Source organism: Lathyrus oleraceus, chromosome 3 (assembly GCF_024323335.1).
Source record: "Lathyrus oleraceus cultivar Zhongwan6 chromosome 3, CAAS_Psat_ZW6_1.0, whole genome shotgun sequence".
In the NCBI taxonomy this organism is placed as follows: domain Eukaryota; kingdom Viridiplantae; phylum Streptophyta; class Magnoliopsida; order Fabales; family Fabaceae; genus Lathyrus; species Lathyrus oleraceus.
The window spans coordinates 377933286-378005374 of NC_066581.1; the positions used below are offsets into that span (position 1 = coordinate 377933286).

Here is a 72089-nt window from a genome sequence, read left to right on the forward strand (position 1 = left end):
CGCCTTTTAGGTTTTCCTCAGATGTTTTGGATGATTGATATCTCTCGCCCTTATACCGGTCTTAGATATTCTTTCTCCCTTAGCGTGTTGTTCTCTCACCCTTATACCGGTGTTTTGACCACATGTCTCTTTGAGTTTATTACCCAGTAACCGGTAATACCTCATTGTTTCTTCCTCGGTTGAATCCCTTAGTGGATTTTCCCCACCCGAGTCTGGATTTTTATCCGAAGCATCCTTTGTGGATGGTTTTGCTGTGTTGGCATATTCCCCAATACATGCATCTTTGCGTCAGCTCGAGTCTTTCCATTGATTTATTTTCATGGAATCCCCTCGTGTCTCCCAACAAGTATTCAAGTTGTGACCTGCTCACGCATTTTACATCATTTCTCCCCAGAGTCTCTATCTCCCTAGTGAGTGTATTACTCCTATGGATTTTCAGTTTCTCCTGAATTCTTTTTCATTTGTGGCCATATATTCCCCATAGATTATTAACTTGTGCATGCATACATTTGCATCATGAGGTCTCTTAGGGACCCAAATCCGTCTCTTTGTTATTATTTAAGCCCATTTTACCTCGTCGAGATGAAGATTTTAACCTTCATATCTCCGGCTAGAATGACCTTAAATAGGGGCATCTGTAAGACCCTAATTTTGACCCTAAGATCCCTCATGGCATCATATCATTTGCTCATTGCATTGCCTCAAGGATCATAGCATGCGTAGCTCCTTAACCCTTGGGTTGGGACTTGTGTGAGTGGTTTGAGACCACCAAGCATTCTTGAATTGTATATTATTCCTTTTCTTATTTTGATTACTAACCAAAAGCACAAAAATATGTCTCTAACTTGTTTTGTTTTGAAGCTTAAGCAGTCATGTGATCCAAGGCTCCTAGGAGGCTCCTATGCTCAATGAAGTGGCTAGATGAAGATGAGAACAATCATGACAATGGTCCACAAAGTTCTCAATCATCATATATGTCTCCCAAGCATCTCAATTTTCCAATTTGATCAAGATAAACCAAAGGGCTTGAGGCTTGTTTCCCAAGGAAACCCTAATTCATCTGTGCATTGATTGTGCCTTGCTCATGAAGCAACCTCAATCTATGATCAAATTCAATCAAAGGAAGTTCTTTCATTCATTATTTTATACATATATGAGCCTACATGAAGGGGAACATTTATGCCCAATTATGGAATTCATGACGAAACTTCATGCACAAGTAAATACCATTCAAAATGCACGTCCAAACTTGCTTCAAGTGAGCTCAGCATTCATTTCCAATTGCTTTTGGGCCTCACATGCGCCTGTACAGGCCCATGCATGGAGGACCCAAAGCTTCATGCACACGAGTTTCTCCTCATTTGGAAACAGCTCCAGCTATAAATACATGCCATGCTTCATTCATTTCTCATCCTTGAATCAATCTGAAGCTCTGCAGAATTGGAAACCTAACCACACTAAAGGAGTTCTCATTTTTTATTTCTCTTTTCAAGTTTGAATTTCAACAAAATCAGTTGATATTCAATACTAATTCCTTAGCCTTGCACTCACACCATACTTCAAGATCAAGCTGCAAGCAAGAATTGGAGTGGATCGTGCTCATCAAAGTTGCACTTCAAAGGTTTACATCTCAACTATTTTGATCCATATCTCATTGTACAATGTGATTTGCTCATGTTTGTTTGGTTCTCTGAAGTCCTCGTGTGAGAGGCAAGCCAATGGTGGCTTTGATTTTGTGAATTGATGCATTTCATATTAAACACCTGGATTTTCCATCTCAGATTTCTCCTTCCATAGAGATCTTGAGAGAAATCCAAGGTTACAGGGGTGATGTACATCACCCCAGCTTTAATTTGGTATAAGGCACGTGTGATTTAGTTGAGGTTGCAAAACCTACAACTGGTGGCCAATTTCTGTTGGCTCACCGGAGAAGATGGTGGTTTCCACCACCGTCCCCACGTGGATGAGCTTTGGCCCTTGGATCTCACCTCTCCGTTCTAATCATGGCCATGCAATGTGTTTACTATTTTTAATCCAGCGTGTGATGCGTTTGACTAATGATCACCATGCGCGCGCGCCTTAGAGCACTTGATTGTCCACATCAATTAATGAAAGTGGATCCAAGCACTGTGGATTTTCCAGATTTCTTTGATTTCTGTTTTATATTCTTTAATTCCTTTTATTTTCAAAAATTCATAACTCTTTTATTTGGGATCACAAAAATATGGGACCAATTGCAAAAAATTTCTTTAAAAATCTAGTTTCATAATCTGATTTTTAATTATTTTTGTGATTCCATTTAATATTTTTTGTGAATTATTTTGTTTTTAATAGTTTTTAATTCATTTTAAATACTTTTTAATATTCAAAAATTCCAAAAATATTTTCTTAACACATTTGGATCATGATAAGTCTATGAAAATATTCTCATCAATTTCTTAATTGATTTGAGATTTATTTGAGATTTTAGTTCATTTGTGTTATATTTTAATGTTTTTAATTGATTTGAAAATAGTTTCTGTTTTCAAAAAATGTCGAGAAAATTTGTCAAACCTTGTTTGACCATATTAGACTTATGATGATTCAATTGAACTTATCCAAGTTGATTTGAATTGAATTTGAAGTTTAACCTTATTTTGTTCATTTCATTTTTATGTATTATTTTAATTCCAAAAAATACCAAAAATATGTTTTGACTTTGTTGACTTCTAATCTTTATTTCTCTTCTGTTTTACATTGGTTGATGATGATTTAATTCATATTTGACCATTGTATTTTGATTATGTCATTTGAATTCTCATTTTGTCCATTTCCATTTCATCTTCATCTTCTTCTTTTTATTTTGGCCAATGAGTTAATGATTTGTGGTTAGCCTTGACATATGAGAGGCTTAACCTTCTTTGATCCAAATCAAATTCAACTTGATCAAAGATCAAGTGAATTGCTTTGTGTCCAAGATAGGTTGCTTCTTGGTCAAGCAAAGAACTTGAAATCCATACAAGGCCTTTCCATCTTTTCTTTTGGCATGGCAAGTTGTAGGAGCTTGGCTTACTAGTCATGATCTCTAACTTGTGTTTATTTGTCTATAGTTTTATTGATCGGACTCAGATAGGTGTGACTACTACATTAGTCCACTTACGATTGCTTAACATAGCGCTAAATTGTCTTATGACACACTAACACTAACTACTAATTACTAACTTTTAATTCAAGCATTTAATTCTTGCAATTTACTTTAATGAAATTTAATTTCTTGCTCATTTATTCATATTTTCTTTTCCCTTTGCTCATTTGAGATCATGTTTATGTTTATGCCATTTGACCTTTGCTCACTTGAGCTTATTATTGTATATAAATATATGGTGCTTTGTGCTTGTTTTGTCTTTGTTTGTGTGAACCCAATGCAAAAAGGAGAAAGGACTTAGAATTAGGACCTTACCTATGCTTAAGGGAGTTCAATAGAAACTGGGCCTCATGCCTTTAGAATACTAAATTTGTTGAAGAGCAACTAGGCCTCATGCCTTTAGAATGCTTAATCTTGAAAGTTGACTTGAAAGGACCTCTAATCTAAACTCTTTCTTTGTCCATTCCTCTTATTGCATTGTGAACTTTTTGATTGTTTGTTCTTGTGTGATAGGGATCCCAAACTTGAGATAGTAAGAAGGACCACTGTCATGATTAGCCAAGTTAAGAGAAAGACAAGCCAATGGAAATCCTAGGAGCTTGAATGTTTAAATGTTTTGATTGCTTGTTTGCTTGCTAAGTCCAAAGGAAAGGAGAATCTTGAATCATCTTTATGATCTCAAGAAAGGAACTCCAAGGGTTTTATCTCTTCTCTCATCTTTGCATGTTTAGGATTAGCCCTTCTCTTCTTCTCTCAACTTTAACCCAAGCCAAACTCATTTTGTGCAAACATTGACATTGTTTTCAAAACTAGAAACCTAGGCCATATGCCTTTGATTTTTCAAACCCTTTTCATTAATACTTATTTTGAATTGAATCTTAAGTCAACTTTGACTTTATTTTGAGAATGCTTCTAATTTGTAAATACAACTCACTTAAGTTGTTTTGTGGTTCCAATGGCCACCTTTGTTAAAACCTTTTTCATAAACAATAGTCATTAGGTTTGAGTTATCATAGTGGTTGATGTAAACCTCACCTTATCCTTAGTGATTGGACTATAAGTCTTCCATACTTATTATAGGGTGGATCCCTCACTAGTATGTTGAAGCTCTCCTCACATGGTGGATTGTTGGTTTAGGTTGAGTTTTCTCCCTTTGATAACAAAAGACCTTAAGGCTTTTGTCCAAATCAATTCACCAATCTTTTTAAGACTTTTACCCCAAACTACGAGGTTTTGATCCTACCTTTGTGATGGTACGTAGGCAATGGGTTGATCCATTCAAACAACAAAATTGTAAATAATGTATATTCTTTTCTCATCTCCCCAATCATGTTTGCACAAATATTTTCACAAATACCAACCTACAATACAACTTTGCAAAAAGGGCTCCCTTGGAGTACTAAGGATGTTTTGGGTGCTTAAAACCTTCCCATTGCATAACCAACCCCCTTACCCAGATCTCTGACATTTTTATTAGTTTTTGATTTGATAAAACTTCTTGGTTTTTGTTCGCTTTCTAACCTTTCCTTTGGATAAATAGAAGTGCGGTGGCGACTCGAATTGTATGAATTACTTTTGATTTAGTTAATAAATCTAAAGGTAACGAATACCCCGCTACAGTAATGTCATATCCATTCATATTTGTTTGTTGTTGTTGCAAGGCACTTATGCTCCATCGCATTAAGCTCAATCTTGAAGGTTCTATTCTGAGACATTGGAGCCTTCAAGATCAACCTTCCATTTGAGTCGAGAACTCTCATCATCTTGTCTTTGATCGACACCTTGTAGTTCTTTTCGACCAACTGCCCTATGCTGAGCAAATTACTCTTCATGTCTGGTATGTACAACACATTTGAAATTACTAAACTCTTGCTATCTTTCCTCATAATAAGAACATCACCAACATCTTCAGCTGCTAGAATGTTGTCATTTGCAAATTTCACCATGTTCTTCATTGAGGGATTTATGTTGATAAACCAATCTTTTCTTCCAGACATGTGTGATGAGCATCCTGAGTCCAAGTACGACTGGTCCTTGCATCTCTCGTCTTCTCTTATTGTAACCATTAATAACGTCTCTTCTTCTTCGTGTTTCGCCAGCTTTGCATAAGTTTCTTGATTCTTCTACTTTTCTGGACAATCACTAGAATAGTGACCATACCTTTGACAATTGTAACACTAAATGTGACTCTTGTCTGACTTTTGACCACCACCTCTTCCTCTACCTCCAACACCACCTCTTTGGTTGCCTTGATTCCAAGGTTTTCTCTTATTTGACCAGTTTCCTTATTGCTGATTTCGACCAGTCGAATTGTTGTAACCTCCTCTGCCTTTGTTTCCATTCCAGCTTCCTTTGCCTTTTCTTTCTTTTGCTGATTGAGCCTACAAAGTCATATCACTCTTCGACTTTCCTGCAGCTCTTTTAGCCATTCTTTATTCATGAGATTCAAGTGTTCCTTGAAGCTCTTCCTTTGTCAGTTTTGACGAATCTTTCGACTCTTCTGTGGCTACTACCACGTGGTCGAACTTTGGAGCCAACGACCTCAAGATCTTTCCAACAACAGATCTTGATGTTAACACTTCTCCACATACCTTGATTTGATTCACTAGTTTCGTAACCTTGGTGAAGAAATCAGTTATGCTTTCATTGTCTTCCATCTGAAGCAATTCATGCATCCTTTGGTGAGTTTGTAACCTCACCTCTTTCACCTTCCCCGCGCCTCCAAATGATTTCTCCAGAATTTTCCATGCTTCTTTCGCTGACTCTGCATCACTAACCTTTTCAAAGTTATCTATATCAACATATTAATGGATTATAAAGAGAGCTTTATAATCTTTCTTCTTCTATTCTTTATGTGCAGCCTTTTCTTGATCCATCACGGCTTCTGCAAGCGTTGCTACTCCTTCCTTCACAAGATCCCAAAGATCTTGATAACAGAATACAACCTTTATCTGTTTGCACTAATTCTCATAATTGTTGTTCTTGAGAATCGGAAGATTTGCTGGAAAATGCTTGTTTGGATGATTCGTTGCCATGGTGATTTTCTTCCCACAAATCAATTAAATCGGAGCTCTTGATACCAGATGTTGGAAATCCCCCAAAACCTATAGAGAATTTCAATCAATCTTGATTAACAAGATTGTTATTACCCACACAATAGCAATGAAAAGAGAAGAACAATGGAGAACGAAAGAGTGTAAAGAACGATGAAGGAGAAGAAGAATTAAAGTTCTACAGAGTTTCTCTCTGTCCACAAATTGTGGAAAACTTCTTATTCACTTTGCAACTGCAAAATACTGTGAATACAATGTTATGAATGCTTTATTCACTTTATTACAAAAATAAGGGTTACTCCCTCTATTTATATATTTAAGTTAACTTGGACCTCAATGCAAAACCCAAAACTATAAAAGTCCAAAACATACTCAACACACTAGGTGGTTTGACACTTCCTTATTCCGTCGAGCAACCTGCTTCGACACAAGAAATTACAATTCAATAAGATGGTCATAAAATATAACTCATGTAAATTGAAAGATATTTTAGGAATAATAAACAATATTAAATAAAATGAAATTGATTTAGATTTTATTATATTTGTTGAAATAAGTTAAGATAGTCATGTAATAGTTACATTTTTTTATACATGTCATGTAATTCTTAATTACAAGATAGTTAGTACATGCACTTACCAATACATTATTATAGTAATTGCATGAGGGTGATTTCCTACTTATATTTCATGAATCATTCTTTAGGATGTCGGAAGATTTGTGAGCTTAGCTTATAAATATGGAATTTCAAAATTGAAAATAAATTGAGTTTTTGATGAAATATAATTTTTTTAATATTAATTGTTTTAAGTTCTTGATTATATTTTCTTTTAAACATAATAACTTGCTTAACTTTTATCAATGTTTATGTATCATTTTGATTGTTGTGCTTTTATTATATCACATTTTTCACTCTACTAAACATTTTGTAATTTCATGAGGATTAAGTGTCTAGCTAATAAGTTTATGCATTATTTTTTTTATAAATGTTAAATTTTTAGATAATTATTAGAGAAATTACATTAAAAAATTAAAAATATCGACATCTAATTTTTGGTTGTTGATTGTAGTTTTGTAAATATTTAGATATCTTGATATTTTATGTGAGTTATTTTAAAATATATTCAATACAAACATATCCACGTAGTTCTATCACGATCACGATGCATGTAAAAGAATTCACATAAAATTGTTTCCATAGATAAAATGAATGGTAAATTTGTTTTATTATATTGAGTGCCACAAAACATATTAAAAATATTTTATTTATTGCTTAATAATGAAATTTTATTTTTACAGTAAGGTATATAATTTTCAAAAATAGAATAAATATTAAAAATATATAAAAATAACAAAGAAAAAATATTTTAAATACGATTATTCAAATATGAACACACACAAAATATGAAGAAAAAAAATACTCCATAAAATTGTCATGAAAAACACTTTTATTCATCTAGTTTCAATATGAACATTGATACAACAAACCAAAGAACAAGAGTTAATTATTTTTATATAGGATTGATTTTTTTAATCTAACTAATTTATCTTTTTCTTAATTTTTCTGAGTTATCCATCACAAAATAAGATTTTATGAAATTAATATTAAAATTAATTTTCTATTTTAAATCAATTGATAATAATTTATTATATAAAATAAGATCTTTGAAGTTTCTATATAATTTGAGAGTATCTTGCTATAATCATTTTATGTATTAGATTTAGTATAATCAACATAGTCTCCCTCCTAAAAAAAAGAAGTTAAAAAGACTTATTTTGTCAAACAAATACATAGTCACCCTCTTAAAAAAAAAGTTTTTTAAACTTTTTTTAGTATAATCATTTTATGTATTGGTTTAGTATAATCAACGTAGCCACCCTCCTAAAAAAAAGTTAAAAAGATTTAGGCCTGTTTGGATCCCTTTCTAAAAACAGTTTTTTTGTTTTTAAAAATTAAAAAATTAAAAATATATTTGGCAAACTATTTTTAAATTATAATTTTCAAAAACTGTTTTGTGTTTTTAACTTTTAAAAACTAAAAAAGTAAAAGAGTTTAAACATGTTTTTAATTTTTTAATTTTGGTTTTTTAAATTATAATTCAAATATTAAAACACAAATGGAATTGAAAACAATTTATTTTATCCTATTCTTCACTCTCTTAGACAAAACCCACACAATCTTCTCTCACACACACCAAAGAAAATGCAACAACGAAAAAGTGGATCTTCGATTTTTCACTCAGCACTGATTCATAGTTTATGATCTTCAATTTCTTCTCTACAATTTGTGATTCGGATTTTTTAGGTTGGTATTTTCACTTTTCCTTTGGTATTTTCTTCATCTTGAACTATTGTCAATAGATTTCACAGTATGTAAGATTCAAGTTTAGATCTAGTAGAAATTATATGAATATTTTTGTTTAAAGTTTTGTTGGATTAACCCAATTTGATATGAATTAGTTCTGCATAATCTATCCATTTGTGGAACTGAATTTAGAATTTTAGATCTAGTAAAGTTTACATGCTAAAATGATAATAAAATCATTTTTGTTTTGATTAGTTGTAAGGAAATTATATTTTAGGATGTTGTTTTACAGTAGAATAAAACAATTATGTTCAATGCTACTATCATTCTACTATCATAGCAATTCTTGGTTGTAAGGAAATTTTTGTATTAATTAGTTCTAAACAGGTTTGAGATTTTGAAAAAGCATGAAGAATAATAGCTATCGTTCATATTTTGCTGCGCCAGACTCCTCCTCGACCAGACCTGTCTCTTCCTCGATTGCACCTACTTCTATTGGGGCACCTGCCATTGTTGCACAGGTAACAAACTCTCTGTTTCTATGCCATGATAATCTTGTATGTTCTTCAAATTTTTGAATAATTCATTTGTTGAGAAATAGTTTTCATTGGACTTGAGGCAATAAAATATGTTTATGTTTTTTATTCTTGTGAATGACTATGTGTGATTTTATTTTAGATTTCCTAAGTTGCTTATTTTTATGATAGATGGCAACTAATGTTGACATTAGTGACTCAAAGCTTTGGCCTGATTTTGTAACTAAAGCTTTCATTGACATTATGGTTGATGAAGTTACAAAAGGAAATATGCCAAATGGTGTGTTTCATAATAGAACATGGACCTCAATGACTACTAAGTTGAGTTCCATAACTAATCGATCATTTAAAGCCGGACAACTAAAGGCAAAAATGCATAGGTTGCGGGTCATGTATCGTGAGTTCTATTCACTCTTGCAAAATACCGGATTTGGGTGGAACGCAGAAACAAACACAGTTACTGCAAGTGAAGAGGTCTGGAGAAATTATCTTAAGGTATGTTGCTTATAATTTTACTCTAGTGATTTTCATAATATACATATCTTACATACGGCATGATGCATTATATTACTCTTTCTCTTTTGTCTGTATGTTTGTGTGAGCAAATTCTTTACTTTGAATAAATTTTGAATGATAGCAAATTGTGTGATCATCATCCAAGTGTTGGTTGTGCATTATTTTACATGACTCGTTTGTGTTTTATCCCATAATATTGTTTCATGATTGTACATAAAGATCCACATTGATACATCTCTTAAAAAGAACTCATAAAAACTATTTTGTATCAGTATGTATCAATACATACTCCTATGCATCGATCCATAACATATGTTGAAAACCACAAAACACTTTTGTTCAGTATGTATCGATCCATACGACTCATGTATCAATACATGGACAGGCAAAATGCTTTATGGATCGATCCATACAAGCCTTGCATCGATCCATGTTAGTTGAAATGATCCATGTATCAATACATACGCATTTTGTATCGATTCATGCTTACATAAACTCTCCACAAATTCATCAAACTTACAGTATGTATCGATACATAACTTCATGTATCAATACATAAGTCTGTTTTATCTACTAACAGCTTATGTTTTTCATATATAAGTAGTATTTGTGACAGCAGTGACAGGTACGAATTCTGAGAGGGAAAAACAGTTGAGACACCAATCAAAGGAGTGTGTAGCAGCAATTGTTTGAGCAATTAGAAACCTGAAAGAGACTTCATCTTCTCCATCTTCTCAATCTCTTTTCTTCAAGAACATCAACACATAATCATTCTTGTTCTTCGGATTAAAGGATCAAAGAGATAACGTTCAGTGGTAACGATCAAGGATCTAGCTGAGTTGAAGATTGAAGGGGGTTTCGAGGAAAAACCAATTGGTTTGTCCTTCAAGAACTGGAGTGTTCTTTCGGGTTTGTCAGTCACGTTTGCAGAACAGATTCAGCCGCAGCGTTGCGTTTGGAGATCGGAGGATTTCGCAAACAGGTCGTGGAACCGGTGAATTGTTTGCAATTTCGTGCAGGAAATTCTTGATCGTGCTCAGATCAAGTGGAGGTTTCATACAAGAAGAAGTTCTTGGGATTTAGAATTCTGTCTTTGTATCGTAACCTTGTATCAACGAATTCGGCATTATTGATAATCAAAGTTCTCAATTTCATTTGAAATTGAGAGGGAGACGTACCCACACGCGAGGACGACGTGGGGAACTTCCTTACCAAATCTCTGCGTATCGTATTCTTTCCTTACTTCTCTTTACGATTCCAACAGTTTCGCAATCTCAGTTAGTGTGTTGTGGCTGTACTTTTTGCGATACGGTAGTGGCAAGAAAACTTCTTTAACTAAACTCCACTGTTGTTCATCATTGATCACATACACACCAACTGTTTGACAGAACTGTTAGCTTAGTTTTATTCATTGGAATTAGGATTTAGTGATAAGTGCATTCAATTTGATAAGATTCTAGTGTTAATTTTTTCTGTCATTCTAATTCAAAATCCAGCAATAAATTCGCGTGTCCGGTTTTCTAGTAGCGGTTCAGAATAGACGGAAGTCGATTCGGGACTGAAATTTTCCGCTAAGTATCAATAGCTCTGATAAAATTTTAAATCCGTTTATTTACAAAGAGGTGATCTATTCAACCCCCTCTCTCGATCACTAGCCACACCGTCTAACAAGTGGTATCAGAGCGCCGGTTCGCTCGTGCTCTGTGGCTGCCTGTAATAGTATGGATTCTGAACCAAAGGGGGCGTATAATAGAGCGCCTATTTTCAACGGTGAAAATTACGGCTACTGGAAAGACTGCATGCGAGTTCATATAAATTCTATGGATAGGCTAGTATGGGCTGCCATTGAAAATGGTCCTTTTCAAATTACTATGACAAATGCGGCTGGCGCCATAGTTCCTAAACCAGAAGCTGATTGGAATGAGAAAGATGAGAAAAAGTGGTCGTGTGATTGGAAAGCTCGAAATATGCTAATTTCAGCACTTGGTGTTGATGAGTATTATCGAGTATCTCATTGCACGACAGCTAAAGAAATGTGGGATGCTTTAGAAGTTGCCCATGAGGGTACTATTGAAGTAAAACAGTCCCGCATTAACACTCTAAATCAAGAGTTTGAGCTCTTTCGCATGAAACAAGGAGAATCTATCTCCGACATGCAAAAGAGATTCACTCATCTCACTAATAGGTTGAATGCACTTGGAAAACCTGTTTCCAATGAAATTGCTACTAATAAAATTCTCAGATGTCTTAGCAGGGAATGGCAACCTAAAGTAACAGCAATTAAGGAAGCCAACGATCTAACGAGACTTACGATTACAACTCTGTTTGGAAAGCTGGAAGAACATCAGCAAGCATTGGAAAGTCTTGAAAAATATGAGAACAAAAGTAAGAAGGAAAAGGAGAAGAAAAGAGACAAAGAGGGAGAGAAAAAGCCAATAGCTCTTGTGGCCTCTAGCTCTAAGTCCTCACGAAAAGAGCAAAGTGACAATGATTCTAGTAGTGACAAAGATTCGGATGATGAGGAAATGGGACTGTTTGTAAGGAGATATAATAGATTCATTCGAAAGAATGGAGTCAAGCATTCCGATAAAAACCTCATGAAGTTTCGAAGATAATCTACAGATGCGAAACAGGAAGAGAATAAGAAGAGTAGAGGAAGAGGATCTTGTTTTAATTGTGGTAAATCTGGACATTATAAAACAGACTGTCCTATGAAATATAAGGATCAAAGAAAAGCTTCACCAAAAGGGTACAACAAACAAAGAAGAGCTTACATTGCATGGGAAAGTGATAGTGATTCATCAAGCACACAAAGCTCAAGTGATAGTGATGAAACCGCAAATTTGTGCCTTATGGATCACACCAAAAATCAGTCCTACCACAAGAAGAAAATCAATGACAAAAAGGTAAAACAAGCCTATTATAATAATTTCTCTTCTATGTCTTTTTCTGAACTGAAAATAGCTTTTGAAAAACTGCATAACGAAGCTGTAGATGCTTTTAAAAGACTATCTTCCGATAAACAAATTTTTTCATTTCTGGAAGGTAAAGTATACAAAGCTGAAAATGATTTAGAATCGTTAAAAGCTAATATTGCAGAAAATTCAAAAGATATTGACATTGATGGATGTAGTAAAGTTAGGTATTGTGACGCTTGTCATATTTGGCAAAAAGAGGTAAACACTCTCAAGGTCAAATTAGAAAAAGCGTTACAACCTAAGATTACTTATGTCGTTGACTCTAGGTTGTTTAAGAAGTCATTAAATCCACCATATGTAAAATACTCTTTCATTCCAAAGGATTTAATGAACAAGAATAAACAACCACATCATCATGGTTTATGTCATTATTGTTGTCGTGCTGGCCATACCATTGAGAAATGCAAGTTTAGGAGATTTCTTGTTCCTAAAGGTATTTATCAATGGAAGCCAAAAGGCAACCATGTTAGCACTTACCCACTTGGACCCAATGAAAATTGGGTACCAACTTCTCTCTTTTGATATTGTAGGATGAGTGCCTTGCTTCCGTAGATAGAAGGTGGTTTCTTGACAGCGGTTGCTCAAGGCACATGACCGGTGACATATCGCTTTTTATAGATTTCAAGGCAAAGAAGAAGGGATATGTTACTTATGGAGACAATAACAAAGGAGCCATACTCGGCAAAGGTAGTGTAGGTAATCCCTCTACCACTACTATTTCTAATGTCCATCTAGTAGAGGGACTTAAACACAATTTGTTAAGCATAAGTCAATTGTGTGACAAGGGCTATAAAGTATCTTTCACAAAAACTTGCTGCATAATTGAACATGCTGAACAGAACGTTGTGTTTAAGGGTGTAAGAGTAAACAATATCTATATGCTTGACCTTTTTGATGTATCTTTAACAAGTACTAAATGTCTAGTTACCTTGAATGATGATTCTTGGCTTTGGCATAGACGTTTAGCGCATGTTAATTTCGATTTGCTTAATAAGGTTGTATCTAAGGATCTAGTAGTTGGTCTTCCAAAAATAAAATTTTCAAAAGATCACCTATGTGACGCGTGCCAAATGGGAAAACAAACAAGGGTCTCTTTCAAATCTAAAAATGTAATTTCAACTTCACGACCCCTTGAGCTTCTCCATATGGATCTCTTTGGACCTTCTAGGACAAAGAGCTTAGGTGGAAATTATTATGGTTTTGTAATTGTTGACGACTATTCTAGATTCACTTGGACTATATTCCTTCATAGCAAAGATGAAACTTTTTCTGCTTTTAAGAATTTTGCAAATCTGTCCCAAAACAAAATGAATTCCAAAATAGTTATAATCCGTAGCGATCATGGTGGTGAATTTCAAAACTATCACTTTGATAAGTACTGTGACAAGTATGGTATTGAGCATAACTTTTCAGCCCCTCGAACTCCACAACAAAATGGCGTTGTGGAGCGTAAAAATCGTGTTTTAGAGGAGCTGGCAAGAACAATGCTAAATGAGGGTGGATTACCAAAATACTTTTGGGCTGATGCAGTTAGCACAGCTTGTTATGTTTTAAACAGGATTTTAATCCGTCCCATTTTAAACAAAACCCCTTATGAGCTTTTAAAAGGAAGAAAGCCAAACTTGTCACATCTTCATGTGTTCGGTTGTAAATGTTTTGTTTTGAATACTGGTAAAGAAAATATTGGGAAGTTTGATTCAAAAGCGGATGAAGGTATATTTCTTGGATACTCACTATCAAGTAAAGCATATAGAGTGTATAATAAGCGTTTACTTACTGTAGAAGAATCTGTCCATGTTTCTTTTGATGAGTCTTATCCGAAAAGTGTCGGAAAAGGTATTGCTTTTGATGACGCAGGTGTATCTACAGAAGACATACTCAAGGAAGCTGTTGCGGAAACTGATCAGTCCAGAACAGCTGCCCATGAGAAGGAGGAAGATACTAGTCATGAAGAAGATGAGGAAGAAAGGACAGCTGAAGTGAATGACCTTCCACCAGCTTGGAAATCTTCAAAAGACCATCCTATCGACAACATCTTGGGAGATATTTCCAAGGGAGTAATGACTCGTTCTAAGATAAGTAATTTTTGTTCTCACTTCGCTTTTGTTTCCCAAGTAGAACCTAAAAATGCCAAAGAGGCCTTGATTTATGAATTTTGGCTAATGGCCATGCAAGAAAAGCTTAATCAATTTAAAAGAAATGACGTTTGGGAATTTGTCCCTCGTCCGCGAGATCATCATATCATAGGTACTAAATGGGTTTTTAGAAATAAGCTTGATGAAAACGGAGTGATAACTAGGAACAAGGCACGGTTAGTAGCACAAGGATATAATCAAGAGGAGGGCATAGACTATGAGGAAACTTATGCTCCTGTTGCTCGCCTTGAAGCTATACGTCTTTTGCTTGCCTATGCTTGTTCTAACAATTTTAAGCTTTACCAAATGGACGTAAAGAGTGCTTTCCTAAATGGTGTCATAAATGAAGAGGTATATGTCTCACAACCTCCTGGTTTTGAGAATGCTGAAAATCCAGATTATGTTTACAAATTAAAACGAGCTCTGTATGGTCTCAAACAAGCCCCTCGGGTTTGGTATGAAAGGCTTAGCAAATTTCTAATTGATCATGGATATTCAAGAGGTAAAGTGGATAATACCCTCTTTATTAAACATAAGGGAAAGCACATCCTTTTAGTTCAAGTTTATGTAGACGATATAATTTTTGGTTCAACTAACATACACTTGGTCGAAGAATTTTCTAAGGTTATGCAGGGTGAATTTGAGATGAGTCTCATGGGGGAGCTGAACTACTTCCTAGGACTGCAGATAAAGCAACTTGATGAGGGTACAGCAGTATGTCAAACAAAATACTGCAGAGAACTACTCAAGCGCTTTGGAATGAATGACTCAAAATCAATTGACACCCCTATGCCTACCAACGGAAATTTGGATAAGGATGAGCATGGTAAGTGCGTAGATGTCAAAAAGTTCAGAGGTATGATTGGATCTCTTCTGTATCTTTCTGCTTCTAGACCTAACATCATGTTTAGTGTTTGTATGTGTGCACGATATCAATCAAATTCTAAGGAATCACACCTAAAAGTTGTTAAGCGCATATTTAGATATCTTCATGGAACACCTAAATATGGGTTGTGGTATTCCAAAGGAAGTGATTGTAGTTTAGTAGGTTACTCCGATTCTGATTTTGCTGGCTGCAAATCAGATAGGAAAAGCACGAGTGGTACATGTCACCTGTTTTCTAACTCCTTGGTAAGTTGGCATAGCAAAAAGCAGGTATCTGTGGCTTTGTCAACTGCAGAGGCTGAATACGTTGCAGCCGGTAGTTGTTGCGCTCAGATTTTGTGGCTAAAGCAACAACTACAAGACTTTAACATTCAACTCAAACGTATTCCAATAAAATGTGACAACACGAGTGCCATAAACCTTACTAAAAACCCTGTTTTACACTCACGCACTAAACACATAGAGATTAGACATCACTTTCTTCGCGACCATGTTGAAAAAGAAGACGTTGTATTTGAGCATGTTGACTCCAAAAATCAACTTGCTGATATATTCACTAAACCTTTGGGAACGGAACCTTTCTTCAACATTCGTCGTGAATTAGGGATCTTAGATCTTTCTCAATTTATGTCTTAAGCATGCTGGTTCTTATTTATATTATGCCTCACCTTGGTTGATGAGATTTGTTTTAGATGTCATTTATCCATCACAAGATTACGTCAGTAGAGGTAATATGACTCCTTTCTATAACTCTTTTACAACTAAGTGATTGTGTATGTTAGAATAAAAGTTCTTACTCTCGTTGATGTAAATTTGTTTGCATATATTGTTTGCACATTAAAAATCTGATTTGTGAATCATACTTGGGCATAATTATCATGACATACTTCATAATACATATACATACTGCATAAAAATTCATTACAATCTGGTTTGGCATCAGCATGTATCGATCCAAACATGTATGCATCGATTCATATCTTCTGCATTTCAAATTTGTCAAAACTGGTTCAGGATGTATCGATCCATCCGTCGTATGTATCGATACATAGACCTTTTAAAAACAAAAATGCATGATATGGATCGATCCATGGCCATATGTATCGACACATACTGACTGCTACTTGGATTTAATGCATTTTTTTCTCTCTCATGGATCGACACATCAGCCACTCTTATCATATCCTATCTCAAGACTTCATATCAGCAGTCCCCATACCTCCCAAAACCAGCGGCTAACCCTAATTTCCCTCATCATCACTCTCTCCAAAACCCTAAATCCATCTCACTTTCCCTCAACCACTCATCGCCATGCCTCCACGAACCATTCCAGCTAGAGCAAAGGGTAAAGGAAAAGGAAAGGAACCGGTTGGTACTTCTCAGCAGCTACCAGACATTCCTCCAAATGCCTTAGACTTGCTTCATCCTGCAATTACTACTGAGTTTGAGGATTCCTTCAAAACAAGGTTAGTTATGAAACCCCATATCTTTGATAAACATGATGATATTCATCTGCATCTCAATGATGTGGTTGAACTTCTACATGCACAAAGACTTGGGTCATTTTTGTCTACAAAGGATGATTATCATGAGGATTTTATCCGAGCATTTTATGCTGGCCTACAACCTGGTAGAGGATATTTGTTTAACTGCTCTATCGGTGTCAGAACATATACTTTTGAAGCTGCTGATTGGGAAACAGTGTTTCAAATCCCGTCCCCGTCGCTTCAATTCAAGTCCTGGCATGACCTGCATTTTGATACTGAATTCAACATGAAGGAGTTTACTCCATCTATATTGAAATTAGACAGACCGCTGAGTGAAGATGAACACGTCACGTCTGGCATGATTAAGAAAACTCCGCGCATTCTTCACTGGATTATTTCGCACATTCTGCGTCCAGCAAACAGTGGACATTCTCGGCTAGACAGGGCAAGCATACATCTCCTGTATATTCTGCAAAATAAGGTTCCCTTGAATTGGGCTAATTACTTTGTGAAGCGTCTATTTTTCGTGCGCAACAGCTCCAAGAATGTCGCTCTTGGTTATGCTTCTCAAATAATGAGAATTCTAAAGTTTTGGAAAGTTGAAATCCCTCTAGTTCCTCTTATATCTCCATCTGCTGCACAAGAGTTTGACTCTTCCATTTTATCTCATATGGGATATCGGTGGGACAAGGACCGTAAATGTTTCTATTTCTTTGAAAGAAAATCCAAAACAAGGATTTACAATTTTGATGTGTCGTCTGAATGAATCCATTTTGTTGAAGACCAACCTGATGAAGAAATGCATGATGCGCAAGAAGCACATGTGCCTCCAGCTGAGGACAATGCTGGTTGGGGTGATTGGGTGCCACAAAGGTGGTCTCCAACCAACTATGTACCTGAACCTACGGTTCCTCCATTCTCCAGCGGTGCTTCATCTTCAACACCTACTGCGCACCTCACTCAAATGCTTCAACAAATGGAGCTTGCCAACAAGGAACGTCACGACGAGGCACGATCCTGGCATGTACAACAAAATGAGTGGCATAAGGAGCACCGTGAGTGGCATGATGAGCATACACGGATGTACCATAACCAACACTCTTGGCACCAAGACTTGGTTAAGTGGCACCAAGTCTTCTACAATGAAATGTCTGGCTTTATGGACGACTGTCATGCCAACCCTGGTATTATGGACAGATTTAGAAGTGTTGAAGTTCAGAACCGGTTTCGGAACTACTCCTTCATGGGCCAAAATCCAGACACAACGCCTCCTCCTCCGCCTCTGTCAAGCTTCAGAGATCCTGATAGAGATGATGAGGAGTTCTGTGGTGGCTACAATCCACACTAAACCATCATCATTTCATGTCACTGCATTTCATTTCATGTTGCTTAAGTCTTTTTTAATTGTTGCACAATATATGGTTCCGCTTATGTAATTCTTAAACACGTTCTACTACTTAAATGCTTATCACTTTCTGTTTACTTCTGATGTTATTGCCCTTATTGTCATTCTTTGTGAGTGATTCTTTACTTTTAAGCTTCCTTCTTTATGATTGTTAGCTTCTATATCATTTGCTGCCATGTCCTGCTACACCATGTTGCCTTGATAAACCTGCTTCTTTTTCTTCTTTTTGATGTTGACAAAGGGGGAGAAATGCAGATATGTTGACAAATATGCACAAACTCAGGGGGAGTATCACACATCTTGCCAAAAATTTGCCATCATCAAAAAGGGGGAGTTTGTGAGCAAATTCTTTACTTTGAATAAATTTTAAATGATAGCAAATTGTGTGATCATCATCCAAGTGTTGGCTGTGCATTATTTTACATGACTCGTTTGTGTTTTATCCCATAATATTATTTCATGACTGTACATAAAGATCCACATTGATACATCTCTTAAAAAGAACTCATAAAAACTATTTTGTATCAGTATGTATCAATACATACTCCTATGCATCGATCCATAACATATGTTGAAAACCACAAAACACTTTTGTTCAGTATGTATCGATCCATACGACTCATGTATCGATACATGGACAGGCAAAATGCTCTATGGATCGATCCATATGAGCCTTGCATCGATCCATGTTAGTTGAAATGATCCATGTATCAATACATACGCATTTTGTATCGATTCATGCTTACATAAACTCTCCACAAATTCATCAAACTTACAGTATGTATCGATACATAACTTCATGTATCAATACATAAGTCTGTTTTATCTACTAACAGCTTATGTTTTTCATATATAAGTAGTATTTGTGACAGTAGTGACAGATACGAATTCTGAGAGGGAAAAACAGTTGAGACACAAATCAAAGGAGTGTGTAGCAGTAATTGTTTGAGCAATTAGAAACCTGAAAGAGACTTCATCTTCTCCATCTTCTCAATCTCTTTTCTTCAAGAACATCAACACATAATCATTCTTGTTCTTCGGATTAAAGGATCAAAGAGATAACGTTCAGTGGTAACAATCAAGGATCTAGCTGAGTTGAAGATTGAAGGGGGTTTCAAGGAAAAACCAATTGGTTTGTCCTTCAAGAACTGGAGTGTTCTTGCGGGTTTGTCAGTCACGTTTCCAGAACAGATTCAGCCGCAGCGTTGCGTTTGGAGATCGGGGGATTTCGCAAACAGGTCGTGGAACCGGTGAATTGTTTGCAATTTCGTGCAGGAAATTCTTGATCGTGCTCAGATCAAGTGGAGGTTTCATACAAGAAGAAGTTCTTGGGATTTAGAATTCTGTCTTTGTATCGTAACCTTGTATCAACGAATTCGGCATTATTGATAATCAAAGTTCTCAATTTCATTTGAAATTGAGAGGGAGACGTACCCACACGCGAGGACGACGTGGGGAACTTCCTTACCAAATCTCTGCATATCGTATTATTTCCTTACTTCTCTTTACGATTCCAACAGTTTCGCAATCTCAGTTAGTGTGTTGTGGCTGTACTTTTTGCGATACAGCAGTGGCAAGAAAACTTCTTTAACTAAACTCCACTGTTGTTCATCATTGATCACATACACACCAACTGTTTGACAAAACTGTTAACTGAGTTTTATTCATTGGAATTAGGATTTAGTGATAAGTGCATTCAATTTGATAAGATTCTAGTGTTAATTTTTTCTGTCATTCTAATTCAAAATCCAACAATAAATTCGCGTGTCCGGTTTTCTAGTAGCGGTTCAGAATAGACGGAAGTCGATTCGGGACTGAAATTTTCCGCTAAGTATCAATAGCTCTGATAAAATTTTAAATCCGTTTATTTACAAAGAGGTGATCTATTCACCCCCCCTCTCGATCACTAGCCACACCGTCTAACAGTTTGCACTTTCTGTATTATTTTATTGTTTGATTTTAAAGCCTTTACTTATACTTAACCCTCATAAGGAGGCAAGGCATGAATTTGCGGCAAGGGACAAAAAACATGAGATACGGTTAGAATTAATACAAACGGATGCAGGGGAGTGGGCAGATTAGAAATTGAAAGTTATTCTTAGGAGATTCTAGGCTTCTCATACTTCCTAGCCTATCATTTATTATGTCATAGAACATTTGATATATCCATTTGCAATCAACTATGGATAGATTACTGCACCACTATATCATATTCTAACCTTACCAAGACATGCTCTGATCGTTTCCCAATAATGATTGACTTCAAGTGTTAGGAGGTTACTTTCAAGTCTAGCTTCAGATTCATGCAAATATGGATGCAACACCCTGACTGTGAGAACATTATTAAATCCATATGGGAGACCATTATTATTCGCTGTCCAATTTTAATAATTTGTGGAAAGTTACAACTACTGAAAAATAAGCTTAAAGATTTTTTAATTGGTTCACAGACTGTGGCAATTCTTGAACAGGTTCAGGAATTGATGTACTTTGTATTGTTCCATGACCAAGTTGTCCATTATCACCATGACCAAATGTCCAACACACACTTTCTAATTCTAATGTGTCATTAGGCCCTTTTTTGTATGAGTTAACAAGGCAGTGTGAAAAGCACCACATGCTATTTCATAAATTGACCAATGAGAATTTTGATCAAATGTTTTTACAATTTCTGGATTTGGTCTATTCTCTTCATCACCCAAACCTAATTGACCATGATTGTTGTTCCCCCAAGAGTAACAAATGAGATCATCTTGTTCACCATTGTATGATTCTCCAACACTAACTAGTGCTATAATGTGTTCATTCCCACAAGCAACTTTTACTACAAAGTGACCATGAAAATCCCAAACCGGCGTTGGAGTGAAATTGCTTACTATTGAGAATATATCGTCTTTGCTTTGATTAGGACAGTTTCCCCACATCCATAGGGCTCCAAGATTGTCAATAGAAAGTGACATCATTCCTCCTGCTTTGACAAAAATTATCTGTAGCCCGGATAGGAGTGAAAAGATGTGAACACATTAGTCACATACAATTGAACAAAGTACACAAACAATTGAAAATAGAGGAAATTTTTTGGAAGGAGAAAGCCAATGTCAAATGGCATTTGAAGGGAGATAGAAATATAAAAAAATTCCACCAGATAGTCAAGCAAAGAAATTGAGTATGTTGCTGCACAACCTCACTATCTAATCTTGGCCCACTTATTTACTTAGAGAAATTGAGAGATGGTGCAAAAAAATTATTTGGTCGGGAGATACTTCTATAAGGAAAATGGTGAAGATTTCTTGGAAGGCTTGTTTTTAAAGCCTTGATAGTGGATGCCTATGCCTGAGGGCCTTCACTCACCTTAATGAAGCAACTAACCTGATCAACTGTTGGGATCTCAATAATTCTCACGATAATTGGGCTTTGACGCTTCAAGCTAGAGTTGACATATTAAGCACCATGTTTCCTCATCTATTTTCAAAGACAACACTACCTAGCTTGCAGGTACAGGGGACAAAATCAACCCGTGGTTAGATAATTGGTGTGGTAAAAGCTTAGCTGATATTCTCAATATCCATGAGTCCTCCTACTGCAATCTAAAGTCCATGTTAAATTGCATTATCAGTAACAATAAGATTGTCTTGCCTCCTTCCATTCTAAATTTAGTTCCAGACCTCAACAACACAAATTAAGGTTTAAAAGTGGCTAAGGAGAGAAATTATTCTATAGTTTGGTGCCTTGAAACAGATGGAAACTTTAGCTTGAAAAGGGCTTTCATTCACGTGTCAGGAGTTACCCAGAAAGATCATTGGGGTAATAGCTGTTGAACAATCAGCAACAGAAGCAGCTGACATTTCTTACCTACGGCATGATGCATTATATTACTCTTTCTCTTTTGTCTGTACGGTTGCAGGGTGCTTGTTGACTTACATTTAGGCATTGCAACAAACTTTGACTTGGTTTCATGTTGGCTGCAAGATGTGGATGCTTTGAGCATGTGTGTACCTGGACTGGTGTTGGATATCGCATGTAATAATTGTGAACTGAACTGCAGGGATAACTTTAGGTTTTGGTATGAACAAGATATAGGGTTCCAGGCCATGGTGTGGTGTGCTGCAGACCACATGTTGTAGGTGTTTGATGCAGAATTTACAGCAGATGTAGTTCTGCTTGGACTGATGGTCTCTTAATGTGTGCTGCTGAAACTAAAGGGAACTGCAGGATGCATGTTTGGTGCTGCCTATTATTAGCTTGCTGCCTACTACAGATGTGTTGTTCTTGTGCATAATTGTTATTCTTAGGAGATTCTAGGCTTCTCAAACTTCCTAGCCTATCATTTATTATGTCATTTTTATCACTTTTTTATACACTATAATCCACGTCAGAGCCACTTTGATTCTGTTTGTTATACCAAAATCAATATAATTGTGTTGATTCCTCTCTTTTATGTCAATTTACCATTAAATTCCTCTGTGATAAAACATTTTATTGTTTGTTTAACAATTTGATCACAATGCATTTACTGTTTGTTAAATATAGTTATAATGTTTTGAAAGTTTTTAATCTATTTGCAATTGATTTTAGGTACATGATAAAGCTTCTCAATTTCAAAAGAAAGGGTGTGATCATTATAAGTTGTTGGAAATCATATTCAACAAAAATAATGCAACTGGAGTACTTCATCATTCATCTACTCAAGACCCTCCAAATACAGATGAAGAAAATGAGCTTGACAATCAATACCTTAACAATGGGAGTGCGAGTCATGTACGTGTTAATGGTGATAGTTCAGACGATGATCTACATGAAGTTGAGCACATCACACGTAGTGGAAAGAGACAAGTTCAAGTACGATCCAAGAAAGAGTCTACATCACATATGATGGGAGAGGCACTTTCGGCATGGGCTAAAGCATCTTTGGCAAAAGATGAGAGGTATAGGGATAGGAGTGTGGAGGCTACTTCACGTGTAACATCAGACTGCTCTCTTACTAAGTGTATGACTGTTCTGGATGAGATGGAAGACATTCCACATGATGCATATGGAAAAGCTTTGGAAAAGTTTATGAATCCTGATTGGAGAGAAGTGTTCATCACCATGTCTGTTGAGAGGAAACGTGGATGGGTACTTAGACTTTAAGGATAAAGTCTTACTTAAACTTATGGTGATAGTAATGAGACATACTTCTCTTAGTACTTTGTTTATTATTTTTATGATTGTGTACTTTGTTCTGTTTGCTGACAATTGTTTGTGTTTTTATGCATTATTTTGAATTTTATAGTTATGTTATAAAACCTTTTTATTGAATGTACCATTCTTAAAGTTTTGTTATTAAATTGTATGACAGGTTCTAACCAGAATTGATATTGATGAAAGTGATGATTCTACTTCTGATGCAAGTGATGATGAATTTGCAGAATTTCTCTTTAATAGTATGATTTATAATTATCATCAGAAATACTTTAACAAAGCAAAGGTGTTGACATCTTCGTTGACTGGTCGTGAGTTTGTTGCTGAAGTATTAAATGGATCTGGAACAAGTTGTTTTGATTTATTTCAAATGAAGAAAGAATGTTTTATTAATTTCTGTAATGAATTGAGGGAGAAGAACTACTTATGTGACTCAAGAGATGTGCTTGTTGAAGAGAAGGTTGCTACATTTTTATTCATAATTGGTCATAATGTTCGTCATAGAGTTGCTTCAATCCGCTTTCAACATTCCACTGAAACAATATCACGCAATTTTAAGGAGGTATTAAGGGTATTTTATCGATTTGGAAAGGAACTAATAAAGCAAGAGTCCAAAGAGTTTCTTGAAAGAATTAAAAATAATTCAAAATACTATCCTTGGTTTAAGGTATACACATAATTCATATTCTTCTATTGTAGTTGTATATTTATTTCAACATAATTTGATTATGGTTTACTTATTCATATTATTTGGGTTATGTCTTAAAGAATTGCATAGGTGCGATTGACGGTACACATATCAGTGCATCGGTTCCTGCAGAAAAACAAATTTCATGTAGAGATAGAAAGGCAACAATCACACAAAATGTCATGTGTGCTTGTGATTTTAACATGATGTTTACGTATGTATATTCGGGATGGGAAGGAAGTGCACATGATTCAAAGATTCTTTTGGATGCAATTATAAATCAAAATGTTGAATTTCCTTGGCCACCTAGAGGTAAGTCATGGTATCAACATAAAATTATGTTCAATGAAATTAACAAAGTTGAACTAACATATATTTTATTTGATGAAGGTTCCTTTTATCTCGTTGATTCTGGGTATCCATGTATTGGAGGTTTTCTTCCCCCTTATAGGGGTGAAAGGTATCACGCACAAGAATATAGAGGTCAAGGTAGACAACCCAGAAGTCCGGAAGAGTTATTTAACTATAGACACTCGTCTCTAAGGATGACAATTGAGCGTTGTTTTGGGGTGCTGAAAAATAGATTTCCTATTTTAAAGTTGATGCCTCCTTATAAGCCTTCTAGGCAACGACTCATAGTTATTGCGTGTTGTGTTATTCACAATTACATACGCAAGTGGAATTTACCGGATGAGTTGTTTAGGATATGGGAAGAAATGGATCCTATCGAACTTGAGGGAATACAAGAAGGTCCTATCATAGAAGGAATAAGTTCCAATGTCGACTACTTAACAAGGTTATCTAATGAAGGTGCAGTTGAAATGACAATGAAGAGAAATCATATTAGAGATGAGATGTGGGTACACCGTAGCAATTAAGTGAATTAATTATCTCTATGTTACATTTTCATACAAGCAACTTTGAATTTTAGTGGTTATTTCTAAATACTTATGTTAGTTTGATTTCATATGTATGCTTCAGATATTGATATACGCTATAAAATTTTGATAACTTTTGTGTGAACAAGTTATTAACTTGACTCTAAAAAGGAATTAAATCATATATTTAATCATAAGAAGTTTCTATCTCGATTTTATTTAGTAATAAAATTTACACTTGTATATTTAAATATGAGTCATTAAAAAATTAATTATTATTTATTAAAATTCTTTTTCATTTTATATTAGTTAAAAAAGTAATTTTTAAAAATTGAGTTATCATTTTTTATTTTCTCATTTCTAAAACTGTTTTTAAAAATAATTTACCAAACAAATATTTCTACTTTCTCATTTTTAAAACAGTTTTGAAAAGTCATGTTACCAAATAAATTTTTTAATAGTTCTCTTCTTAAAAATACTTTTTCAAAACAATTTTATAAAACATATTTTAAAAAATGAAAAGCAAAACTGATTCAAACGGGCCCTTATTTTGTCAAACAAATACATAACATAAATTGAAATACAAAATTTATTATATTCTAAAATAAACAAATATATTTTAATCTTTTTTAAATTTTATTATACTTATTTCAAATCTAAAACAAAATATTTAAATTAATCGGTGATCACTTAACTATCAATCTGACGTTCTCATTTATGAAAATTTTGGTATTTTTTCTAGAAATTAATTATGAGATTTAAATCCTTTGATAAATATGAATACTTATCAAATCATATTAATATCTTTTAAAAAGAATAATAATAAAAAATCCAAGAAATAGTCACTATTGTACTTCTAAAAACACTCATTTTTTAATAAATGTGAGAAACTAAATTAACCTAGTCACAATTCTAAGACTAAACTCCCAGACTACCCCAAAGTTGAAAATTTATTCCCACATTGTCTCATTCTGAAAAAAAAATCCCAGAATGCCCCACATTTTTATGTTGGTTAATATTATTCACATGGTTATATGAAGTGTGATGAATTCCTTTAATTGTCGATTTAATCATTTTGCTTGATTAATACTTCTTCATAATGATTTGAATTCTCACCCTTTTTGTTTGAATGTTACCTTTACATGGGTATCGCGCAGATACTCAGGAGTAGTATCGCTGAAGTAAGTGGACGGTAGCTCACTCGAGATTAGCTGGAGAGCTGCGGTACTTCGTTTAGAGACTAAGTAGTGAGTCAATGCTCTGGTCATGTAACACTGGGTAGATTAGTAGTATTTAACTTGTGTCTTATTTGGATACGTTTTATGGTATTACTTGTGAACATGTTTAATTGAAGAGATTATTGAGAGATGATCATGGTATGGGACATGGATCATTTTATGAAGTGCATGGATATTCGTTATTTTTCGCTGCGAACGCATATTCTTGAATATTCATGATAATTAAATTGTGTTATTTTAAATGACCGGGCGTATTATATATTGATGAAGAATGATGTTGGTTTTTGAAAGCTTTTAGTTTTTGAAAACGTCGATGTGACGCCCTTTTGTTTATTTGCGTGCTTATTTACTCTGATTATATGTATAATATTTGGGGTAGAAAAAGGGGTGTTACATTAGTGGTATCAGAGCATGGTCGAACAGTTGGTCAATAGTCGTTAGGGTTTCCAATCCCGTTGTATTTGATTTGTGTATCTGACACGATCGATACTGTTTGTCTGGTTTATCTGATACCATTAGTGGTATCAGAGCAGGTCGGTCCGTCCGGCCAGGTTGTTTAATTAGGTTTGTTCCCTAGTATGCGACATGTGTGTGAGAACACTGTCGATGGTTGTTTTATTTTCCATTGTCAAGTTGGGAATGAAATAAGTGGGGGAGAAGCGTCTGCTTCTCTTGGATGTTCCAATTGTATCGAGCTTGGACATTATGTGGTCGCCTGCAAGAGCGTAGTGTTGGCTAGTTAACCTGTTTGAGAATGTTGTGCTTTCCTGAACCAAAGAGTGGTCGGATTCGAGGATGGTGTTGGTTAGAAGTTAATCGGGTGTATATCAATTGTTTCGAGAAGACGGTTATTTTCCTGAGGTTGGTGCGAAGGAAGATTGGTTTGTGTCTGCTAAGCAAGTTGATGAATCGGTGCAAGATGGTGCAAAGTTGTTTATGTTGTTGGAAACTTTGGATATTCGTGAGAAGAGGACGATTGAAGAATTGCCAATAGTTTGTGAGTTTGGGAGGTGTTCTGATGCAAAAGGGGCAAGTGGTAGCTTATGCTTCAAGGCAACTTAAAGTTCATGAGAGGAATTATCCGACGCATGATTTAGAGTTGGCAGCCGTGGTGTTCGTGTTGAAGCTTTGGAGATATTATTTGTTTGGATCGAGATTTGATGTGTTTAGTGATCACAAGAGTTTGAAGTACTTGTTCGATCAGAAAGAATTGAATATGAGGCAAAGGAGATGGTTAGAATTCTTGAAAGATTGTGATTTTGGTTTGAATTATCATCCTGGAAAGGTGAATGTTATAGCCGATGCATTGAGTAGGAAGTCATTGCACATGTCTATGTTGATGATTCGAGAATTTGAATTGTTGGAGCAATTTAGAGATTTGAGTTTGGTTTGTGAAGCGACGCCTTCGTGTGTTAAACTTGGTATGTTGAAGCTTACGTGTGGCATTATTGACGAGATTAGAGAAGGTCAGAAGTCAGATTTGAAATTAGTCGATGTTACGACATTGATTAATCAAGGCAAAGGTGGTGACTTTCGGATTGATGAGAATGGTATCATGAGGTGTCGTGATCGAGTTTGTGTTCCGGATGTTGCGGATTTGAGAAAGAGGATTCTTGAGGAAGGGCATAGAAGTGGTCTGAGTATTCATCCTGGTGCTACTAAAATGTATCAAGACTTGAGGAAGATGTTTTGGTGGCAATGTATGAAGAAGGATGTAGCGGAATTTGTGTATTCATGTTTGACTTGTCAAAAGTCAAAGATTGAACATCAAAAGTCGTCTAGTTTGATGCAACCGTTATCTATTCCCGAGTGGAAGTGGGATAGTATCTCTATGGATTTTGTTTCAGGTTTGCCGAGAACATCGAGTAATTGTGAGGCGATTTGGGTCGTTGTGGACAGGTTGACGAAATATGCTCATTTTATTCCGATGAAGATGGATTATTCCGATGAAGATGGACGAGATGATGAAACGTTGTCTTTCCTAACTACGCTCGGCCATTGGTTGGCCGAGCTAGTGAAGGATATTTTTATTTTATTTTTTATTATTTTAAATACTATTACATAATTAAATAATTTTATTAAAATTATTATTAAATAGTTTTCTAATTAATTGTATATTTAAATAATAAAATTGTTTTTTTTTTAAATAATAATAATATTTTTATAAAATACTAATAATAAAATATTATAATAATAATTTTGAAAGAGACTTACGTATTCGGCAATGTTTGCCGCCGTCCCATGGTGTGATTCGCTCATCCGCAACAAAGACATTTTGGAATAGAAGATAGTGAATATTTGTAGAGAGTAAATATTTGAAGAGAGTAAGTATTTGAAGAGAGTAAGTATTTGTGAAATAGAAATTGAAGGAAGATGGTGAGAAAGAATTGTAGAGGAAAGGTTTATTTATAGTGGTAAAAAATATTAAATATATAGGTTAGAATTGTACAGGGTGATTGGACTAGTAAGGGAATGCATGCAAAAAAAAATTGCAAGGAATCCCTGCAACAACGATTCCCATGCTGATTGGAAATTACACTGCAAAAAAGCATGTGTGCAGACTCGTCCCTTTGATGGCCGAGTTAACCCTTGTATTGTGTTACCTCGTCCAATGGAATGACGAGCTTAGCCATGTCACGTGTTGCCTCGTCCAATGAATGGGCGAGCTTGTTCTTTTAGGGTTATGACTCGTCCAATGAATGGGCGAGCTAGGGAAGGCTAGGGTTTTCACGTTTTCTCTCTCTTCCAATTGAAGGACGAGGTGTGAGTATTTCTACAGGGTTTGGTTTACTAGGATTATGTTTTGTTGACTATAAATTGCATTAATATCTTCATTCATTCTCATCAAACCAAATCTACTACATTTATATCTTTACTTATTTTTATCAAACCAAATATTCTACATTCATATCTCCTTCATCAAACCAAATATTATTCATATCTGCATTCATTCTCATCAAATCAAATCTACTACATTTATATCTTTACTTATTTTCATCAAATCAAATATTCTACAATCATATCTCCTTCATCAAATCAAATATTCCACATTCATGGCTCAAAGAAATTTAATTGTGTCTATCCATTCCGAAGGGTCCCTTTTCATGGATGCAAATGAGGGATTTTCATTTTGCAATACAAATTTGCATATGTTCAAAATCCACATCAAATCCGACTTCCATCATTTACAAAATCGTATTGAAAAAAAGTTACAAAGTTATGTTGAAGACATCATTTATCGTCATCCATTAATTAATGGAGATGATAATACCGCCTTTTACATAATGACACCCATTGAGACTGACGAAGATGTCAAGTCGATGTTTCAATGTCATATAACATTATCTCAATTACCCACCATTGAGATATATGTTCGTCTAGTCGAAAATCTTGAAGAACAACCGAGTCACAATGAAAATCTTGAAGAACAACTGACTCACAATGAAAATCTCTGTTATCCAACGCAATTTGTACAGTCACATAAGTACGGAATGAGTCAAGCCATTGACGAGTACGGAATGAGTCAAGCAATCTCCGTTTTCAGAAGTTTCATACCAACTCACAATGCTGACGAAATAGAGGAGGGCATCGACTTTGAAAATAAGGAAGAGTGTGTTCTGGCGTTGCAACAATGGCATATAAAATGTAGTCTAGATTTTTCTATGGTTAAATCTGAAAATGTACGTTTTGTCATCAAATGTAGAAATTCAACATGCAATTTCAAATGCAGGGTCTCTTTGCGTAAGGGCAACTCAAGGTGGAGAGTTGGCAAGTCTGGTGGGCCTCATACGTGCACAACCACTTCCATGTCACAAGACCATACAAAACTCAGTTCAGAAATGATTAGTAAGAGAATAATGGAGCTTGTAAATCGGGACGCTTCTCTTAAGGTGAAGGTTATCATCGCTCATGTTGCTGAGAAGTACATTTATATCATATCCAACAAAAAGGCATGGATTGCAAAGTGTAAGGCAATTGAGTCGCTGTATGGAAATTGGGAGACATCTTACAACGATCTGCCGCAGTGGATACTGGTAATGAAAACATATCTACCAGGTACCGTTATAGAATTGCAATCCTTACCTGTGATTTCAAATGATGGTTCACACTTGGGTGACCAAAGGATATTTCATCGTCTGTTTTGGGCGTTTCGACCATGTATACGTGGTTTCGCATATTGTAAACCTATTGTGCAGGTTGATGGAACATGGTTGTATGGCAAGTATAGAGGGACTCTGTTGATGGCTATGGCACAGGATGGGAACGGGAACATATTTCCGATAGCGTTCGCATTGGTTGAAAGTGAGACAAAGGAAGCTTGGAGTTTCTTTCTTAAGAATTTAAGAATACACGTTACCCCCCAAGAAAATCTATGTCTAATATCAGACAGGCATGAATCAATAAAGAGTGCACATAACAATCCGGAAAATGGATGGCAGTATCCTCCATCATCACACGTCTATTGCATTAGACACATCGCGCAAAACTTCATGCGCGAGATTAAAGACAAGGATCTGCGCAAAATAGTTGTTAACATGGGTTATGCATTAACAAAGGCGAAATTTAACTACTATCGGGGGCAAATCCGAAGAACAAACAACGAAGCTTTATCATGGATAGACAACATCCCTCGGGAGAAGTGGGCAAGGGCATTTGACGGAGGGCAACGCTGGGGTCACATGACAACTAACCTAGCAGAAGCAATGAACTCGGTGCTAAAGGAAACCCGAAACCTTCCAATCACTGCATTGGTCAAATCTACATACTATCGATTAGGATCACTATTTGGTAGAAGAGGCTATCAATGGACAAAAGTGTTAGCCTCTGGGCAGGTTTTTACTGATAACTGCAACAAGAGGATGGCTGAGGAAGTCATCAAAGCTAACACGCATAACGTCATGCAGTTCGATCGCGAGAGATTTTATTTCATGGTCCAAGAGAAGATTAATCATAACGACGGTTGACCAACCGGAACATTCAGCGTTGACCTGAGGAAACAACACTGTGATTGTGGGAAATTTCAGGCATTTCACTTACCTTGCTCCCATGTAATCGCAGCATGTTCGAGCATACGCCAGGACTACTCCATTCACATTCCAAACGTCTTCAAAATTCTTAACGTGTTCAAGGTCTATAAGGAGAGTTTCCTAGGACTTCCCCATGAGGAGAATTGGCCATAATATGAAGGATTTACTCTTTGCCACGACGACTCTATGAGAAGGAGGAAGAAAGGGCGCCCAAGCAGCACCAGGATTAGAACCGAGATGGACGACGTTGAGAAGGAAAAGAGAAGGTGTGGAATTTGCCGTGAAATAGGACACATGCGTAGGAAATGTCCTAATGTTGCAGGACCGTCCCAGCGACCATCCAGATGATTATGTTGTTATTTTAATTATTCGTCCAGATGATTATGTTGTTTTTTTAATTATTAACTACTATGCACGTACTATATATAAGCCATTGTGTATTTCTAATGTCTTTTGGAAACAAACAATTATGAAATACATTTGATAATCAAAGGCTTCTGGTTACAAAGTACGACCACAACAACAACCATGTTAACAACAACAACAACCAACACAAGTGGTAATTAAAAAACTAATCAACAACAACCAACACAAGTGGGCCTCAACGCCTCTATTAACTTCACCACTATGTGCCGAAAACATACACTGAACATCTTCATCATTTTCTATATGATCCATGTAATACATGTACGTACCATCGGGGCTTGCATCAGTCAACGTTATGTATGGACAACGATACTCTACTTTCCTCACCTTCATACGACACCCGCCCAACTGTCGGAAGCCAGTGTGGATGGCTGAAATCAATGTTCTGAAATTCCATTGCGGATCGAGGCAAACACTGATTTTTTCACCATGTCCATAAAATACAAGACCCCAAACAGATATTTTTACCAAAATAAAGGATTTTATGCTCTGAGTTAATTTTCTACAAGTCCTGTTATTTATAGAAAATTAATACTTCAGTACTCGACCAATCATTGGTCGAGACAGTACAAACATAAAGCAATTGCTCGGTCATTGAAATATTGGAGGGAAACATATCATTCAAAAAAATATTACTTCATTATCTTTTTAAAAAATATTAATTCATTTCTATTATTAATATTTAAAAATAAATAAATCATTTCTATTATTAATATTTGAAAAAAAATCATTTTTATTATTAATATTTTTTTAAAAAAATATTAGAAAACTATTATTAGTATTTTACAAAAATATTATTATTATTTAAAAAATAATAATTTTTATTATTTAAATATAGAATTAATTAAAAAAACTATTTAATAATAAATTTAATAAGGTTATTTAATTATATAATTATATTTAAAATAAAATATAAAATAAAATAAAAACATCTCCTTCAAGAGCTCGGCCAACCAATGGCCGAGTCTACTCAGCATTTTAATATCTTCATCCTCTCGTCCAACGAATGGGCGAGACCCAAAAGAAAAAAGGGGTATTTTGGGAAAAAAAAATCAAAATGGGGCATTGTAGGAATAAATTTTCAACAAAGGGGCACTGTGGGCAAATACTCCAATTCTAAAGGCTGAAATTTTAGTTAGTAGTTTATTGGGATATAATAAAACTCTTCTGTTTTGCAAACTTTTATAGGTTTGTTGGATATAATAATAATAATAATAATAATAATAATAATAATAATAATAATAATAATAATAATAATAATAATAATAATAATAATAATATTATTATTATTAATAATAAGTTTACAGTAACTTTTAAATATCTTTTTATAAATATATATAATAAATAAGAATTATACTTTTTTAAAAAAACTCTTAATCTTTCCCTCCTGTATATATAAAACTTTTAAATATAACTTTTAATTTTTTAAAACTTTGTATGAATTCATCTGACAAAAATTTAATAGTTCTAATTTATTTGACATTATAAATACTAATGTTTTAAAAATTGAATTGGAGATCGAACCGGTGAAACTTTTGATTTAAAATTTAATTATTCTAATCGATTAAATATATATTTCATAGATACACAATCATATATTCATGATTTAATAAAATAAATATTTCAAAAATCTATTATAAACTTAATACAACTATCATATATTATCGGGGGCACTCTGAAACACAAAGAAACCACCTATACAAAGCTTCTCACTACACCGTGTTGGCTAGCTCTAATCCTTAACAAACCCTAACACCAGTGATATCCCTTACTCAATAGGCGTTAACACACACATTCTACTTGTATCCAGTTTAATTGACGTCCACGGTGGGGTATTGTAAAACTAACCTGAGTCATACACATCATCTAATCACGAGTTTCACTCACCATTTTCCCACGAAGATGCTCTAGAAAAGTTCCAAGACCACTAACACCATCGTTGGAGATTTCCCCGTATGGGGTATAATATAGTTCCTTCGAGAGAAGATACGTCTGTCAATTATTAGCAACAGACATTACACCTCTCGTTCGAAGACATTCTAGCCATACTTCCCCCATAAAGATGACCATATGGTCATCACAATTCATCACACTGATTGAGATGTGAAAAGGGTGCAAATTTACTCTGGCAGCTTCATAAATATACTGTTTTAGAATACCTTATAGGGTCTTTGGATAGATTCACATAATATTGGATCTTTCTAGGGATCCCTGGTCTATCTTTCAAGAGAACGAGTACATGTCAAGGGCTACGTCTCCCTAAAGACTACACAAGGCTCATAGGAGAGGGTCGGGGCCGTACAAGTAAACATTACTACAAAATACACATATTATAACATGTTATTGCCTCAACTATTGAATCAATCGTAGTAATAGCTCTTATTTAGGTGGCTGCATTTTTTTATTTTAATAAAAGACTTTTCACTATGATCCATACAAGTATTTGTGGTGATATTTTAAGGCCTTACAGGATTCGAATCTCAACCCAAACATTTTCACTTTTTCTATACAAAAAATGGTGTGTCATTTCATTTCTATAGTTAATTAAAAACTGAAATACTTTTCACCACAATCATTTCTAATAACTGTAGTAAAAAGTGGAGTTCCCAAACTCAAAGAGAGATTATTTTACACATGGTTATGTTTTTAAAGAAAGTCACGGTTTTTACAATCTTATATACGATTTGTGTGCAACATATTCACTCATTTATCTTATACCTAGAAAGTCTTGGCATTAAAGATCAATGTTAAGATTCAAACTTATCGTTTACTTGATAAAGTGAATCTTAATATTAATGTTTAAACCAAGTTTTTCAATATACAATATTAACTTTTGAAGAATAGAATATCCAGGTTAAAATCGAAATGACTTAGGTTTAAGAAATTAGTGAATGACTCGGTTGTTCATTTTTATTATCAAATTTGTAAATTGTTTCATCACGGTTGTGTTTGTCAATCATTAAAATATGTTTCTCTAAAATTAATATGTTTCACTATGGTTGGTCATTTCAAGCATGGTGAAATGTGTTTCTTTAAAATTAAAACATAATAGGTTTAGTTTATTTTCATCATAACACAAGTTCCCTAGTAAATGAATAGACGAAAGTGATAATGAATGAATAGACGAAAGTGAGTTCAAACTCTAAACTTCATCACCATTCTTGGAATCAATGAGTGGAACGTCTAATCCTCAAGAAGCATTTTATGTTCTCTATTTCTTGGCCTCTTTGTTTTCCTCTAATTATCGACATTCTCTATTTCATCACCATTCATGTTGAGTTTTAGGTTTTTGTGTAATTAAATGTTATATGTTTTTGTAATTGAGTGATATTAAGATTATTTTTATGTTGTTGAGAATGTTATATATTATTGTAATTGAATAATATTGAGATTGTTTCATTCTTATTGTGTTGTTGTATTATTAAATGTTATGTTGTTATATGATTATACAAGCTTTTGATATAAATTTTAGAATTTATTATGGATCGTAATTGGATGAAAGCTAATAGATTAGGTCTGGCGTATGAGAAATGAGTTCTTGAATTCCTTGAATACACGGAACAAAATCTTCCCAACAATGATTTACTATTTTATTTTTCGTGTGTTATATGAGGGAATATAAAAAAAATTCAAAGAAAAAAAGATTATATCACATATGTCGTGATGAAATTTGTCAATATTATACAATATGAGCGTGGCATGGTGAAGTAGATAAACAACAAACTACAATGTCATAAAGACATAAAGTTGATGAAGATATAGATGATCGGCTAGAAGATATGATATGTGATATTGAAGAATCTTCTTTTAGTAAAGCCCATATGTATGATGCTTTATGTAGTGATAATGATGCACCTTTAAATAAGGGGTTAACAAGTTTTACACGATTGTTTGTGGTGTTAAAATTGTCCAATCTGAAGGAAAAAAATGAACGGGCGGATAAAATTTTAACATAATTGCTTGATTTGCTGAAAGAAATGCTACTAGAATATAACAATTTACTGGATCATTGTTATGAGGCCAAGAAGGTATTATGTCCAATAAGCTTGGTGTATATCAAAATACATGCATGCTGTAATGATTGCATATTATACAGGAAAAAGTATGAAAAATTAGATCAATGCCCGGAATATGGTGAGTCGCGTTACAAGGTGAAGGGTAACACTAGTCATGACTATGACAATGTTAGCAAGAAGCGTCCTTCTGCTAATATGTTATGGTACTTTCCAATAATTCCAAGATTCAAGATACTTTTTCTAATGAGAATCACACAAAGATTATTAGATAGCATGTAGATGAAATAAAATGTGATGGAAAAAATTATCATGTAGTGAAGCTAGCGGAAATATACCCGAATGCATCGCATGCTCGAAGGTACAATAGAGTTGTCATCGAACTTTATTTATTATCAAAGAAAAGGGAAAACATCGATAAAACCCAGGGGAAGAGAAACAGGTAAGGAAGTTGGTTATGCAAGGGGAAGGTATTAGCACCCCTCACATACATGGTACTCCATGGAAATCGTTTTGATTTTTCTGAGCTCGAATGGATGTTATATCTAAAGGTTACTCGCAAAAGGATAAAGGGAAAAGAAAAGAAATAGATAGAGTGCCTAGTGAGGATTGGGGCCCTCATGCCTACGTGTCCTTATAGTGCAATAAGGAATTCAGAGCTCTGTAGTTCATAGAACTAAATACGGGAGATGAAAGAAGAGTGATAAAGGTATGGTTTAAACCAAATGATAATATGGTTTGAACTCATATGGTAGGTATCTGAACCCAAGAGGAAAATTGGCATATGGCTAAAAAAGAAGGGTATTTGCCTATATAAGGACTTATAAGATCATGATAGGAAGTGTACATTTATACAAGACACATAACTCTTGAATCAGATGCGGGCATTGGTTATTGGCCCAAAGGTAAGTATGGAGCTCAAAGAAATAGTGTATTTGGAACAAAGAGAGAGTATATCACATGAAGTGAATGATTGGTAGAAGATTTTGAATGAATGTAGTGAATAGTGTGTTGGTGTAAGCCCTAGAGGCCAATACATTTTGGTACTTGTATCGAATAATAAAAGGCATTCTCTTTATTATGGTTGATTAATAAAGTCCCTGGAATAGATAGTCCGTTTAATGTATTAAGTGTGACTTAATCATGAGAACACATTAAACATAAGGACACTATTCCTAAAGTATCCATAGTCGAGCTTTAGTGTGAAGTGGGATAACATTAAAGCATTAAGACTATTATGTTTGTAGACTGATGATCACATCTCATGGATCATGGATAAAGAGTTATCAAGTCTTAAACATAGGTATGAATATTAGGAGTAATATTTATACCGGATTGACCCGCTATGAGAATACTATATAGAAAGTTATGCAAGGTGTCATAAGTTATTCTCATGGTGATAATAGTGTATTCCACTCTTCGACCTGAAACCACTATGGATCCTAGATGTAGAGTCGAGTGCTTTATTGCTGATCCAACGTTGTCCGTAACTGGATAACCATAAAGACAGTTGATGGGTACTCCACAAAGCATGTTGAGGGACATGAGTGACCTAGATGGAATTTGCCCATCCTGCATAACAGGATAAATGTCTATGGGCCCAATATTGAACTGGACAAGGATGACACGGTCTATGCCTTGTGTTCAATATAGACATAAGGGCAAAAGGGTAATGATACACATAATTATTATCACAAAAAGAATTGTCAGATCACATGACATTTTCGTGTCTTGGGTAGCAGTGATGTGTTGCTAGATACCGCTCACTGTTTATTATGTTAAATGCGTGATTTAATATAATTGCCAACGTCACGAAAACCTACAGGGTCACACACAAAGGACGGATTGATGAGAGATAGAGTAACTAAGGAATATCGTAAGGTACGGTGCCCTTAAGTGAGTTATAGAGCATCGTAAGGAACGATGTACTTGAGTAGAATACGAAATATGGTAAGGTACCATAAGCTTAAGTGATTTTGGGCATATTATAAGATATGGGCCAAAATACACTTAAGTGGGCTTTTAGCTTGAAGCCCACACAAGTGGTTCTATAAATAGAACCCTTGTGCAGAAGCAAAAATTTGCGATTGCATTATTTTCGTTTTCTCTCACTCTCTCTCTCTCACTCAAAGCCTTCATTCGTACCAGCTAGCACTGAGATTGAAGGAACCCGTTCGTGTGGACTGAGTAGAGACGTTGTCATCGTTCAACGTTCGTGATCGCTCCGTGGATCTGCATCAAAGGTTTTGATTGTCACAAGAGATCTGCACCAAAGGTTTCAGTCGTCACAAGAGGTGAATATTCTATCACTGATCATGACCATTCGTAAGGATCTCTAAAGGAGAAAATTTTAATTTCCGCTGCGCTTTGGGTCGCAAATTCTCCTTCAGTGGTATCAGAGCCACTTACGAAACCATGACTCGGATAGCTGTTTATTTTCTGTATTAATATGGTTAAAAGACAGAATGAATCAATTAATTAAATGAGTAATTAAATTTGGCATCATAAGTGTACGAGTTGGATGATTGATGTTGACTATGCTTCGGAATCCGACATTAGTATGGTGAAGCAGCGATACATCGATCGTCCATAGGTTACGCAATTGAGACCGATCAACTTATATATGGTATAAGTAATCCTAATGCAAATTACGGTATATGTGATATACTGTTTCTGTTTTGTTCATTCGAACACTAAATGATTGTTTTCCTTTGAGCGATCAATGGTCATTTGCTTCGGAATCCGACATTAGTATGGTGAAGCAATGACCTGTTGATCAATCATACTGAATCAACAATCGAGGTGTGTTTGACGGTCTGAAATTGGCGCATTAGGGTTGGTGACGGCGCAAGGGTTGTGCCGTCAAAGAGTTGTGAATTTAGGGCTTTTGGAACACGTCTGTTGACTGTTTCAAAGTTTGTTATTTTGGCTGCGTGAAGCTCGTGTGACGAGCGTGTTGACTGTTTCAAAGTCTGTTATTTTGGCCGCGTGAAGCTCGTGTGACGAGCGTAACAAGCGTAACAAACTGGATGTGTGACGGTCGTAACACGCCCATGACGGTCGTAACAAGGAGGTGACGGTCGTCACATGCCTTGTGACGGTCGTCACACTCACAGAATTCTAGGCATTTTTTGTTTTTGACCTGTGACGGTCGTAACGTGTCCTGTGACGCTCGTCACACTCACATTGCCTGTAACGGTCGTCACACGCCCGTGACGGTCGTCACACTCCCAGAGTCAAAATTTTGGGGTTTCTGATTTTGTGCCTACGCAAGAGTTGTGTTGATGCAAAAACAATGTCCATTTCAAATGAATTGTTCATTAAAATTTTGGACAGGGGCGCTGCCCCTTGACCCCGTCCGCTGATCGGTCAGCGGAACCACCGTCCGCTGATCGGTCAGCGGAACCACCGTCCGCTGACCGGGCAGCGGAACCCCCGGCTAACTCTACGTAGTGTGATCGGTCGCCGAAATTTAATTTGGTTTTAATTAATTAAAGGAATTAAAATTAATAATAATAATGTGTTTGTTATTATTGTCTTGTGGTGATCAGTTATGGCCTTAGTCTATCCTTTATTTTATTTTGGGTTTTTAAATACGACCTGCGTGTCGTGCCTCTCCTTTTGATCTCTTAATGTAACTTCTTTTCTCATCTCAAACCCTCGTATGTAAAATGAGTTTCTTCTGTAATGTAATGATATGAAGAAAGAGAAGAATTCAATATCAAAGGAGAATAATGATATGAAGAAAGAGAAGAATTCAAGATCAAAGGAGGACAACCTTGAAGATCTTGCTTGGAGAAGCTTAGATCGTTATTAGGTTAGCTTAGGTTCTCTCATTGGCTTGGGAGAACAATTGCGCTAGGGGCCATAACTGTTTCATTGTGTATGTATGTTGATGCATGTGAATGTATGTGAATGTATGTTGATGCATGTGAGAGACGATTTATATGATAAACAAGCCGGTGAGATCAGTATAATTGCAATTCCCTCAAAATTAAATATTAAGTTTATGCTTTCCAAGTTTTAACAATCATCAAGACTAGTAATGGATAATGTAGGTTTCGCCTACGCGAGGTGCATGATCTATATATTAGTAAGGTGCGATGGGATAATTGTAATATCCAACTGTTAAAACAATGGGTCAAACTTAACTAAACAAATTATAATAATATTATATGTGTTTGCTTTCCAAGTTTTAGCACTCATCAAGACTGGTATCGGATATGTAGGTTTCGCCTACGCGAGGTGCATGTTTTGTATTAGTTAAGGTGCGATGGGATAATTGTAATATCCAACTGCTAAAACGATGAGTCAAACTTGATTATAATTTTCTTATATATGTTTAGAAGCAAGAGTTGGGAATAATCCATATGATGGATTGGAATAAGGAGTTATTCACCCAATTGAAATTTTCGAGAGTTGTATGAGATACAATTGGAAGGAGTTCCTACCTAAATAACCTAGTTTTGTGTAATCTGCCTACGCGGACTTAGAACGAAGTGAAATATGGATCTCGACCCACTAGAAAATCTTCCAACGGGATTTTCCGAATCAAATGATGAGGGTCATTTGTTTTGAGTAAAATAGTGGGAGCATATTTAATTAAAGGCCTGATTAAATATGTCAATGATACTTATATTTTCATTAATCCTTATGTAGATTACCATGACAGCAAACACCTCTAACAACATCTTGAGATCAATCCTTGATAAGGAAAAATTGTCTGGGACAAATTTTCTGGATTGACACCGAAACCTGAGGATTGTCCTCAAACATAATAGAAAGCTGTATGTCTTGGAGACACCTGTTCCTGAAGAGGAACCTCCTAGTTCTGCACCTAAGGCAGAAAGAGATGCTTATAAGAAGCATGTCGATGATGCCAATGAAACTGCTTGTCTCATGCTGGATGTCATGAACTCAGAGTTGCAAAAGCAACATGAGAACATGACAGCGTTCGATATGATCGAACACATGAAGATGCTCTATCAAGAGCAAGCAAGGCATGAGAGGTTTGAAGTTTCAAAAACCCTTTTTCAAGGCAAGTTAGCTGAGGGAGCCCCTATAAGTCCCCATGTGCTCAAGATGATTGGGTATATGGAAAAGCCTGAAAGGTTGGGTTTTCCCCTCGGAAAGGAACTTGCGACTGATTTGGTCTTGCAATCGTTGCCAGATAGTTTCAGTCAATTTGTCCTAAATTTCAATATGACTGATATGGACAAATCTCTTCCTGAACTGCTCGCCATGTTAAGAACTGCCGAGCAGAATCTGAAGACAAAAGGGAAGTCCATTCTGATGATCGGAAATGGAAAGAGACAGAACAAAAGGCCCACCAGGCAGGGTGATAAAGGGAAGGGCAAGGAAGTTGCCAAACCCAGACCCACTGTTACTGTTTTGAGGCCTAGTGGAGGCATAACAAAGGCAGGCACCTGCTTCCATCGCGGTAAGACCGGACACTGGAAGAGAAACTGCCCAAAGTACTTGGAAGATGACAAAATCTCCATTCACAGGAAAAGGTGAAAGAGCTAATGATCTTTTGGCCCTCATACATACTGATGTATGTGGACCACTGAACATTCCAGCCAGAGGAGGTTTTCAGTACTTCATTTATCGATGATTTCAGTAGATACGGTTGTGTGTATTTAATGAAACACAAATCAAAGTCCTTTGAAAAGTTCAAGGAATTCAAGAATGAAGTACAAAACCAACTAGGTAAGAATATTAAAACTCTTCGATCAGATCGAGGCGGTGAGTATTTAAGCCTAAAGTTTGATGACCATCTGAAAGAGTGTGGGATCCTATCCCAACTTACTCCTCCTGGAACACCCCAATGGAATGGTGTATCTGAGAGAAGAAATCGAACCCTGTTAGACATGGTCTGATCCATGATGAGTCACGCCGATCTTCCAAACTCCTTTTGGGGACATGCGCTATTGACAGCAACTTACACACTTAACCGTGTTCCATCCAAAAAGGTTGAGAAGACGCCATATGAGATATGGAGTGGTAAGAAACCACATATGTCTTACATAAAGATTTGGGGTTGCGAGGTTTATGTGAAATGACAAGTTTCAACTAAGCTTGAGCCCAAATTTGACAAATGCTTATTTGTGGGGTATCCTAAAGAAACAAGAGGATATTATTTCTATAATCCTTCTGAGGGCAAAATGTTTGTCGCTCGAACCTGAGTTTTCCTAGAGAGGGATTTTATTTCCAAAGGAATCAGTGGGAGGAAAGTAGAACTTGAAGAAATTCAAGAATCACAAATTATCGATACACCTATGGAGGAATTAGAGCAGGAAACACAAGTGGTTGTGTAAGAGCAACCTGCTCAAGTAGAACAAGACCAGCGTAGGTCAGGCAGGATACGTCACCTACCTGAGATATATGGATATCTGATCAAGGTGATGTATTACTCATGGATCAAGATGAGCTTGTGACCTACTCATGGAATCTTCGTTTTGATGAAACAGTAAAACAATATGGATTCATCAAGAACGAAGATGAGCCTTGTGTCTACAAGAAGGTTAGTGGGAGCATGATCGTATTCCTGGTATTATATATAGATGACATATTACTTATTGGAAACGATATCCCTACCCTGCGACAAGCAAAGTCTTGGGTGGGGAAATGCTTATCTATGAAGGACCTAGGTGAAGCAGCCTATATATTAGGAATCAGAATATATAGAGATAGATCATAAAATGCTTGGTCTAAGTCAGAGTACATAGACAAGGTGCTGAGACGCTTTAATATGAATGATTCCAATGGTTATGTGTTTTGCTGAAATGGTGGCACTGTGAGTTTGAAAATTTCAAAGCAAAATACAGTTGCTGATTCTACAACCGAGGCCGAGTATATTGCTGCCTCAAATGCAGAAAAGGGAGTTGTTTGGATCAAAAAGTTCATTAGTGAACTTGGCATAGTCCCTAGCATTGTGGATCCCATTGGTCTCTATTATGATGGTGCTATCGCACAAGCTAAGGAGCCTAGATCTCACCGACGATCCAAACACATACTTAGGCGTTATCATCTCATTCGAGAGATAATAGATAGAGGAGATGTGAAAATATGTAAAGTACCTACACTTGACAATATAGTTGACCCACTGACAAAGCCTCTTGCGCAGCAGAAGCATGATGGCCATACTAGATCAATGGGCATACGGGGTATGCCTGATTGGCTCTAGTGCTAGTGGGAGATTGTTGGTGTAAGCCCTAGAGGCCAATACATTTTGGTACTTGTATCGAATAATAAAAGGCATTCTCTTTATTATGGTTGATTAATAAAGTCCCTGGAATAGATAGTCCGTTTAATGTATTAAGTGTGACTTAATCATGAGAACACATTAAACATAAGGACACTATTCCTAAAGTATCCGTAGTCGAGCTTTAGTGTGAAGTGGGATAACATTAAAGCATTAAGACTATTATGTTTGTAGACTGATGATCACATCTCATGGATCATGGATAAAGAGTTATCAAGTCTTAAACATAGGTATGAATATTAGGAGTAATATTTATACCGGATTGACCCGCTATGAGAATACTATATAGAAAGTTATGCAAGGTGTCATAAGTTATTCTCATGGTGATAATAGTGTATTCCACTCTTCGACCTGAAACCACTATGGATCCTAGATGTAGAGTCGAGTGCTTTATTGCTGATCCAACGTTGTCCGTAACTGGATAACCATAAAGACAGTTGATGGGTACTCCACAAAGCATGTTGAGGGACATGAGTGACCTAGATGGAATTTGCCCATCCTGCATAACAGGATAAATGTCTATGGGCCCAATATTGAACTGGACAAGGATGACACAGTCTATGCCTTGTGTTCAATATAGACATAAGGGCAAAAGGGTAATGATACACATAATTATTATCACAGAAGGAATTGTCAGATCACATGACATTTTCGTGTCTTGGGTAGCAGTGATGTGTTGCTAGATACCGCTCACTGTTTATTATGTTAAATGCGTGATTTAATATAATTTCCAACATCACGAAAACCTACAGGGTCACACACAAAGGACGGATTGATGAGAGATAGAGTAACTAAGGAATATCGTAAGGTACGGTGCCCTTAAGTGAGTTATAGAGCATCGTAAGGTACGATGTACTTGAGTAGAATACGAAATATGGTAAGGTACCATAAGCTTAAGTGATTTTGGGCATATTATAAGATATGGGCCAAAATACACTTAAGTGGGCTTTTAGCTTGAAGCCCACACAAGTGGTTCTATAAATAGAACCCTTGTGCAGAAGCAAAAATTTGCGGTTGCATTATTTTCGTTTTCTCTCACTCAAAGCCTTCATTCGTACCAGCTAGCACTGAGATTGAAGGAACCCGTTCGTGTGGACTGAGTAGAGACGTTGTCATCGTTCAACGTTCGTGATCGCTCCATGGATCTGCATCAAAGGTTTTGATTGTCACAAGAGATCTGGACCAAAGGTTTCAGTCGTCACAAGAGGTAAATATTCTATCACTGATCATGACCATTCGTAAGGATCTCTAAAGGAGAAAATTTTAATTTCCGCTGCGCTTTGGGTCGCAAATTCTCCTTCATAGTGAATAATGGGAGTGAATGGAGTGATAGAGAGAAGTAATTAGGGTAAAAATAACTGTGAGATTTGGTAAAAGTGACAGAAAGGTATAATTTTGAACCAAAGGATAATGGTGTATTGGAATCCATAAAGGGAGTAAAATTTGTACCAAAGAGGAAATCATGCATATTGGCAAAAAAAAAAAGGAATAAAATATTTGGCATCAAGACAAACAACTCATGGTACAAATGTGGGCATTGCTTATTGACCCAATGAATATATGTGGTATTCCAAAGAAATATGGTATTTGGTTTCAAAGAGAGACAATATGCCACTAAAATGAATTGTTATGATTGAATATAGATGGTGGATCATGAAATATATGAATGGTTCCCTAAGGTAGAAGAAATAATTAAGATGGTGCTCGCCAAGGGTTCGAAGCCTTATGCCTACGTATTCTCATCGTGCAATGAGAAAGTTAGAGCTCTGTAGTTCATGGAACTAATGTTGAACAAGGACATCAAGAGATTTTATTGGGTTTTCAAAAGACAAGGTAAACTTCTTGAAAAGCAGGAGCGTGGCATTAACCAATGATGGTAATCAGCCAAAATGACAAATGAGATATGATTGAATTTGTGAAGGCATGGTCTGAACCAAAGATGCTACTAGAGTTTGTGACTCTACAAGATAGGGAAAGATGTTTGTCAGGGTTTGTAACCCTAAAAGATAGAATGAGATAAGGTTGTAGTTTGTAATTGTATAACGCACATGAAAAGTAGCCATAGCCTGTAACTCTACAGGGGCAAGAACAAATTGCCAAAGTCTGTAACTCTAAGGGGAAATATGCATAGGTGTGCCATAGTTTGTGACTATACAAGGAAGAAAGAAATGAATTCCAGAGTTTGTAACTCTATAAGGGCAAAAAGCAGGGTTGCCACAGTCTGTAACTCTGTAGGGCAAGAATGCCAAAGTCTTCACTTTATAGGCAGGTGTGGTTTCCAGAGTCTGTAACTCCATAAGGGCAGAGAGAAATGATGCCAAAGTTTGTAACCGTATAGGCAGAATGAAATGGGGCTTTGCCAAAGTCTGTAAATGTATAGGAAAAATCAAACTTGCCAAAGTCTGCAACTCCGTAGGGCAAAAGGGAGCTTGCCATAGTATGTAACTATGTAGTACGAGAATGCCAAAGTTTGTACTTTATAGGCAAGGAATAAAGGATGCTAAAGTTTGTAACAGAAGGCAGTGTATGAGGTAATTAATTAGGAAATGGGTGTGTGGCCCTGAGGTAATGATCCCAAAGGATGTATGGACATCAAGGATGGGAGTCTAGCACTGGATCCAAAGAGGGGAGTATGATGGATAAAGTAAAGGTGTTTCACTGTTGAAGTGTTGAATGATTGATGTGTTTGCCTAAAGAAGACTTGTCAGTTATATGATTCGAATTGCACTAAAATCTATGAACGAATGCGAATACCTAGACAAGGATAGGAATGATCCATTTTCATCATTCTTCGTTACTTAAGGCTCATGGCGTGTAACTTGAATCATGATTGACAAGTTGCTCATAGAAGATCCTGATTGTTAACCCTGATGATGCAGTATTGCTTATTGTAGGAGAATATTTAACAATCATTTGATTTGAATTGTTATAAAGTCTATGAATAGAGGTGAATACTATGAGCAACTGGATCATTCGTCCCGTACCCAAAGATATTCATAATGAGTTAAGGAACTATCCACTCTCACTCATTCTCTAATGCTTAAGGGTCATGGCAAATAACTTGAATCAGGATTTACAAGTGGTGATACCTTTGTTGTGCTTCAACTATAGTCCACTCTATCTGTAATATGAATGTCTTGTACTGACTTTGAAGTCTTGAACTCTTGATCTTGAATCTTGAGGTCTTTGAGTTCCTGCGGTCTAGTACAGCTTGAACACAAGGGACTTTCCCAATCAAGTGATAAAGGGTCATTTGATCACTTGAATAGATTTAAGCACAGTGCAAAAGATTTGGTTAATCAAAGTGAACTTTAATCAACAATAATCAATGCGAAAATATTAGTATATTTATGTACAATCTAATGAATGGATTACTCAGTCAGACTAAATCAAATGATTCTAAGTAAAACCCTAGACTAGGGGAACATGGTTGATTTTATTGATTAGAAATCATGTACAAGGCTACTTCTAAAAGAAATTATCAAAACCCTAACAAATCAATTACTTTGATTAAAATCAATTAACAAGACTAATTCTAATGGTTAAGGTTTAAATTCTAATCCAATCATCATCATGAATTAAAACCACATTTTATTTTCTAATTAAAAATTAAAAAACCTAATCAAACTAAGTGTAAAAATCATCATTGATTTGGCATAACTTCCCATGAATAATCATACTTGGAATTACATAGAAAGGATTAAAAACATGGAAAAAACCCAAAGAAAATACTGATAACGAGAAATTGTATCATGTTTTTAGGCTTATATTGCATGTTATTCGTATTTATTTCAATATATTTTATCACCTTTTAGTTCATTTTTATTCGTTTTGCAGTTGTTAGCGAGTTTCGGTGCGGATTCGAAAGCAAATCGGAAAAGGAGCAAAAGAGTAAGATTCTGCCCAAATGGTGTTTGCCATGTGTATATGGCGTTCGCCATTGGCCTGCCTACCACATCATTTAATGATCAAGGCAATGGAGTTCGCCATTGCCCTAATGGCGTTCGCCATTATCATTCAGAAGCAGTTATGCATAAGTGCGCAGTTTTGTGCAGTTCTCTCCAACCTATTTTCCATCCATTTTGCTTGCACGATCAAGGAAAGTTACAAGGATGCAAACCTCTATAAATAGGACTCTTAGAGGTGTTTCAAACTATCCAAGTTGTGTGGAAGCTCTATCGAAATTGCTTCGTAGTCTTAGGCATAAATTCACCTGTAAAAGTGATAATAACTCACATCGAGGGATTGTCACACCTATTTTCTTGTAATTTTCATTGTACTCTTGGATCAAGAACAAGCATGCCGACATTTTCGTTAAAATTCAAAGTCTTCGCTTCTTTAATTTCAGGTTTTTACCATTTTATTATTTATGCTTGTTATTGCTATTACTGTATTATATGATATGTTAGTTTTAAGTACAAGCGCTTTAATCATGTTATTTCTAATTAATATTATGTCTTGCTAGATTTGTCTGAGTCTGACAAATGAGGACCGTCATTACCGACGGGACTCGGTAGAAATGATAGGCGCGAAATTGTGATTAAATTTTGTTTTGGTTTTAGTTTCCAATTGTATGTTTCATTGTTTTGACACGAGAGTGAAGAACAAACTAAGGTTCTAGCTGATAGCGTGAGAGCGTAAGGAAGGAACCAGATAGTGGAAACTAGGCATTGATCCTAAAAACAGCGAGAGTGCTTTAGGCATCATTTAGGATCTAATTGGTTTTCAAACTATGCTTCCTAATTGAAACGGGCGAGTGAGAGAAAAATCTTGTGGTTAGGAGGTGCGATTTTAGTCAATAGCACGAGAGTGTGAGACGAAATCTTTAAATCAATATTTTCTACAGAATGCAATAAAATCGTAATTAGTACCAGAATTCTACCTAATCCCTTAGGAAAACGGAATCCATATTTCGGGCTCATTTTATCATTATTTTTAAACTTCTAGCAATTAGCATTTATATTTCCGTTCATATCCTTTTAAACTTTAGCCTTAGATTTGCAATTGCAATGATAGATAACATTAGTTTGATTATTAATGTTTGTGGGTTCGACAATCTTTTAAAACTACCTGATAAACTGTATACTTGCGGTTATTATCCGACAGACACGTCCATCGCGATCAAGTTTTTGGCGCCGTTGTCGGGGACTAATTTAGTCAATATTGTGATTCTGTTGTTACGTAGTATAGACTAAGGCAACTTTTATTTTATTTACCCTTCTAAACCGTCAATTGTATGCCAAGCACTCGCTCAAAAAGCGAAGAGCTAGAACAACTAGTTGACGAAGTCGGCCGTTTTATTAATTTACAACGCCGAGTTCATAATTTCTGAATTAAGTATAATCTTCCTTTTCCAAAACATAAATCAGAATCTAAACCAGTAATGGCTGAAGGAACGCAAAAATTTCCTCTTAAGTATTACGTTGTTCCTTCACAGGAGGAACCACACAACACCATTGTTGCCTCTACCATCAACCAAAACGATTTTGAGTTGAAACCTTCGCTGTTATCAGTCGTTCAACAAAACCAATTTTCAGGTAGTCCTACAGACGATCCAAAATTACATTTGTCAGTGTTTGTGTAGTACGCAGATATAGTGAAAGCAAATGGTGTCAGTCCCGAAGCGATTAGACTACGTCTTTTCCCTTTTTCTTTAAGAGATAAAGCTAGAGCTTGGCTTCAGTCTCTACCTTCGAACTCTGTAACCACATGGGTCGAGTTGAAGAAAGTATTCTTAACCCAATATTTCCCACCAAGCAAGACGACTTTGCTAAGAGCTCAAATCAACGGATTTAAGAAAAAACACAACGAATCTATTTTCGACGCTTGGGAAAGATAAAAGGACATGATGAGACTTTGTCCACATCATGGACTTGAGCAATGGTTGATTATTTATACTTTCTACAATGGTCTTTTGCATAACACTAAAATGAATTTGAGCGTTGCAGCTGGCGGTGCTTTATTGGATAAACCATATGATGAAGCCTATGAACTCATCGAGAACATGGCTCAAAATCATTTCCAAAGGGGAGAAGAACATGTTGCTATAGAAAAACCAACTCCGAAAGGAGGAATGTACGAAGTTAATGGCATAGACCACGTCAATGCTAAAGTTGATGCACTTACTCAAAATATATAAAGTTTAGCCATAACACCAGCAACTACCGTAGCGGATAGAACACCAAACTGTGAGTTGTGTGGAACCCCTGGGCACACTAATGATGATTGTCAGTTATTGGCTGGTATTCCTACCGACCAATTAAGTTACGCTCAAGGAAACCCATATTCCAACACTTACAATCCTGGCTGGAGAAATCACCCAAAATTTTCTTATAAAAATAGAAATGCTTTATTTCCTCCAAACTCAACACCTGTTATTCCACCTAGTTATTAGAAAGGAGCCCTTGTTGCTCCACAAGCACCTCGAAAGTCAAATCTAGAGATCATGACGGAAAGCTTTATGAATGCTCAAGCTCAACAAAACAAATATTTCACAAATCAAAATGCTCATACTAGCGAACTGATGAAGCAAATGCCAAGTAAGATTGATGATATGGCTACCCATAATAAAATGTTGGAAACCCAAATTTCCTAAGTAGCCCAACAACAAGCAATGATAGCAGCCCCATCTAGAGCATTTCCTGGTCAACCACAACCAAACCCAAAAGGCCATGCTAATGTTATCATATTGCGAAGTGGGACATAATTAGATGAACCAGTTTGCCCAAGACTCTAAAACCCAACCATGTATCAAAACTCTGGTAAAGGAACTGAAAAGGTATACGAACCAACCAATGATGGAAAGGAAGACAAAAACGGAGAAGCAGAAGATAAAGAAACACCTTATGTGCCTCCGCCACCATACAAACCACCTATACCTTATCCTCAAAGACTTGCTAAGTCTAAAAATGAAGGACAGTTTAAGAAATTTGTAGGACTTCTGAAGAAGCTTAATATCACTATACCATTCACAGAAGCCATTACACAAATTCCTTCATATGCTAAATTCCTTAAAGAAATCTTATCTAATAAGAAAAAGATTGAGGATAATGAAATTGTTATGCTTACTACTGAGTGTAGCACTATTATTCAAAACAACATGCCTCATAAGCTGAAAGATCCATGTAGTTTTTCCATACCATATGTAATTAGAAAGTTTATCATAGACAAAGCTCTGTGCGACTTAGAAGTCAATGTTAGTTTAACCTTTATCCACATGCAAGAAACTCAATTTAGGAGAACTAAGACCAACGAAGATGTCTCTACAACTAGTTGATCGTTTTGTTAAATTTCCAATAGGTATGCTAGAGAATATTTCCATTCGTATAGGTTAATTCTACATTCCCACCGACCTTGTAATAATGGATATAAAGGAGGATTACCACATCCCTATTATTTTAGGAAGACCATTTTTATCCACAACTGGAGCCATCATAGATGTCAAGAAAGGATATCTAACTTTCAAAGTTGGGGAAGAAAAGGTTGAATTTATTTTAGCTCAATTCTTACAGGCGCCAGCTATAGAAGATTCATGTTGTCTCTTAGGCGTCATCGACGAATGTGTGAAAGAAATGGAGAGGGAACCATCTAAGTATACTGAAGTAATAAAGATTACAATGCCTCCTATATTCGAAGAAGATAATTGGCATGAGCCATACGTAGATGAAAGTCTGAGGGAATGTCTAGCACTAACACTCAATCCAATGCCATGCCCAAAGAAACCTGTTGTAGAACTTAAAACACTACCCGAAGACCTAAGGTATGAATTTCTAGACACTGAGCTTGAACAACCAGTAATAGTCAATACTGACTTAGGACAAATAGAAACCGAAAAATTACTTCATGTCTTAAGAAAGTATCCAACAGCTTTAGGCTATAACATCTCGGACCTAAAAGGAATAAGTCCCTTTATATGTATTCATCGCATTATGCTAGAGGAGGACTGAAATTCTAGTTATCAGACTTTGGATGTCACACTGGTTGTTATGACATCCAATTCTGCACAGACAGTGATTATGCAGAACTTAACAGTAAGTGCAGTAAATAACACAAGTAATTGTTCACCCAGTTCAGTCCAACATGACCTACATCTGGGGGCTACCAAGCCAGGGAGGAAATCCACTATTAGTAGTATCAATTCAAAGCTAAACTCACCCGTTTACAACTTATCACTTAATCCCTACCCAATGCAATTTCAATCTTAACCTAAGATCAGAGTTCCTACTCACTCCCCCTCAATCACCTCAGTGATTACTATCTTTAAACAATATTAAAGACAAGTTGAAGTCACACTTCAAACAACTCTTGATTGTGCTTCACAGCTTTAATCAAGATACACAGCACTCACGCTTAAAAGCTTTGAGTGACACAACACTTACAACTCAATGAACACCCTATGCCAAAGCTATCATCTACTTGATAATGACTTGGCTTACAAGATACGTCTAATACAAGACTCACAAAAATACAGCAGTGAAGTATGATGGACACACAAAATCTTCACGCCTCAAAATCCCTGAAACTGAATGAAGGAACGCCTTCCTTTTATATTGCAGTACCCTGGGCTTTTGCACCTGTATTCTCCTGAATTTAAGGTCACGCGAGTTCCCATAAATTCAACATTTAGGTTACTAACAAATAGGCCATTTGTTAGGTTCATTGAATGTAGCTTGGTTGTTGATTTCCTGGTTTTTCTCTAAGCTGTTGACTTCCTGAAGAATAGCCTGAGAAAAGCTGAAACAGAAAACTGAACAACCTACAATATAGCATATGCTGTCATGCATGAATGTCACGACATTCAGCTTGACATCAAGGTCCATATGCTGAGTCTGTTTTTCCAGAAAACAGACTGTACAATTTTGCTGACCTGTACATGATCAAAATGACCATACTACAGTAACAGCTTACATTAATAAATGTCAAAGTGTCCAACTTAACATTTACACATTTGGCCTTAAGTTAGTTTTGTTATTCTCTTGAAGAACAAACTAAGTTATATGCTGAAGTATAGCAGAACACCACTCTGTCTAATGTTCAGTAGCTGCTGTCAATGATGAATGTCATAACATCCAGTTTGACATTCAGTCAGTAGGCCTTATGCCAGGTCTGGTCTTTCCTTGATAACCAGACTGGAAATAAATACTAAGTTCTAACAGAACACCTGTTGTTCTATTCCTTAGTATCTGTTGACAGGTATGAATGTCACAGCATCCAATTTGACATTCAATAAACCTGTGTTAGCTAGTCCTGCAGTAACTACAATGTAGTCACACATACATGTCATGACATCAGTCAAGACATTAGTGACCATCTAGTGTTTTACCATATAATGCAGCCAATTAAACACCTACAAACTCCCCCTTTGGCAAATTTTTGGCTAAAACACTTTGATCCCCATAACAGAGTTCATAGCAGCGGAATCACACACCTAGCAGGAAATAATACTAGCTAATACACTCAGAGTGGCAGCGCACTCACACACATACAGAAGTTAAATAAAACTTCACACACAATTGCTGCAGGGGAGGAATCTGTCGTCCTGAGAGTCTGTTGTAGAGACACCCACTCTGTTTGTTCAGGGGTTACTCCCCCTTTTTGTCAAAAATGTTGCCAAAGCCAACAACATAACCAGAGAATAACGACAGAGTTACAGACTTGGTTTTACTTCACAGTTTCAACCAAGTTGCCATCCACTTGATCTTGCTTCACAGCTTTGATCAAGTAATCACCCACTTTTGCTTTACAGTAGGTACCACCATATCAGATGCCATGATGTTGTTTCTGACATCCAGAACCACTCCTGCATGAACAGCATCCTTGAACTCCTGCAGATACATTGGCCTTCTCACAGTAGGGTGTCTCCTTACCCTCCTGTAACCACCCTTGTTGCAGGTAGCATAGCTATGATCTGGTGACCAATCATAGCCTAGTACAAAGTGTTTAATAGGCAGAGATATTAAACAATTTATCCCAAACATCAGTGGTTGCTATAAGGTCTTAGAGAGACATATTCCCAGTTTGCTTCTTAAGTTTTCAAACTGAGTAGCATCCAGGGCCTTTGTAAATATGTCAGCCAGTTGAAGCTCCGTGGCTACATGTTCCAAAGTGATCACCTTGTCTTCCACCAGATCTCTGATGAAGTGGTGCCTAATGTCAATATGTTTGGTCCTGCTGTGTTGGATGGGATTCTTGGAGATATTGATGGCACTGAGATTATCACAGAACAATGTCATGACATTTTGAGTGACATTGTACTCAGTGAGCATCTGTTTCATCCAAACCAGTTGGGAACAACTGCTTCCAGCTGCTATGTATTCAGCCTCTGCAGTGGACAGAGAGACGCAGTTCTGCTTCTTGCTGAACCAAGATATGAGGTTGTCTCCTAAGAAGAAGCATCCACCTGATGTGCTTTTTCTGTCATCAGCACTCCCAGCCCAGTCTGCATCACAATACCCAGATAGGACAGGCTCAGACCCATGTGAGTACAGCATCCCATAGTCACATGTCCCATTGATGTACTTGAGAATCCGTTTGACTTGATTCAAGTGGCTCACCTTAGGCTCTGCTTGATATCTGGCACACACTCCAACTGCATAAGAAATGTCAGGTCTACTTGCAGTTAGGTACAGCAGGCTACCTATCATGCTTCTATACAGGCATTGATCAACACTAGGCCCTCCATCATCTTTGGTTAACTTCAGATGAGTGGGAGCAGGAGTCCTCTTGTGCCTAGCATTATCCATACCAAACTTCTTAACTATGTTCTTGGCATACTTGCTTTGGGAGAGAAACATAGAGTCCTCCATTTGGTTTACTTGCATTCCAAGGAAATAGGTCAGTTCTCCCACTAGACTCATTTCAAACTCAGACTGCATCTGGTGAACAAATTTTTGAACCATTTGTTCTGACATTCCACCAAAGACTATATCATCAACATAGATTTGAGCTATCATGATTTTTCCTTCTTCATCCTTCACAAACAAGGTTTTATCTATGCCACCCTTTCTGTATCCATTTGAGGTCAGAAATTCGGTTAACCTTTCATACCATGCTCTAGGTGCTTGTTTCAACCCATACAAGGCTTTCCTCAACTTGTATACATGCTCAGGTTGGTTAGGATCACAGAACCCTTTAGGTTGTTCCACATAGACTTCTTCATTCAGGTAGCCATTCAAGAATGCACTCTTCACATCCATTTGGAATAGCTTAAACTTCAGGATGCATGCTACCCCCAACAGCAATCTGATGGACTCAAGTCTAGCCACAGGAGCAAATGTCTCATCAAAATCTACCCCTTCAACTTGAGTGTATCCTTGAGCTACTAGTCTTGCTTTATTCCTAGTAATTACTCCTTTCTCATCAGATTTATTTTTGTAGATCCACTTGGTACCAATGATGTTGGTCCCTTCAGGTCTTGGAACTAGCTCCCAGACTTCATTCCTTTTGAACTGCTCAAGTTCCTCTTGCATGGCAGTGATCCAGTATTCATCAGTCAGGGCTTCCTTCACATTCTTTGGTTCAACCTTGGATACAAAGCAGGAATTTGAGTTTATTCCTCTTGACCTGGTAGTTACACCACTGGTGGGATCCCCTATGATAAGATCCTTAGGGTGGTCTTTCTGAATTCTGATAGATGGCACTTTGGTGGTTGCATCTACTTCACATTCATGAGGAGGTTCCTGTACTTCTTCAGACTTGACTGGACTGTCAGTTGAACTGTCAAGGAATCTTTCAACATCCTCCATGACATCGGTTCCTTCCTCTTTATCGTCCACAATGACATTTATGGATTCCATCAGGACATTGGTCCTGTAGTTGAACACTCTGTAGGCTCTGCTGTTTGTGGAGTATCCCAAAAATATACCTTCATCACTTTTGGGATCTAGCTTCCTTCTCTGTTCACGATCTGTGAGAATGTAGCATTTACTTCCAAAGATATGAAAGTACTTCACAGTGGGTTTTCTGCCTTTCCATATTTCATATAGAGTGGAGGAGGTTCCTTTTCTCAAGGTGACTCTGTTGTGAACATAGCATGCGGTGTTCATTGCTTCAGCCCAGAAGTGCATGGGGAGCTTCTTTGCATGAATCATTGCTCTGGCAGATTCTTGAATAGTTCTATTTTTTTTTTTCAACTATTCCATTCTGCTGAGGAGTTATAGGTGAGGAGAACTCATGACTTATTCCTTCAGACGAGCAAAACTCATCAAACTTGGAATTCTTGAACTCCGTACCATGATCACTTCTAATACGGACCACACAACTGTCCTTTTCCATTTGAAGTCTTATGCACAGGTCTTTGAAGACATCAAATGTATCTGACTTCTCTCTGATGAAGCTTATCCACGTGTATCTGGAATGGTCATCCACCACCACGTATGCATATTTCTTCCCACCAAGACTTTCAACCTGCATAGGTCCCATTAGGTCCATGTGCAACAGTTCCAGAACTCTGGAGGTTGTGGGATGTCCCAGCTTTGGATGTGACATCTTGGTTTGCTTGCCCACCTGACATTCTCCACAGACTCTTCCTTCATCAATCAGGAGCTTTGGAATTCCTCTGACAGCTTCCTTGGATATTATCTTCTTCATTCCCCGTAAGTGGAGATGTCCAAGACGTCTATGCCACAACTTCACATCCTGTTCTTCCTTGGCTGAGGAGCATGTTGTGGAAAAGTTTGAGACTTCAGGTTCCCACAGGTAGCAGTTATCTTTGGACCTGGTTCCTCTCATAACTTCATGATTGTCACCATTTGTCACAATGCATAGCTCCTTAGTAAATTGAACATGAAACCCTTGATCACACAGCTGACTTATGCTGATGAGGTTTGCAGTTAGTCCTCTTACTAACAGCACATTATTCAGTTTTGGCACTCCAGAACAGTCCAGTTTGCCCACACCTTTTATTTTTCCTTTGGCACCATCACCAAAGGTCACATAGCTGGTAGTGTGAGGTTGAATATCTACCAGTAGATTTTCCATACCAGTCATGTGTCTTGAGCATCCACTGTCAAAGTACCAGTCTTCTCTGGTAGAAGCTCTTAGAGCAGTGTGTGCTATCCTAGCATACCATTGTTGCTTCTTAATGGACACATATCGCTTATGTGTTTTATGCTTAGGCTTAACATGCAAGGCTTGGTTTGGGAAACCATGAATCCAGTAGCAGAAGGCTTTTATATGACCAAGCCTACCACAGTGGTGACACCTCCACTCCTGGTATTTCCTCTTCTGATGATCATTCATCCTAGTTCCTCGATGTTGAGACATTGGCTTTGACTTCCGCTTGAACTTCTGAACTTTAGCCTTTGGGCGTTTGTGTTCAGTTGAGGATCTTTTCCCAAATCCAAGGCCAGATTTGGTTCCAGACTGTTGTCCCACCTTTAGAATCTCCTCCAAGGTGTCAGTTCCCTTATTCATCATTCTGATGGATTTAGTCATCTGATTCAGCTTGGAGGTCAGCAGGGTTATCTCACCATTTAGACCCTCTATGACAGACAGTTGCATTTGTCTCTCATCTTCCAGTTCCTTGATGAGTTTCTTTTGCTTTTCTCCTTGTGCACGCACTTCTGCACTGGTGGAACACAGCTTCTTATAGGCTGCAGCAAGTTCATCAAAGGTCAGTTCATCTGCACTTGAGTCATCTTCAGAGGCACAAACACTGGTTAGTGCAGTGACATGTTTGGCAGATTCTCCTTCAGATTCACTTTTAGAGTCTCCTTCAGACCATGTGATAGCTAACCCCTTATTTTGCAATTTGAGGTAAGTAGGGCATTCAGCTCTGACGTGTCCATACCCTTCACAACCATGACACTGGATTCCCTTGCCGTGATTGAACTTCTCATCAGAAGTTGATCTTTTCTTAATGTCAGACGGGATGTTCTTGACATTGGGTCTACCTCTTTGATCAATCTTCTTCACGAACTTGTTGAACTGTCTCCCAAGCATGGCTAAGGCTTCTGATATACTTTCATCACCTCCAGTATATCCTGCTTCTGACTCCTCTTCAGCATTAGATACAAAAGCTATGCTTTTGTTCTTCTTCTCAGCATACTCACCCAAGCCCATTTCAAAGGTTTGGAGGGAACCAATGAGTTCATCTACCTTCATGTTGCAGATGTCCTGCGCCTCCTCTATGGTTGTGACCTTCATAGCAAATCTCTTAGGCAAGGACCTGAGAATCTTTCTTACAAGTTTCTCTTCAGCCATTTTCTCACCTAGTCCACCAGAGGTGTTTGCAATTTCAAGAATATTCATGTGAAAGTCATGAATAGTCTCATCCTCTTTCATCCTCAGATTTTCAAACTTGGTGGTCAGCATCTGAAGTTTGGACATCTTCACCTTGGAAGTACCTTCATGAGTTACCTTGAGGGTATCCCAAACTTCCTTAGCTAGTTCACAGTGGTGTACCAGCCTGAAGATGTTCTTGCTGATTCCATTGAACAATGCATTCAAGGCCTTGGAATTTCCAAGAGCTAATGCCTCTTGCTCCTTGTCCCACTCTTCTTCAGGAATCTGCACACTGACTCCATCTTCACCTGTCCTCATTGGATGTTCCCATCCTTTGTTGACAGCTCTCCAGACTTTGCTGTCTAGAGACCTTAAGAAGGCTATCATACGAGGCTTCCAGTCATCATAATTAGAGCCATCCAACATGGGTGGTCTGTTTGAGTGTCCTAAATCCTTGTCCATGGTACTAGAAAGTAACTTTCCTAGATCTCACCCAGAAATTCACAGGCAGGGTGCCTGCTCTGATGCCAATTGAAATTCTAGTTATCAGACTTTGGATGTCACACTGGTTGTTATGACATCCAATTCTGCACAGACAGGGATTATGCAGAACTTAACAGTAAGTGCAGTAAATAACACAAGTAATTGTTCACCCAGTTCAGTCCAACATGACCTACATCTGGGGGCTACCAAGCCAGGGAGGAAATCCACTATTAGTAGTATCAATTCAAAGCTAAACTCACACGTTTACAACTTATCACTTAATCCCTACCCAATGCAATTTCAATCTTAACCTAAGATCAGAGTTCCTACTCACTCCCCCTCAATCACCTCAGTGATTACTATCTTTAAACAATATTAAAGACAAGTTGAAGTCACACTTCAAACAAATCTTGATTGTGCTTCACAGCTTTAATCAAGATACACAGCACTCACGCTTAAAAGCTTTGAGTGACACAACACTTACAACTCAATGAACACCCTATGCCAAAGCTATCATCTACTTGATAATGACTTGGCTTACAAGATACGTCTAATACAAGACTCACAAAAATACAGCAGTGAAGTATGATGGACACACAAAATCTTCACGCCTCAAAATCCCTGAAACTGAATGAAGGAACGCCTTCCTTTTATATTGCAGTACCCTGGGCTTTTGCACCTGTATTCTCCTGAATTTAAGGTCACGCGAGTTCCCATAAATTCAACATTTAGGTTACTAACAAATAGGCTATTTGTTAGGTTCATTGAATGTAGCTTGGTTGTTGATTTCCTGGTTTTTCTCTAAGCTGTTGACTTCCTGAAGAATAGCCTGAGAAAAGCTGAAACAGAAAACTGAACAACCTACAATATAGCATATGCTGTCAGGCATGAATGTCACGACATTCAGCTTGACATCAAGGTCCATATGCTGAGTCTGTTTTTCCAGAAAACAGACTGTACAATTTTGCCGACCTGTACATGATCAAAATGACCATACTACAGTAACAGCTTACATTAATAAATGTCAAAGTGTCCAACTTAACATTTACACATTTGGCCTTAAGTTAGTTCTGTTATTCTCTTGAAGAACAAACTAAGTTACATGCTGAAGTATAGCAGAGCACCACTCTGTCTAATATTCAGTAGCTGCTGTCAATGATGAATGTCATAACATCCAGTTTGACATTCAGTCAGTAGGCCTTATGCCAGGTCTGGTCTTTCCTTGATAACCAAACTGGAAATAAATACTAAGTTCTAACAGAACACCTGCTGTTCTATTCCTTAGTATCTGTTGACAGGTATGAATGTCACAGCATCCAGTTTGACATTCAATAAACCTGTGTTAGCTAGTCCTGCAGTAACTACAATGTAGTCACACATACATGTCATGACATCAGTCAAGACATTAGTGACCATCTAGTGTTTTACCATATAATGCATCCAATTAAACACCTACAAGGACTATAAAACCTCTAGAGAACAACAGAGAATAATAAATCCTATCTTGAGTGATGTAGTAAAAAAGGAGGTACAAAAACTATTAGAAGCATGAATTATATACCCGATACCCAACAGTGACTGGGTCAGCCCAATACATGTTGTACCAAAGTAGGGAGGTGTTATAGTTGTCACTAACGAAAAGGGCGAATCCATAGCAAAACGAATTCAAACTGGATGGAGGATGTGCATAGACTATAGAAAACTGAATAAAGCCCCTCGTAATGATCATTTTCCATTGCCTTTCATTGATCAAATGCTTGAACGACTGGCCAAACATTCTCATTTTTGTTATTTAGACGGATACTCGGGATTCTTCCAAATTCCTATTCATCCTAATGACCAAGAAAAGACTACCTTCACTTGTCCTTATGGTATGTTCGCTTATCGAAGAATTTCGTTTGGACTGTGTAACGCTCCTGCAACATTTCAGAGATGTATGATATCGATCTTTGTTAATTTTATAGACGATATAACGGAAGTGTTTATGGACGACTTCTCTGTTTGTGGGCAAAGTTTTGAAGGATGTCTTTCGAACCTAGAAATGGTACTTGAAAGATGCGTTAAAGTCAATCTCGTATTAAATTGGGGAAAATGCCATTTCATGGTCTGACAAGGAATCGTACTTGGACATGTTGTATCCGACTGAGGAATTGAAGTGGATAAAGAAAAAATAGAAATTATAGAAATTATAGAAAACATTAAACCTTCAAAAACCGTTAGAGAAATTCGCAGTGTCTTAGGACACGCCGGTTTCTATCGACGATTCATTAAAGATTTCTCCAAAATAACCAAAGCGCTAACGGGATTACTAATGAAAGATGTTGAATTCATATTTGATGAAGACTACTTAAAAGCGTTCGAACATCTGAAAAATGCTCTTATTACAACACCTATTATGCAACCACCTGATTGGAGTAAACCATTTGAAATAATGTGTGTCGCTAGTGACTATGCCGTTGGCGCTGTCTTAGGACAAAGAAAGGATAAAAAGCTTCATGCAATTTACTATGCAAGTAGAACCTTATACAACGCACAAATGAACTATGCCACCACAGAAAAGGAACTCATGGTCGTTGTGTTTGCTTGGGATAAATTTCATTCCTACTTAGTAGGAGCAAAGATAATTGTCTATACCGACCACGCCGCAATTAGGCATCTGTTAAGTAAGAAGGATGTTAAACCAAGAGTTTTAAGATGGATTCTGCTTTTATAATAATTCCATTTAGAAATCAAAGATAAGAAAGGCATTGAAAACGTGGTTGCAGATCATCTCTCTAGGATTGAGGACCTAAAACCCGAACAAGTACCCATCAATGACGATTTCCCCTACGGTTGACTTGTAGCCCAGTTAGAAAGTGAAAGTGAAACAGTCAAATGTTATTTGATGTATAATGACATAGAAACTAATGAAGTTATGGAATCAATTTGCACCAAAACCATGTTTCCATGGTATGCTGACTTTGTCAACTACTTAGCAGCTCGAGTACTTCCACCAGACTTAACTTACCAGCAAAAGAAGAAATTTTTCCATGATCTTAAACATTACTATTTGGATTAACCCTTACTCTTCAAAAGGGGTGTCGATGGTATTTTTTGTCAATGTGTCCATGAATCGGAAGTAAATGATATCATATCTCATTGCCACTCTACATCCTATGGAGGGTATGCAAGCACCTCAAAGACTTGTGTGAAGATCTTACAATCTGGTCTCTTTTGGCCTAATCTTTGGAAAGATGTCCATACCGCAATTATAAATTGTGACCGGTGCCAACGCACTGGCAATATCTCTAGACGTGATGAGATGCCACTTAAAGGTATCTTAGAAGTAGAAGTATTTGATATTTGGGGTATAGATTTCATGGGCCTTTTCCATCTTCTTTTGGTAATAAGTATATACTCGTTGCAGTCGATTACGTATCGAAATGGATCGAGGCAACAACCTCTTCTACTAACGGTGCACGAGTAATCATCAAAATTTTCAAGAATGTAATTTTTCCTAGATTCGGTGTACCAAGGATTGTCATTAGCGACGGTGGCTCCCATTTCATTCCAAACATCTTTGAAATATTGTTGCTCAAATATGGAGTCCGACACCGAGTACCAACGCCTTACCACCCTCAAACAAGTGGGAAAGTTGAGGTTTCCAATAGAGAAATTAAGCAAATATTAGAGAAAACTGTTGTAACTTCTAGGAAGGATTAGTCTGTGAAACTTCATGAAGCTCTGTGGGCTTATAGGACAGCTTATAAAACTCCGATAGGAACCACTCCATTTAAACTAGATTATGGTAAATAATTTCACATACCTATAGAACTCGAGCATAATGATTATTGAGCCGTTAAGACCCTAAACATGAATTACACAGCCGCAAGAGAGAAAAGAATCTTAGATATCCATGAACTAGAAGAACTTAGATTAGATGCCTATGAGAATGTCCGAATTTACAAGGAAAGAACCAAATTGTGGCATGATAGACGAATAACAAGGAGAGAATTCCACGAGGGTGGCATATTCCTTTTATTTAATTCTCGACTTAAATTATTTCCAGGTAAATTTCTTTCTAGATGGTCTGGCCCTTTTGAGGTCATAAGAATCTTCCAAAGAGGAGCTGTAGAAATAAGAGGTAAATCCAACGAGACATTCGTCATAAACGGGCATCGACTTAAGCATTATCAAAGCGTAGAGAACAAGAAATTCTGCATGAGTTACAAATTAGAAGAGTTTCCCGCTCTTTTGAAAGAATATCCCCATTCTGATTTATGTCGAGCTCCCAACATTAAACAAAGTGATACGTGGGAGGCAACCCACGATCTTAAGTTTTTATTTTCACTACTTATAGTTGTTACTAGTATATTTTATTTTTATTTTTAACTTTAATTTTATTCTTATTTTTTCTTATTATTATTACTATTATTTTCTCTTTTAGCACTACTTGCGGTTCAACTAACTGATAACATAACCTTCGTCAGCTTTCAGGCTAACGTAGCTTAGGATAGCTCGATACTAACTTAGGAGAATGCAGCCTGTTGATGACATGGAGGTTGTCTTTAGGAATAAAGATCAGAGGAGACATTTCGTAGTTTTAGCTCAGAGAGATATGGCATTATCTATTTATCCTTATGGACTCACCATGACCACCTTAGGAATCTGAGACATTGTGATGTACCTTCTTGACCAAATAGGTTGGGACAACTTTACTATGAGAAAGAGGTTTAGCCCGTACCGTAGGCTTACCCTTGAGTTTCTCGGTTCCCTTTACTATGATCCTAACAGAGGACTTGGATTTGGGAGAGGCTTGGCTACCTTTAAACTATTTGGGACCAAATACCGTTTCACCCACCATGAGATGGATGACCTTTTAGGATTTCCTAATAGCCCATATGCTTTTACCATGACTCTATATGATGCCTTTACCAACCTTGACCTTGACTATTTCCGGGGAACCATAACCGAAAATTACCACCCTGAGCCACACACTATGTTTTCCAAAAACATTCACAACCCTGTTATCCGCTACTTCCACAAAATCCTAGCCCACACTCTGTTTGGTAAGGAAGAAAACATTACCTCTATTTCTAGAGATGATTTGTTCATCATGTATTGTGCCTCCCAAGGTAGACCTGTGAATGCTGCTACTTTTATGTTAGAAAACTAGGCAGAATTGCCCGAGAGACCCAAGGTACTATTCTCATTGGAGGGTTAGTCACCATGATTGTTGATGCCATTGACCTAAGATACCCACTTAACCGCATACATGCCTTTGGAGGTATATGTCCCATGCACCTGAACTTTTTCTTTAACCGTGGCATCATTGTTAATTTAGGACCTGTTGAATTTGAGTTATTAATTGACAACCAAGTGGTTCTTAACTTTACACTACCTAACCATGAGAAAACGAATGTTTACAACCGGGATAATTGGTTGTATCATTTGGAGGGTCAAAGTGAGTCCCCCACACCACCTGACAATCCTCAGTCTTATGAAAACCGAAATGCCAATCTCCCAGATGTTGCTTCACACGTCTCTGGTGCTCATCGTATTGATCCTCCCATTGATTTCGACACCGCTATCCATGCTCTATAGTCTGAAGTTGATTTTCTTAGAGGAGGACTTTGTAACAACCCAATTTTAGTAATTATTTCTTATATTATTATTATTATTATTATATTTTATTTAATTATTTGGAGTGTTAATTAATTAATTGGTTGTTAGGTAGTATGATGATTGATTATATTAATTGAATTGGTGTATTAATTAATTATTTAGTTGATATGAGATATAATTAAAATAATTGAATTAATTAACTTGGTGTGCATAGTGAGTGGTTTAATTTATTTGAATTAAAGAGAGATATTTAAATATTAGGTTTTATTGGGCCTAGTAATTAAATTAGAGATATATCATGATTTAAGCCCAAATAGAATACTACTATAAATAGTAAGAGGAGGAGGAGATTAGGATTCATTTGATCACTTGACAAAAATAGAGAAAGGGAAGAGGAAGAGTAAGGAGAAGAGGAAAAGTAAATAGAAGCTAGGGTTTCCATCAAATTGAAGAGGTAAGGGGGAAATCCTTCTTATTATGGGTTAGTATGATCGGGTCAATGGGTAAGAACATGTTTAGGTTGAAATCCTTAAATTGCATGTTTTGGAATTGTTAGGTTTTGATGAGTGTTCTTAATTTATGGTGATTTGATTGGGTTAAAACTGTAAATTAATGTCATATTATTAGAGTATTGTATGAGTCATAATTTTCTGAACGTGTAGCTTTTTACGGAATCGAAATCGGAGGTCCGAAAGTCCTCCAACGATGAAAAACGCAGAAAATTCTGCATTCTGTCTGCAGTAACCGGTTACTCACCGAGCGTTAACCGGTTACTTGCTTCAAAATCTGTGAATTATGTTTTCCAGTAACCGGTTACCCACCGAGCGTTAACCGGTCACTTGCTTAAAAATATGCATTCTGTTAAACTGAATAACGGGTTACCCACCGAGCGTTAACCGGTTACTTGCTTAAAAATCTGCATTCTGTTAAACTGAGTAACGGGTTACTCACCGAGCGTTAACCGGTTACCACTGTTGAAAAATGAAATTTTGAGATTTTAAATGCTGTATTCGTTTTGGAATGAAATCTAATTGTGCGTAGTTGATAATTAGTCTATATTTGTGAATGATATATTGTTATGAATGTGTATATGTACCATTGGTGGATTGTGAATGATATATTGTTATGAATGTGTATATGTATCATTGGTGGATTATGAATGATATATTGTTATGAATGTGTTTATGTACCATTGGTGGATTGTGAATGATATATTGTTATGAATGTGTATATGTACCATTGGTGGATTGTGAATGATATATTGTTATGAATGTGTATATGTACCATTGGTGTATGATTCATAGAGTTGAATTATGGTGATATGTGGAATGTTAAGATAGTAGAGATGATCTTAATTGCATATGTATTGTTATTTGTACATTCATTCATGGCATGGTCGGCTTCATTGTGGAAGCGGTGAAACGGTGGGTTCACATGGTATTAGACGTTGATCCTTAATTGGAAATAGGCGTAGCAGACGTTGATCCTTAATTGGAAATAGCCGTGGTAAATAGACGTTGATCCTTAATTAGAAATAGGCGTAGCAGACGTTGATCCTTAATTGGAAATAGACGTGGTGGCTTGGATTCTAGATATTGAATCGGCAAGCAGTGAAACTTTGGGTTCACATTATGGTACCACATGCATAGAGTCACATGTCATACATTGAGTCGCACTAGAGTTATGTGATAATTGAATGTTTGCATTGATGTGATTGTGATGTGTGTATGAGATATGGTAATTGAATTTGATGATGTTTGAAGTTATGTGATAATTGAATGTTTGCATTGATGTGATTGTGATGTGTGTATGAGATATGGTAATTGAATTTGATGATGTTTGGATACATAACTTGACTGAATATGTGATTATGTGATAATTGTAGTTATGTGTATATTTGAGAATATAATATTGGATTTGAATATTATACTCCTTGAGTTTTTATGTGTGCTTGAAACATGTGAAATAAATGTTGGTTAATATTATTCACATGGTTATATGAAGTGTGATGAATTCCTTTAATTATCGATTTAATCATTTTGCTTGATTAATACTTCTTCATAATGATTTGAATTCTCACCATTTTTGTTTGAATGTTACCTTTACATGGGTATCGCGCAGATACTCAGGAGTAGTATCGCTGAAGTAAGTGGACGGTAGCTCACTCGAGATTAGCTGGAGAGCTGCGGTACTTCGTTTAGAGACTAAGTAGTGAGTCAATGCTCTGGTCATGTAACACTGGGTAGATTAGTAGTATTGAACTCGTGTCTTATTTGGATACGTTTTATGGTATTACTTGTGAACATGTTTAATTGAAGAGATTATTGAGAGATGATCATGGTATGGGACATGGATCATTTTATGAAGTGCATGGATATTCGTTATTTTTCGCTGCGAACGCATATTCTTGAATATTCATGATAATTAAATTGTGTTATTTTAAATGACCGGGCGTATTATATATTGATGAAGAATCATGTTGGTTTTTGAAAGCTTTTAGTTTTTGAAAACGTCGATGTGACGCCCTTTTGTTTATTTGCGTGCTTATTTACTCTGATTATATGTATAATATTTGGGGTAGAAAAAGGGGTGTTACATTAGTGGTATCGGAGCATGGTCGAACAGTTGGTCACTAGTCGTTAGGGTTTCCAATCTCGTTGTATTTGATTTGTGTATCTGACACGATCGATACTGTTTGTCTGGTTTATCTGATACCATTAGTGGTATCAGAGCAGGTCGGCCGTCCGGCCAGGTTGTTTAATTAGGTTTGTTCCCTAGTATGCGACATGTGTGTGAGAACACTGTCGATGCTTGTTTTATTTTCCATTGTCAGGTTGGGAATGAAATAAGTGGGGGAGAAGCGTCTGCTTCTCTTGGATGTTCCAATTGTATCGAGCTTGGACATTATGTGGTCGCCTGCAAGAGCGTAGTGTTGGCTAGTTAACCTGTTTGAGAATGTTGTGCTTTCCTGAACCAAAGAGTGGTCGTATTCGAGGATGGTGTTGGTTAGAAGTTAATCGGGTGTATATCAATTGTTTCGAGAAGACGGTTATTTTCTTGAGGTTGGTGCGAAGGAAGATTGGTTTGTGTCTGCTAAGCAAGTTGATGAATCGGTGCAAGATGGTGCCGAGTTGTTTATGTTGTTGGAAACTTTGGATATTCGTGAGAAGAGGACGATTGAAGAATTGCCAATAGTTTGTGAGTTTTGGAGGTGTTCTGATGCAAAAGGGGAAGGTGGTAGCTTATGCTTCAAGGCAACTTAAAGTTCATGAGAGGAATTATCCGACGCATGATTTAGAGTTGGCAGCCGTGGTGTTCGTGTTGAAGCTTTGGAGACATTATTTGTTTGGATCGAGATTTGATGTGTTTAGTGATCACAAGAGTTTGAAGTACTTGTTCGATCAGAAAGAATTGAATATGAGGCAAAGGAGATGGTTAGAATTCTTGAAAGATTATGATTTTGGTTTGAATTATCATCCTGGAAAGGCGAATGTTGTAGCTGATGCATTGAGTAGGAAGTCATTGCACATGTCTATGTTGATGATTCGAGAATTTGAATTGTTGGAGCAATTTAGAGATTTGAGTTTGGTTTGTGAAGCGACGCCTTCGTGTGTTAAACTTGGTATGTTGAAGCTTACGTGTGGCATTATTGACGAGATTAGAGAAGGTCAGAAGTCAGATTTGAAATTAGTCGATGTTACGACATTGATTAATCAAGGCAAAGGTGGTGACTTTCGGATTGATGAGAATGGTATCATGAGGTGTCGTGATCGAGTTTGTGTTCCGGATGTTGCGGATTTGAGAAAGAGGATTCTTGAGGAAGGGCATAGAAGTGGTCTGAGTATTCATCCTGGTGCTACTAAAATGTATCAAGACTTGAGGAAGATGTTTTGGTGGCAAGGTATGAAGAAGGATGTAGCGGAATTTGTGTATTCATGTTTGACTTGTCAAAAGTCAAAGATTGAACATCAAAAGTCGTCTAGTTTGATGCAACCGTTATCTATTCCCGAGTGGAAGTGGGATAGTATCTCTATGGATTTTGTTTCGGGTTTGCCGAGAACATCGAGTAATTGTGAGGCGATTTGGGTCGTTGTGGACAGGTTGACGAAATATGCTCATTTTATTCCGATGAAGATGGATTATTCGATGGAGAGACTTGTTAAGTTATACATCGAAAGGATTGTGTGTTTGCATGGTATTCCGTCGAGCATTGTTTCGGATAGAGATCCGAGGTTCAATTCGAGATTTTGGGAAGGTTTGCAAAGTGCTTTGGGTACGAAGTTGCGTTTGAGTTCAGCGTATCATCCGCAAACTGATGGTCAAATGGAAAGGACTATTCAGTCACTTGAAGATCTTTTGAGGTCTTGTGTTTTGGAACAAGGAGGAAATTGGGATAGTTTCTTGCCTTTGATCGAGTTTACGTATAACAACAGTTTCCATTCGAGTATTGGAATGGCACCTTTTGAGGCTCTTTATGGTAGAAGGTGTAGAACTCCTTTGTGTTGGTACAAATCGGGAGAGAGTGTTGTGGTTGGACCCGAGTTGATTCAAGAGACTACGGATAAGATTAAGATGATCCAAGAGAAGATGAAGGCTTCTCAGAGTCGTCAAAAGAGTTATCATGATAAGAGGAGGAAAGCTCTCGAGTTTGAGAAAGATGAGCATGTGTTTCTTCGAGTTACGCCAATAACGGGTGTTGGTAGAGCTTTGAAGTCGCGTAAGTTGATGTCGCGTTTCATTGGTCCTTATCAGATTTCCGAGAGGGTAGGTGAAGTGGCATATCGGATTGCATTACCACCGTCACTTTCTAATCTTCATGATGTGTTCCATGTGTCGCAATTGAGGAAGTACATTGCGGATCCATCACATGTTGTTCCATTAGATGATGTTCAAGTGCAGGATAATTTGACGGTCGATACATCACCTATGTGAATTGAAGATCGAGAAGTGAAGAAGCTTCGTGGTAAGGAGATTGCTTTGGTGAAGGTGATATGGGGCGGGGTCGCCAATGGCAATACTACTTGGGAACTCGAGGATAAGATGAAGGAATCGTATCCGGAGTTGTTCGTTTGAGGTAAATTTTCGAGGACGAAAATCTTTTAAGTGGGGGAGAGTTGTAACAACCCAATTTTAGTAATTATTTATTATATTATTATTATTATATTTTATTTAATTATTTGGAGTGTTAATTAATTAATTGGTTGTTAGGTAGTATGATGATTGATTATATTAATTGAATTGGTGTATTAATTAATTATTTAGTTGATATGAGATATAATTAAAATAATTGAATTAATTAACTTGGTGTGCATAGTGAGTGGTTTAATTTATTTGAATTAAAGAGAGATATTTAAATATTAGGTTTTATTGGGCCTAGTAATTAAATTAGAGATATATCAAGATTTAATCCCAAATAGAATACTAATATAAATAGTAAGAGGAGGAGGAGATTGGGATTCATTTGATCACTTAACAAAAATAGAGAAAGGGAAGAGGAAGAGTAAGGAGAAGAGGAAAAGTAAAGAGAAGCTAGGGTTTCCATCAAATTGAAGAGGTAAGGGGGGAATCCTTATTATTATGGGTTAGTATGATCGGGTCAATGGGTAGGAACATGTTTAGGTTGAAATACTTAAATTGCATGTTTTGGAATTATTAGGTTTTGATGAGTGTTCTTAATTTATGGTGATTTGATTGGGTTAAAACTACAAATTAGTGTCATATATTTAGAGTATTGTATGAGTCATAATTTTTTGAACGTGTAGCTTTTTACGGAATCGAAATCGGAGGTCCGAAAGTCCTCCAACGATGAAAAACGTAGAAAATTCTGCATTCTGTCTGCAGTAACCGGTTACTCACCGAGTGTTAACCGGTTACTTGCTTAAAAATCTGTGAATTTTGTTTTCCAGTAACCGGTTACCCACCGAGCGTTAACCGGTTACTTGCTTAAAAATCTGCATTCTGTTAAACTGAGTAACGGGTTACCCACCGAGCGTTAACCGGTTACTTGCTTAAAAATTTGCATTCTGTTAAACTGAGTAACGGGTTACTCACCGAGCGTTAACCGGTTACCACTGTTGAAAAATGAAAAATTGAGATTTTAAATATTGTATTCGTTTTGGAATGAAATCTAATTGTGCGTAGTTGATAATTAGTCTATATTTGTGAATGATATATTGTTATGAATGTGTATATGTACCATTGGTGGATTGTGAATGATATATTGTTATGAATGTGTATATGTACCATTGGTGGATTGTGAATGATATATTGTTATGAATGTGTTTATGTACCATTGGTGGATTGTGAATGATATATTGTTATGAATGTGTATATGTACCATTGGTGGATTGTGAATGATATATTGTTATGAATGTGTATATGTAACATTGGTGTATGATTCATAGAGTTGAATTATGGTGATATGTGGAATGTTAAGATGGTAGAGATGATCTTAATTGCATATGTATTGTTATTTGTACATTCATTCATGGCATGGTCGGCTTCATTGTGGAAGCGGTGAAACTGTGGGTTCACATGGTATTAGACGTTGATCCTTAATTGGAAATAGGCGTAGCAGACGTTGATCCTTAATTGGAAATAGGCGTGGTAAATACACGTTGATCCTTAATTAGAAATAGGCGTAGCAGACGTTGATCCTTAATGGGAAATAGGCGTGGTAAATAGACGTTGATCCTTAATTGAAAATAGGCGTAGCACACATTGATCCTTAATTGGAAATAGACGTGGTGGCTTGGATTCTAGATATTGAATCGGCAAGCAGTGAAACTTTGGGTTCACATTATGGTACCACATGCATAGAGTCATATGTCATACATTGAGTCACACTAGAGTTATGTGATAATTGAATGTTTGCATTGATGTGATTGTGATGTGTGTATGAGATATGGTAATTAAATTTGATGATGTTTGGAGTTATGTGATAATTGAATGTTTGCATTGATGTGATTGTGATGTGTGTATGAGATATGGTAATTGAATTTGATGATGTTTGGATACATAACTTGACTGAATTTGTGATTATGTGATAATTGTAGTTATGTGTATATTTGAGAATATAATATTGGATTTGAATATTATACTCCTTGAGTTTTTATGTGTGCTTGAAACATGTGAAATAAATGTTGGTTAATATTATTCACATGGTTATATGAAGTGTGATGAATTCCTTTAATTGTCGATTTAATCATTGTGCTTGATTAATACTTCTTCATAATGATTTGAATTCTCACCCTTTCTGTTTGAATGTTACCTTTACATGGGTATCGCGCAGATACTCAGGAGTAGTATCGCTGAAGTAAGTGGACGGTAGCTCACTCGAGATTAGCTGGAGAGCTGCGGTACTTCGTTTAGAGACTAAGTAGTGAGTCAATGCTCTGGTCATGTAACACTGGGTAGATTACTAGTATTAAACTCGTGTCTTATTTGGATACGTTTTATGGTATTACTTGTGAACATGTTTAATTGAAGAGATTATTGAGAGATGATCATGGTATGGGACATGGATCATTTTATGAAGTGCATGGATATTCGTTATTTTCCGCTGCGAACGCATATTCTTGAATATTCATGATAATTAAATTGTGTTATTTTAAATGACCAGGCGTATTATATATTGATGAAGAATGATGTTGGTTTTTGAAAGCTTTTAGTTTTTGAAAACGTCGATGTGACGCCCTTTTGTTTATATGCGTGCTTATTTACTCTGATTATATGTTTAAATATTTGGGGTAGAAAAATGGGTGTTACAGACTTACTTTTCTTTGAGTTGATCTCCTCGGATTTATGGACGTTGCTAATGAGCAGTTCGACCATATGTTCCAGCAAGTTTATTCCTTGTGACGTTCCTCCGAGCTTAATATTAGACGTTGTGATGGCTAGTATTGTTGATTGTACCATTGTTTCCCTGCTTTCTAGCTTAGACTGTTTATTATTCATCTGTATTTTCCCTCTGTTGTTCACTTTTAGTTTATTACCGTCGAAATATCGATGAGAACATGTTACTACTATTTCAATCAATGTAATTTCCCTTTCAGTTGTTTATTTTTATTTTTATATGTAAATCCCTTTAATTTCGTGCATTTTTATGTTTCCAATTAAAGCCTTATGCAAAATTATTTCAACTAGTAGTAGTATGACCTTAAAGGCATAAGGTTTCCCTATTTTTAAGCCAAAATTCCAAAATTGCGCATTTTAGGCACTTGGTGGTCGCCATTATGCTAATGGCATTCGCCTTTAGCCTATTTTTAAAAATCCATACTTTTTAGGCATATGGCGTTTGCCATATACCTAATGGCATTCAATGGCATTTGCCATATACCTAATGGCATTCGCCATATCAGGAAAACAGAAGGTTTTCCATTTTTTCGTTTACCTCCTGCGCGAATTCCATAAATTCCTCACTCAAATCCCTTAACTTCATACTCTAACCACCATTTATTCCTATTCATCAACCCTTAACCATTCATATTCCTTCCAATCATTATAAAACATATTACAATCTTTTTTCTCATCTCAAAGCCATATTTCCTCATTCTTCCCTCTTCACAATATCCATACCCCTTTCTTTCCAAATTTCTCATTCTCATTCATTCACCATGCCTCCTAGAATAGCAAGGCCAA

General features: G+C 36.5%; 3 protein-coding genes across 3 annotated transcripts; all 3 read left to right on the plus strand.

Annotated features, from left to right (window-relative positions):
- The first annotated feature begins 9083 nt into the window (after positions 1-9083).
- On the plus strand, positions 9084-23760 carry LOC127129290 (L10-interacting MYB domain-containing protein). The gene is made up of 2 exons (XM_051058518.1): positions 9084-9513; positions 23000-23760. The coding sequence occupies exons 1-2, from the start codon at positions 9190-9192 to the stop codon at positions 23552-23554; spliced, it is 879 nt and encodes a 292-aa protein (XP_050914475.1). The 5' UTR covers positions 9084-9189; the 3' UTR covers positions 23555-23760.
- An 871-nt stretch (positions 23761-24631) lies between these two features.
- LOC127131351 (uncharacterized) lies at positions 24632-25171 on the plus strand. Its single transcript, XM_051060276.1, has one exon. It carries the CDS (start codon positions 24632-24634, stop codon positions 25169-25171), a length of 540 nt encoding a protein of 179 aa, XP_050916233.1.
- Positions 25172-29693: 4522 nt separating this feature from the next.
- LOC127131352 (uncharacterized) lies at positions 29694-31373 on the plus strand. The gene has a single exon (XM_051060277.1). It carries the CDS (start codon positions 29694-29696, stop codon positions 31371-31373), a length of 1680 nt encoding a protein of 559 aa, XP_050916234.1.
- The last annotated feature ends 40716 nt before the right edge of the window (positions 31374-72089 follow it).

Coding starts and splice junctions, on each gene's coding strand:
- LOC127129290 (XM_051058518.1), top strand. CDS start 9,190: ATGGCAACTAATGTTGACATTAGTGACTCAAAGCTTTGGCCTGATTTT. Junction 9,514..22,999: donor TCTGGAGAAATTATCTTAAG/GTATGTTGCTTA, acceptor AATTGATTTTAG/GTACATGATAAAGCTTCTCA.
- LOC127131351 (XM_051060276.1), top strand. CDS start 24,632: ATGTTCAATGAAATTAACAAAGTTGAACTAACATATATTTTATTTGAT.
- LOC127131352 (XM_051060277.1), top strand. CDS start 29,694: ATGACACCCATTGAGACTGACGAAGATGTCAAGTCGATGTTTCAATGT.